The sequence below is a fragment of the Marmota monax genome, unplaced genomic scaffold (assembly GCF_021218885.2).
Source record: "Marmota monax isolate L192 unplaced genomic scaffold, Marmota_monax_Labrador192_F-V1.1 WCK01_AAM20220418_F8-fsc00375, whole genome shotgun sequence".
NCBI lineage: Eukaryota > Metazoa > Chordata > Mammalia > Rodentia > Sciuridae > Marmota > Marmota monax.
This window is the reverse complement of record NW_026694675.1, coordinates 592,233-664,321: the sequence shown is the minus strand read 5'-3', so window position 1 is coordinate 664,321 and position 72,089 is coordinate 592,233. Positions and strand designations below refer to the sequence as shown.

Below are 72,089 nucleotides of genomic sequence, written 5' to 3'. Positions count from 1 at the left end.
GTCCAGATCTTAGAAGAAACTTGAGAGTCCATCTTTTCTCTCTAATTCCTTATTTTGACTCCACACCAAATAAAATGATCAACTCTGTAAGGAATAAAACCTTCCATTTGTTAATGGAAGGTACTGTGAAAATAGAACTCTCTAAATAGATTTGCACCTTAGTCATTTCTTAAATATATCCTTCTTTACATTGCTGTATACCTATGGACTACTTGGAAGTACATAATTTTTTTCTATTTTTATATTTTCATATGGTTTTATTGTTATAGAGACATAATATTTGTACATATTTATGAGGTACATATGTTTTAATTTATGTATATATTGGGTTATGATCAACTCAGGGCAATTAGTATATTCTTCACCTTAAACTTTTATCATTTCTTCACTCTTTTTCTTTCCATTCACATTGGTTATTCATCTCAATAAGATTATTAGGAGCTCCTGAGCGACCATTTGTCATGAATGCTTTAGAATTCATCTGCTTGAAGGCAGAAGGCTGGACAAGAAATTCTTTTTAGCTTAACTACTGTATAATTTTTTAGGGCAATGGTAAAAAAAAAAATTGATGGTTTAAACAGTCTGACCTTCCAATCCTTGTCCCACCTGCAACAATGGAACACCCCACTGGAGCATGAGGGAGAAAGTGAGATGGCATGTCTGACAGAGCATAATTAATCTTCTTTTGTTCACCTTATATAAATCCAGGTCCCACCAATAACATAATTCTCTCAATAAATGGATAGATGCAATAACAAAAAGCTCTACTAACAGGAAATATCACTTTCCTTGAATATTATCTTGTCTAGGAATTAATAATAAAGTATCACACTCTTATTCTTTCCTTCAAAAAGTTTTGAGAACCGGGGCTGGGGTTGTGGCTCAGTGGTAGAGCATTTGCCTAACATGTGTGAAGCACAGGGTTAGATCCTCAGCACCACATACATAAATAAAATAAAGTATTGTGTCCATCTACAACTAAAACAATATATATTAAAAAAGGTTTGAGAACCATAAAACAAACAAGCCACATACAATTTTGAGCACCTACTGTATGCACAACATTGTTTTAGACATTGAAAATGAAAATTTATATAAGTCAAGGTTCAAGCTGGGCATGGTGGTGCACAGCTGTAATCCCAGCAACTTGGGAGGCTGAGGCAGGAAGATCACAAGTTTGAGGCTGGCCTCAAAAACTCAGCAAGACCATATCTCAGAAGAAAAAATAAAAAGGGCCAGGGATCTAGCTCAGTGGTAAAGTACCTCTGGTTTTAATCCTCAATACCAAGAAAAAAAAAGATAAGAGTTAAATAAGTTTATAGAGTGTGGTGTATTTTATTAGTATGGTGTATTATAGTTTAGTGCCACAAGTAAGCACAGGATTCTGTTGGAACATGGAAGAGCAACTATTTCTGATTTAGCTGAGAGTAGTCAAAGAAGTTTTTTTAATGTGACACTTAAAATGAACTTTGGGGAAAAAAGTAAAAGTTAAACTAAACTGATGTGGTGATGACATTTGCTGGCAGCTGGTTGGCTCACAGAGGCCCCAGCAACATCTAGCTGATTGGCTCCTCGGCCCCAGCAACATCTAGCTGATTGGCTCCTCTGCGGTGATGCTCATTGGGCTGTTTCCCTGCCCTTTCAGACCACGGAGCTGCTCATTGGGGGACTTTTTTGGCTCCGCCCACGTGACCCAGCCAATCGGCCTCAAGAGCAGGAGGATTGGGGGAGGTGGGGAGAAGCTTGTGTGGGAGAGAGAGGCTTGGGGAAAGCCGGTGGTGGCAGTTGAGGCTCTGAGGGTTTTTCCTGAGAGACTATTTTGTTTGTCGTGTGTGGTTCTAAAAATAAAGTTAGTTTCTTTTGACAAGTGGCTCCTGATTGTGCCCAGCCAGACTGCGGCATTTGGTGGCTCGCACGGGGAGCGACTGAGGGTAAGTGAAACTGCTCGCCCCTGAGGGCAGGGCGAGAGGATGGGTAGCCATTTTAAGATTCCTCTTTTATTTTGCTTCACTTTTGTTTTAAGTTGCCTGTCCCTGGAGATGAGTGAGAAGGAAGAAAAACCGCTCACATCTGAGGAAAAACTATTTACATCTGAGGAACAGATAGGGAGAAAGGACGGATGCCCATGTCAGGAGGATAGAAAGGCTATAATGACTTTTTGTTGTTCCCTTTTTATTTCATTCTGTCTCGGTTTTGTTTGGCGTCATCTTGTTGGGTTGTATTATAGTAGAAATATGGGATCAGAAATTAGTAAAAAACAAACTGAAAGAGTGTTAAGTAAATTGTTAGAGGAAGGAGGCATCCCAGTAAAATCAAGAGCAGTCAGGGCATACGTTGATACAATACAAAAATGTAGCCCATGGCTTTTTAAGGAGGAGTTGTTAAATATATCACAATGGAACCATCATGGTGAAGATTTAAAAAGAGTAGAAAAGAAAAGCCCAGGGACTCTGCCAGTTGGCACATTGCCATTGTGGACATTCGTATCTTGTTTGCTTAGTCCAAAGCCTTCAGTTCAGACAATGGTAGAGGAAGGAGAAGACATAATGATTCAAGTAAAAGAGAAGGTCTCTCAAGTTAGTCAGACAGAGGAAAAGATTCAAGTAAAAGAGAAGGCCTCTCAAGCTAGTCAGACAGAGAAAGAAAGTGTAAAACAGAAAAAGCCATCAGGGGGAAAGTTACAACAGGAGACTGCTACTAACACCTTTCTATCACCAGAGGGTGTAAGTGTCCAACCAACAGCACCACCTCTACAGGAGACTGCTACTAACACCTTTCTATCACCAGAGGGCGTAAGTGTCCAACCAACAGCGCCACCTCCATATGCTGGGAGGCCCCCAACCCCCGCAGTTGATAGTTGGGATCCTGAGACAAGGTCTCAAATATTAACATGCCCTGTATTTGAGGCAGGAGGGCAGCGATTTTACCAAGTTTTAAATTTCAAAACAGTGAAGCAGCTAAAAGAGGCTGTAACAACCTATGGTCCTCAAGCACCCTTCACTGTAAGCTTGGTCGAATCCATTAACAACTTGAACATGACGCCAGCAGATTGGGCTAATATGTGTAAAGCTGTGCTAAATGGAGGACAATACCTGTTATGGAAGGTTGCCAATGAGGAATTTTGCAAGGAGACGGCTAGGCGAAATGCAGCAGCTGGTTATCCTCAGAGAAATCTAGATATGTTGTTAGGAAAGGGACCTTATGAGGATCAGCAGCAACAAATTGCATATGATCCTGGCGTATACGCACAAATTGCTGCAGATGCAATTAAGGCATGGAAGACTTTACAAGGACATGGAGGTTTACAAGGTCAATTATCTAAGGTAATACAAGGAGCTAATGAACCTTATGCTGAATTTGTAGATAGGCTTATTCAAACAGCTACCAGAGTTTTTGGGAATACAGAACAAGCAATGCCATTACTAAAACACCTGGCTTATGAGCAAGCGAATCGTTGGTGCAGAGATATCATTAGACCATGGAAACATGAAGATTTAAACACATATATTAAATTATGTAGAGACATTAATGAACAAGAGCAAGTCGTGGCAGCTGCAGTAAAACAGGCTTTAGATGCCAGAGACATTAATGAACAAGGGCAAATTGTGGCAGCTGCAGTAAAACAGGCTTTAGATGCCAGGCCAAGAACATGCTACAATTGTGAACAAACAGGACATTTTAAAAGGAATTGCCCCATTGGAGGAGGGTTTAACAAAACTAGGTATCAAAGGAGTAGAATACCAGGTATTTGCCCACGATGCCGTAGAGGGAGACATTGGGCTAATGAATGCCGTTCTCAAACCACCATAGAGGGTACTCCATTATCAAAAAACGAACAAGGACCAGGTGTTTATCCACGATATCGTGGAGAAAGGCATCGGGCTCCATTGCCAAAAAATGGACAGGGGGGCCCAATGCTCCGGGGCCCAAAACCACAAATATACGGAGCACTGGAGGAACCCAGCAACCCCATCAGGGTAGTGCCCAGGACACATTGTCCATCAGATCCCTCATCAGACAAACCAGAGGGAGCGCAGGGTTGGACATCTGTGCCTCCGCCAGAGCAGTACTAACTCCAGAGATGGGAGTTCAAATCATTCCCACAGGGGTGAAAGGACCTCTTCCCAAAGGAACAGTAGGCTTATTATTGGGACGCAGCTCTTCTACTCTAAAAGGACTTATGATAAGTCCTGGGGTAATTGATCCCGATTATGAAGGTGAAATAAAAATTATAGCCAGTTCTCCAAAGGGTATATCAGTAATTTCACCAGGAGATAGAATAGCACAGTTACTATTAATACCCAGCCTACATGATAAATTTTCCAGTCGTACTGTAGAAAGAGGTTCCAAGGGATTAGGCTCCACAGGTGTAGATTGGGCTATGCTTTCTTTAAATTTAGATTCTCGCCCCATGCTAAAACTAAATATTCAAGGACATGAATTTAATGGGCTACTGGATACAGGTGCAGACCTTAGCATCATCTCTCGTCAAGAATGGCCAAAACATTGGCCATTACAACAAGCCACTCAAACGCTTCGAGGCCTAGGAGTGGCAACTAATCCCCATAGAAGTGCAATGGTATTAGATTGGAAGGATCCTGAAGGATGTGAAGGAACTATACAGCCATACGTATTGGATCATCTTCCTATAAATTTATGGGGACGAGATGTCCTAGATCAATTAGGTTTGACATTAACAAATAACATCAACCAAAATGCACCCACTATTATGACTAGACAAGGTTTTAGGAAAGGAAAAAGATTAGAAAAACAAGAACAAGGTATAGCAGCACCAATACAAATAGATCAAGGAACAGACAGACATGGGTTGGATTTTCAGAAAGGGCCACTGAGACAATAAAAATTACTTGGAAATCAGAAAGACCAGTATGGGTTCCTCAGTGGCCCCTGACTAAAGAAAAGATACAAGCAGCCCATGACCTGGTCAAACAACAATTAGCAGAAGGACATATACAACCTTCTGTATCTCCCCATAATACTCCCATTTTTGTCATCAAAAAGAAATCTGGTAAATGGAGATTATTGCAAGATTTAAGAGCCATTAATAATGAGATGGTTATTATGGGACCTGCTCAATCAGGGATTCCTCAGTTGTCTGCTTTGCCAAAAACCTGGTATGTTTTAGTTATAGATATTAAAGATTGTTTTTTTTCAATTCCAATTCATCCTGAGGATAGTCCACGTTTTGCATTTACTATCCCTGCACTGAATCATGAAGGTCCTGATCAGAGATATGAATGGAAAGTACTCCCTCAAGGGATGGCTAACAGCCCAACTATGTGTCAAATTTATGTTAACAAAGTAATCCAGCCACTTAGAAATCAAAATCCTGAACTACAAATATTTCACTATATGGATGATGTATTATTAGCACACAAAGATAAAAACACATTGCTAGAATGTTATGCCACACTTACAAACTTATTAAAAAATTATAATCTAGAGATAGCAATAGATAAAGTACAATTAAATTTTCCAATTAATTATTTAGGAGTTCTATTATCCTCAACCATGGTCCGTCCACCAAAAATTCAAATACGAGTAGATCAACTCAAATCACTTAATGACTTTCAAAAGTTATTAGGAGACATAAATTGGATAAGGCCTTATTTAGGTATACCAACAGGAGAGTTGGGACCTTTATTTGATATCCTAAAAGGTCCATCAGATCCAAATTCACCCCGAATGTTAACGCCTGAAGCAAGAAAGGCATTAAAAATCATTGAAACATATATGGAAAATATGCATTTGGATAGAATTGATATAAGTTTGCCTTTATTATTTATTGTACTACCAACAAAAAATATTCCTACAGGAGTATTTTGGCAAGAAGGTCCATTATTATGGATACATTTATCTTATTCTCCTAACACTATTCTTACTAGGTATCCTGAGGCTGTAGGACAATTAATACTCAAAGGAATAAAAGCAGCAAAGGGAGTGTTTGGAATTTCTCCCAATAAAATTATTACTCCATATACTATGAATCAAATTGATGAGTTAGCTAATGAGTTAAATACTTGGGCAATAATCATGTGCAAATCTAATGTTTCATTTGATAACCACTTACCATCTAATCCTTTATTGTCTTTTTGGTCATTGCATCCTGTAATTTTTCCAAAAATGACAAGAAAAACACCTATCATGAATGCTCCAAATATATTCACTGATGGGTCAAATAATGGTACAGCAGCAGTAGTTACCCCTGATCAAACTTTTACATTTTTAGTACCCAAACAATCAGCTCAAAAGGTAGAGCTTAATGCAGTTTTACAAGCTTTTGTGATGTTTAAAGATTCTGTATTTAATTTATTTTCTGATAGTCAGTATGTAGTTAATGCTATAGTATCTCTTGAAGATGCTGGTAGGATTTCCCCTTCTTCTACTGTTTTCTCTTTGCTTTCCACTATACAAAGTCTAATCTGGGACAGAAAAGATCCATTCTTTATAGGACATATCAGGGCACATACAGGATTGCCTGGAGCCCTTAGTTTGGGCAATGATTTAGCAGATAAAACTACACATGACATACATATTTTCTCTACACTAGAAGAAGCTATAAATTTTCATAAAAAGTTCCATGTCAATGCTAATACTTTACAAAAGCGTTTTAAAATAACTAAGGAACAATCTAGACAAATAATAAAACAATGTCAAAATTGTGTGACCTTTTTACCACAAGTTAATCGTGGAGTCAATCCTAGAGGATTGATACCTAACCATATTTGGCAGATGGATGTCACACACTTGCCAGAATTTGGAAAATTAAAATATTTGCATGTTACAGTTGATACTTCTTCTGGATTTTTGATGGGCTCCCTTCATGCCGGAGAAAAAACTAAAGATGTTATAGCTCATTGCTTACAAAATTTTGCCACTGTGGGTGTTCCAAAACAGTTAAAAACAGATAATGCCCCTGGTTATACTTCTACCTCTTTTAAACAATTTTGCTCAACATTTGGCATTACTCATATAACAGGAATCCCATACAATCCACAGGGACAAGGCATAGTTGAAAGAGCTCATCAAACTATTAAAATGTACTTATTAAAGCAAAAAGAAGGAATTGGGAAGGGGTATATATTCCCCAAAGATAAACTTAAAATAACCCTTTTTACTCTAAACTTTTTAAATTTGGATTCATCAGGACTTAGTGCTGCAGAAAGGCATATGTGTCCAAAAAATGTACATAAGCCCAAGGTACTTTGGAAGGATATTCTAACAGGACAATGGAAAGGTCCTGACCCAGTAATTGTCTGGAGTCGGGGGTCTGTTTGTGTGTTTCCACAGGGAGAACAGCAGCCGATTTGGATTCCAGAGAGATTAACCAAGGTCCTGACCCAGTGATTGTCTGGAGTCGGGGGTCTGTTTATGTGTTTCCACAGGGAGAACAGCAGCCGATTTGGATTCCAGAAAGATTAACTAAAGCGATTTCTACAGACCAAAAAGAAGATGATTTGGCTCAAATCCATAACAACTGATATCCAAAACTCCAGTTTGGCTATTCTTACATCTGCAACAGAACCAGGATGCTTTTTTCAATATCTATTTTATTATTTCCCTTTGCCATATCATGAAGTTCTATTTTGTTTTTTGAGCTCATACAGACCTAGGTTAATGTTTTGCTGATCAGTTCTATTTTTTGACTATAGAGTTTTTAAGCATTGCAATGGAGATTTCACCTGTAAAAAGTTATAAGGCCTTTACTATAATGTTATGTGTTGTATGTATTATATTATGTGTGCACACTTGTGTTTTGTGTTATATGTTTGAATGTACGTATGTCCATATATCATATATGATGAGCGCTCATGATAAAATGGATCCAAATATTTTTTTTTCACGTGATTTATATGGTTTAATTTAAATTGGGTAAACAACTGTTGAGGATTGTTTTAATATGTAAACAAAAAAGAAGGTTAACAGATCTGTTTGTTTACTTTTACCTTTCCTTTTCATTATATTTAATAATTCTCTTAAAGATAATGTAAATTGTTAAGAAAATTGTTTTCTTTTAGTGCCTTCTGTAGTGTTACATAATTTTTTCTTTAGCCATTATTGCCAGAATTCCTATCTTCATCCCAGTGCCGGTGAAGACAATGTAAATTGTTAAGAAAATTGTTTTCTTTTAGTGCCTTCTGGAATGTTACATAATTTTTTCTTTAGCCATTATTGCCAGAATTCCTATCTTCATCCCAGTGCTGGTGAAGTCAAAGATAAAACCAATCTACAGCTTCTACAATAGCCATCACTGAACTGCTTGCAGAACTTGCCTGGACACATTGTGAGCTCACCTGTATGCATTGTGAACTATCTGTTGGTGCAGCGACTTGTGGTAGTGTTGGGGTATTTTTGCTGATGATGTCACCGGTGGTACAGTTTTTCAAAGTAGCCCTCAATTGGCTTAATGTCATGGCATTTTGCATCCTCCTCTACTAGTGATGGTCTAAAATTTGGGGGCCAACAGAGGTGAGGCAAAGAACCTCACCCCCCCACAGGTGCAAAGGCCTATCCACAAGTATGGCTGTATGCTGGACCGGTAGTCAGTGACGGGTATGATCCAATTGCAGTGGTACCAACCTAAGACAGGAGGCTGACGCCTAGAGGTCAGTTCATCCGATGACGGGTAAGGACCATATGTTGAATTGGACTGCCTAACAGGCACGGTCCCTAAGCCACATGCTTGTTGTTTAAACAGAGAGGGGGAGATGTTGAGAGCCACAGCCAAAGGGGCCCCAGCAAACTTCCAGCTGCCAGCAAACTTCCAGCTGCTGGCTGATGATTGGCTCACAGCGGCCCCAGCAACATCTAGCTGATTGGCTCCTCGGCCCCAGCAACATCTAGCTGATTGGCTCCTCTGCGGTGATGCTCATTGGGCTGTTTCCCTGCCCTTTCAGACCACGGAGCTGCTCATTGGGGGACTTTTTTGGCTCCGCCCACGTGACCCAGCCAATCGGCCTCAAGAGCAGGAGGATTGGGGGAGGTGGGGAGAAGCTTGTGTGGGAGAGAGAGGCTTGGGGAAAGCCGGTGGTGGCAGTTGAGGCTCTGAGGGTTTTTCCTGAGAGACTATTTTGTTTGTCGTGTGTGGTTCTAAAAATAAAGTTAGTTTCTTTTGACAAGTGGCTCCTGATTGTGCCCAGCCAGACTGCGGCAGACATTTGAAGTAGTGGATGTTGAAATGAGAGGAGAGACTGAAGAAACAATAAAAAGGTAAAATCTATAGGACTTGATGTTAGAATGTAGGTGGGGAAGGAGTCACAAGTAGCAATCTAGAACGACTCCCACATTTCTGGCTTGAGTAAGTGAACTGACAATAGTGCTACTCAAATGAACATGGGAAGAGAAGCAAGTTTGGGGTGGGGAGGAGATTAATGCAGTTCATGATAAACTGATTTCCAAGAGTTTTACAATAGAAATTGTTCTGAAGCTCAGTGAGTATGAAGCACAGGAAAAATGTATAAAGTTCAAAATCATTCTCATACAGATGACAGCTAAAGTCATGAGTATTTTTTAATGTTCACATTTTATTTGTAAAGCTTGTCTTTTATATAGAAAGTGCCATGAGTTTTTAAGAGGTCAAACTGAGGAATGTATCAAATAACAAGAGAAAAGAGCTAATCGTGTAGACCTAGGAAACATTTAGAAGATGAGCAGAAAAGATCTTCTGAAAGAACCTTGGAAGAAACAACCAGAAAAGTAGAGGGAAATATGCCCATTGGCATAGAAACTGAAAGAACAGAGAGATTAAAGAATAAAGAACTGCAACACAGAAAATGAGAGGAAATATTGGCAAATAGTCTCTTTAATATGCAGAATATATTAAGAACACTTACAATTCAATAATAAAAATACACATAATGTGATTTAGAAATGGGAAAAGATTTTAATGGACCTTTCTCCCATACAAGTAGTCAATAAGCACAAGAAAATATGCAAAATATCGTTATCATTAGGGAAATGCAAATCAATTAGATATCACTTTGGTTATAATCCAAAAGATATATAATAACGAGTGTTGATAAGGATGTGGAAAATTGGAACCAGTGATGGAAATGAAAAAATAGTTTGGTTTAGCCACTATGGAAAATAGTTTAGTGGTTCTGTAATAAATTAAACATATAACATGACCCAGAATTCTATTCCTAGTTATACATCACAAAGAACTGAAAATAGGTATTTAGGACTTGGAGTATGGCTCAGTAGTAGAGCACTTGGTAAGCATGTGTGAAGCCCTGGGATCCCTAGCACTGCAAAAAAGGGGGGGGGGGCAGGGGAGAAAAGAAAGAAAGAACACAAACAGATATTTTTTAAAAAAATACATCCCCATGATTATAGCAGCATTATTCTCAATAGCCCAAAGAAAGAAATAATCCAAATTTCCATCATTAGATAAATGAATATACAAAATGAGGCACATACAATTGAATATTATTCAGTCATAAAAAAGGAATAAAATTGAAATGTGATGCATGCTACAACATGGATGAACTTTGAAAATATAACGCTAAGTAAAAGAAGACACACACAAAAGGCCAGATATTATGTAATCCCATTTATATGAAGTATATATAATAGGTAAATCCATATAGGTAGTAGATTAATAGTTAAAAGTAGATTGGTGGAGAAAAGGCCCAGCGGCCCTTGGCGGGACAGAGCTTCCAATCACTCCTGCAAGGTAGGCGGACCTGCGACCCACCAGCAGAGGAGGAGCAGCGACCTGCTGAGAGGCAGAGCCGCCCCCTCCCCCTGCACCGGCAAGGTAGAGGGAACTGTGACCACGAACAGAGCAGGCCCAGCGGCCTGCTGAGGGGCAGAGCCGCCCCCCACCCCCCGCGCCTGCCAGGTAGGGGAACTGTGACCACGGACAGAAAAGGCCCAGTGGCCCGCGGCGGGACAGAGCTTCCAATCACTCCTGCAAGGTAGGCGGGCCTGCGACCCACCGGCAGAGGAGGAGCAGCGACCTGCTGAGAGGCAGAGCCGCCCCCTCCCCCTGCGCCGGCAAAGTAGAGGGAACTGTGACCACGCACAGAGCAGGCCCAGCGGCCTGCTGAGGGGCAGAGCCACCCCCCATCCCCCGCCCCTGCCAGGTGACCACCGACAGAAAAGGCCGAGTGTCCCGCGGCAGGACAGAGCTTCCAATCACTCCTGCAAGGTAGGCGGGCCTGCGACCCACTGGCAGAGGAGGAGCAGCGACCTGCTGAGAGGCAGAGCCGCCCCCTCCCCCTGCACCGCCAAGGTAGAGGGAACTGTGACCACGCACAGAGCAGGCCCAGCGGCCTGCTGAGGGGCAGAGCCGCCCCCCACCCCTCGCGCCTGCCAGGTAGGGGAACTGTGATCATGGACAGAGCAGGCCCAGCGGCCTGCTGAGGGGCAGAGCCACCCCCCACCCCACGCCCCTGCCAGGTGACCACCGACAGAAAAGGCCCAGTGGCCCGCGGTGGGACAGAGCTTCCAATCACTCCTGCAAGGTAGGCAGGCCTGCGACCCACCTGCAGAAGAGGAGCAGCGGCCTGCTGAGAGGCAGATCCGCCCCCTCCCCCTGCACCGGCAAGGTAGAGGGAACTGTGACCACGCACAGAGCAGGCCCAGCGGCCTGCTGAGGGGCAGAGCCGCCCCCCACCCCTCGCGCCTGCCAGGTAGGGGAACTGTGACCACGGACAGAAAAGGCCCAGTGGCCCGCGGCGGGACAGAGCTTCCAATCACTCCTGCAAGGTAGGCGGGCCTGCGACCCACCTGCAGAAGAGGAGCAGCGACCTGCTGAGAGGCAGAGCCGCCCCCTCCCCCTGCACCTGCAAGGTAGAAGGAACTGTGACCACGCACAGAGCAGGCCCAGCGGCCTGCTGAGGGGCAGAGCCACCCACCACCCCCCGCCCCTGCCAGGTGACCACCGACAGAAAAGGCCCAGTGGCCCGCGGCGGGACAGAGCTTCCAATCACTCCTGCAAGGTAGGCGGGCCTGCGACCCACCGGCAGAGGAGGAGCAGCGACCTGCTGAGAGGCAGAGCCGCCCCCTCCCCCTGCACCGGCAAGGTAGAGGGAACTGTGACCACGAACAGAGCAGGCCCAGCGGCCTGCTGAGGGGCAGAGCCGCCCCCCACCCCCCGCGCCTGCCAGGTAGGGGAACTGTGACCACGGACAGAAAAGGCCCAGTGGCCCGCGGCGGGACAGAGCTTCCAATCACTCCTGCAAGGTAGGCGGGCCTGCGACCCACCGGCAGAGGAGGAGCAGCGACCTGCTGAGAGGCAGAGCCGCCCCCTCCCCCTGCGCCGGCAAAGTAGAGGGAACTGTGACCACGCACAGAGCAGGCCCAGCGGCCTGCTGAGGGGCAGAGCCACCCCCCATCCCCCGCCCCTGCCAGGTGACCACCGACAGAAAAGGCCGAGTGTCCCGCGGCAGGACAGAGCTTCCAATCACTCCTGCAAGGTAGGCGGGCCTGCGACCCACTGGCAGAGGAGGAGCAGCGACCTGCTGAGAGGCAGAGCCGCCCCCTCCCCCTGCACCGGCAAGGTAGAGGGAACTGTGACCACGCACAGAGCAGGCCCAGCGGCCTGCTGAGGGGCAGAGCCGCCCCCCACCCCTCGCGCCTGCCAGGTAGGGGAACTGTGATCATGGACAGAGCAGGCCCAGCGGCCTGCTGAGGGGCAGAGCCACCCCCCACCCCACGCCCCTGCCAGGTGACCACCGACAGAAAAGGCCCAGTGGCCCGCGGTGGGACAGAGCTTCCAATCACTCCTGCAAGGTAGGCAGGCCTGCGACCCACCTGCAGAAGAGGAGCAGCGGCCTGCTGAGAGGCAGATCCGCCCCCTCCCCCTGCACCGGCAAGGTAGAGGGAACTGTGACCACGCACAGAGCAGGCCCAGCGGCCTGCTGAGGGGCAGAGCCGCCCCCCACCCCTCGCGCCTGCCAGGTAGGGGAACTGTGACCACGGACAGAAAAGGCCCAGTGGCCCGCGGCGGGACAGAGCTTCCAATCACTCCTGCAAGGTAGGCGGGCCTGCGACCCACCTGCAGAAGAGGAGCAGCGACCTGCTGAGAGGCAGAGCCGCCCCCTCCCCCTGCACCTGCAAGGTAGAAGGAACTGTGACCACGCACAGAGCAGGCCCAGCGGCCTGCTGAGGGGCAGAGCCACCCACCACCCCCCGCCCCTGCCAGGTGACCACCGACAGAAAAGGCCCAGTGGCCCGCGGCGGGACAGAGCTTCCAATCACTCCTGCAAGGTAGGCGGGCCTGCGACCCACCGGCAGAGGAGGAGCAGCGACCTGCTGAGAGGCAGAGTCGCCCCCTCCCCCTGCGCCGGCAAAGTAGAGGGAACTGTGACCACGCACAGAGCAGGCCCAGCGGCCTGCTGAGGGGCAGAGCCACCCCCCATCCCCCGCCCCTGCCAGGTGACCACCGACAGAAAAGGCCGAGTGTCCCGCGGCAGGACAGAGCTTCCAATCACTCCTGCAAGGTAGGCGGGCCTGCGACCCACTGGCAGAAGAGGAGCAGCGACCTGCTGAGAGGCAGAGCCGCCCCCTCCCCCTGCACCGGCAAGGTAGAGGGAACTGTGACCACGCACAGAGCAGGCCCAGCGGCCTGCTGAGGGGCAGAGCCGCCCCCCACCCCTCGCGCCTGCCAGGTAGGGGAACTGTGATCATGGACAGAGCAGGCCCAGCGGCCTGCTGAGGGGCAGAGCCACCCCCCACCCCACGCCCCTGCCAGGTGACCACCGACAGAAAAGGCCCAGTGGCCCGCGGTGGGACAGAGCTTCCAATCACTCCTGCAAGGTAGGCAGGCCTGCGACCCACCTGCAGAAGAGGAGCAGCGGCCTGCTGAGAGGCAGATCCGCCCCCTCCCCCTGCACCGGCAAGGTAGAGGGAACTGTGACCACGCACAGAGCAGGCCCAGCGGCCTGCTGAGGGGCAGAGCCGCCCCCCACCCCTCGCGCCTGCCAGGTAGGGGAACTGTGACCACGGACAGAAAAGGCCCAGTGGCCCGCGGCGGGACAGAGCTTCCAATCACTCCTGCAAGGTAGGCGGGCCTGCGACCCACCTGCAGAAGAGGAGCAGCGACCTGCTGAGAGGCAGAGCCGCCCCCTCCCCCTGCACCTGCAAGGTAGAAGGAACTGTGACCACGCACAGAGCAGGCCCAGCGGCCTGCTGAGGGGCAGAGCCACCCACCACCCCCCGCCCCTGCCAGGTGACCACCGACAGAAAAGGCCCAGTGGCCCGCGGCGGGACAGAGCTTCCAATCACTCCTGCAAGGTAGGCGGGCCTGCGACCCACTGGCAGAAGAGGAGCAGCGGCCTGCTGAGAGGCAGAGCCGCCCCCTCCCCCTGCACCGGCAAGGTAGAGGGAACTGTGACCACGCACAGAGCAGGCCCAGCGGCCTGCTGAGGGGCAGAGCCACCCCCCACCCCCCGCGCCTGCCAGGTAGGTGGAACTGTGACCACCGACAGAAAAAGGCCGAGTGGCCCGCGGCAGGACAGAGCTTCCAATCACTCCTGCAAGGTAGGCGGGCCTGCGACCCACTGGCAGAAGAGGAGCAGCGGCCTGCTGGGAGGCAGAGCCGCCCCCTCCCCCTGCACCGGCAAGGTAGAGGGAACTGTGACCACGCACAGAGCAGGCCCAGGGGCCTGCTGGGGGGCAGAGCCGCCCCCCACCCCCCGCGCCTGCCAGGTAGGTGGAACTGTGACCACCATCAGAACAGGCCAGACCTGCAACCGAGAGACAGAACAGGCCCAGTGGCCTGAGGAAGGGTAGAGCCGCCCCCCCTCCCCCCCGCACCTGCAAGGTAGGCGGACCTGCGACCCACTGGCAGTACAGCCCCAGAGGCCTGCAGAGGGGCAGTGCCGCTGCCTGCACCTGCAAAGTAGACAGAACTGTGACCACCCACAGAAGAAGCCTAGCGGCCCGCAGTGGGACAGAGCCGCCGCCCGCGCCTGCGAGGGAGACTTTGCAACTATACAAGACCAATATAAATATATAGGGGGAAAATTCAATAACACAACAGTTTCACTAAGTAGAAAGGAACGCAAACAGTATGAAGAGACAAGGAAAGAAAGGACCACAAGCAATGCAGGTCAACTCAACATTAGAAGAGGTAATAGCTGCAGCAGATGGAATGTCAGATAAAGAATTCAGGATATACATGCTTCAGATGATCTGGAGTCTCAAGGAAGACATCAGACAGCAAAATCAGACAATGAAAGATCACTTCAACAATGAATTACATAAACAAATCCAAGAAGCAAAAGATCAACTACACAGGGAAATAGAGGTTATAAAAAACAAACAAACAGAAATCCTAGAAATGCAGGAAGCAATAAGCCAGCTTAAAAACTCAATTGAGAATACTACCAGCAGAGTAGAACACTTAGAAGACAGAACATCAGACAATGAAGATAAAGTATTTCAACTTGAAAAGAACATAGACAGCTCAGCAAGACTGTTAAGAAACCATGAGCAGAACATCCAAGAAATATGGGATAACATCAAGAGACCAAATTTAAGAGTCATTGGGATACAGGAAGGGACAGAGTTTCAAACCAAAGGATTGAGCAATCTATTCAATGAAATAATACGAGAAAACTTCCCAGACTTAAAGAATGAGACAGAACCCCAAATCCTAGAAGCCTACAGGACGCCGAATGTGCAAAATCATAAGAGACCCACACCTAGACACATTATAATGAAGATGCCCAACATACAGAATAAGGAGAGAATTTTAAAAGCTACAAGAGAAAGGAAGCAGATCACATTTAGGGGTAAGCCAATCAGGATAACAGCTGATCTTTCAACACAGACTCTGAAAGCTAGAAGATCCTGGAATAACATATTTCAAACACTGAAAGAAAATGGGTTCCAACCAAGAATTGTGTTTCCAGCGAAATTAAGCTTCAGGATGGAAGATGAAATTAAAACCTTCCACGATAAACAAAAGTTAAAAGAATTTGCAGCTAGAAAACCATCTCTTCAAAACATCCTTGGCAAAACATTACAGGAAGAGGAAATGGAAAATAACAATGAAAACCAACAGTGGGAGGTAGGACACTAAAGGGGGGAAAATAATCAAAGAGGAAAACAAACCATGTTTAGTAACATAAATAAACAAATATGGCTGGAAGAACAACCCATATCTCAATAATAACCCTAAATGTTAATGGCTTAAACTCACCAATCAAGAGACACAGGCTAGTAGAATGGGTCACAAAACAAGACCCAACAATATGCTGCCTACAGGAGACGCATTTGATAGGAAAAGACATACATAGGCTGAAGGTGAAAGGTTGGGAAAAATCATATCACTCATATGGACTTCGGAAACAAGCAGGAGTATCCATACTCATATCAAATAAAATAGATTTCAAGCCAAAGTTAATCAAAAGGGATAAAGAGGGATACTACATACTGCTCAAGGGAACCATACACCAACAAGACATAACAATCATAAATATATATGCCCCAAACAATGGTGCAGCTATGTTCATCAAACAAACTCTTCTCAAGTTCAAGAGTCTAATAGACCACCATACAATAATCATGGGAGACTTCAACACACCTCTATCACCACTGGACAGATCTTCCAAACAAAAGTTGAATAAGGAAACTATAGATCTCAATAACACAATTAATAACCTAGACTTAATTGACATATATAGAGTATACCACCCAACATCAAGCAGTTACACTTTTTTCTCAGCAGCACATGGATCCTTCTCAAAAATAGATCATATATTATGTCACAGGGAAACTCTTAGACAATATAAAGGAGTAGAGATAATACCATGCATCCTATCTGATCATAATGGAATGGAACTGAAAATCAACGATAAAAGAAGGAAGGGAAAAGAATACATCACTTGGAGAATGAACAATAGGTTACTGAATGATCAATGGGTTATAGAAGACATCAAGGAAGAAATTAAAAAATTCTTAGAGATTAATGAAAACACAGACACAACATATCGGAATCTATGGGACACATTGAAAGCAGTTCTAAGAGGAAAATTCATTGCTTGGAGTTCATTCCTTAAAAAAAGAAAAAACCAACAAATAAATGATCTCATACTTCATCTCAAAATCCTAGAAAAAGAAGAGCAAAACAACAGCAAAAGAAGTAGAAGGCAAGAAATAATTAAAATCAGAGCTGAAATTAATGAAATCGAAACAAAAGAAACAATTGAAAAAATTGACAAAACTAAAAGTTGGTTCTTTGAAAAAATAAACAAAATCGACAGACCCTTAGCCATGCTAGCGAAGAGAAGAAGAGAGAGAACTCAAATTACTAACATACGGGATGAAAGAGGCAATATCACAACAGACACTTCAGAAATACAGAAGATAATCAAAAATTATTTTGAATCCTTATACTCCAATAAATTAGAAGATAGTGAAGGCATAGATAAATTTCTTAAGTCATATGATCTGCCCAGATTGAGTCAGGAGGATATAGACAACCTAAACAGACCAATATCAATTGAGGAAATAGAAGAAACCATCAAAAGACTACCAACTAAGAAAAGCCCAGGACCAGATGGGTATACAGCAGAGTTTTACAAAACCTTTAAAGAGGAACTAATACCAATACTTTTCAAGCTACTTCGGGAAATAGAAAAAGAGGGAGAACTTCCAAATTCATTCTACGAGGCCAACATCACCCTGATACCTAAACCAGACAAAGACACTTCAAAGAAAGAAAACTACAGACCAATATCTCTAATGAACCTAGATGCAAAAATCCTCAATAAAATTCTGGCCACTCGGATACAAAAACTTATCAAAAAATTGTGCACCATGATCAAGTAGGATTCATCCCTGGGATGCAAGGCTGGTTCAATATACGGAAATCAATAAATGTTATTCACCACATCAATAGACTTAAAAATAAGAATCATATGATCATCTCGATAGATGCGGAAAAAGCATTTGACAAAGTACAGCATCCCTTTATGTTCAAAACTCTAGAAAAACTAGGGATAACAGGAACATACCTCAATATTGTAAAAGCAATCTATGCTAAGCCTCAGGCTAGCATCATTCTGAATGGAGAAAAATTGAAAGCATTCCCTCTAAAATCTGGAACAAGACAGGGATGCCCTCTCTCTCCACTTCTGTTCAACATAGTTCTCGAAACACTGGCCAGAGCAATTAGACAGACGAAAGAAATTAAAGGCATCAAAATAGGAAAAGAAGAACTTAAATTATCACTATTTGCAGATGACATGATTCTATACCTAGCAGACCCAAAAGGGTCTACAAAGAAACTATTAGAGCTAATAAATGAATTCAGCAAAGTGGCAGGATATAAAATCAACACGCATAAATCAAAGGCATTCCTGTATATCAGCGACAAATCCTCTGAAATGGAAATGAGGACAACCACTCCATTCACAATATCTTCAAAAAAAATAAAATACTTGGGAATCAACCTAACAAAAGAGGTGAAAGACTTATACAATGAAAACTACAGAACCCTAAAGAGAGAAATAGAAGAAGATCTTAGAAGATGGAAAAATATACCCTGTTCATGGATAGGCAGAACTAACATCATCAAAATGGCGATATTACCAAAAGTTCTCTACAGGTTTAATGCAATGCCAATCAAAATCCCAGCGGCATTTCTTGTAGAAATAGAGAAAGCAATCATGAAATTCATATGGAAAAACAAAAGGCCCAGAATAGCAAAAACAATGCTAAGCAGGAAGGGTGAATCAGGCGGTATAGCGATACCAGACTTCAAACTATACTACAGAGCAATAGTAACAAAAACAGCATGGTACTGGTACCAAAACAGGCGGGTGGACCAATGGTACAGAATAGAGGACACAGAAACCAATCCACAAAACTACAACTACCTTATATTTGATAAAGGGGCTAAAAGCATGCAATGGAGGAAGGATAGCATCTTCAACAAATGGTGCTGGGAAAACTGGAAATCCATATGCAACAAAATGAAACTGAATCCCTTTCTCTCGCCATGCACAAAAGTGAATTCAAAATGGATCAAGGAGCTTGATATCAAATCAGAGACACGCCGTCTGATAGAAGAAAAAGTTGGCTACGATCTACAGTCGGTGGGGTCGGGCTCCAAATTCCTCAATAGGACACCCATAGCACAAAAGTTAATAACTAGAATCAACAAATGGGACTTACTCAAACTAAAAAGTTTTTTCTCAGCAAAAGAAACAATAAGAGAGGTAAATAGAGAGCCTACATCCTGGGAACAAATCTTTACTCCTCACACTTCAGATAGAGCCCTAATATCCAGAGTATACAAAGAACTCAAAAAATTAGACAATAAGAGAACAAACAACCCAATCAACAAATGGGCCAAGGACCTGAACAGACACTTCTCAGAGGAGGACATACAATCAATCAACAAGTACATGAAAAAATGCTCACCATCTCTAGCAGTCAGAGAAATGCAAATCAAAACCACCCTAAGATACCATCTCACTCCAGTTAGATTGGCAGCCATTATGAAGTCAAACAACAACAAGTGCTGGCGAGGATGTGGGGAAAAGGGTACACTTGTACATTGCTGGTGGGACTGCAAATTGGTGCAGCCAATTTGGAAAGCAGTATGGAGATTTCTTGGAAAGCTGGGAATGGAGCCACCATTTGACCCAGCTATTCCCCTTCTTGGTCTATTCCCTAAAGACCTAAAAAGAGCATGCTACAGGGACACTGCTACATCGATGTTCATAGCAGCACAGTTCACAATAGCAAGACTGTGGAACCAACCTAGATGCCCTTCAATAGACGAATGGATAAAAAAAATGTGGCATTTATACACAATGGAGTATTACTCTGCATTAAAAAATGACAAAATCATAGAATTTACAGGGAAATGGATGGCATTAGAGCAGATTATGCTAAGTGAAGCTAGCCAATCCCTAAAAAACAAATGCCAAATGTCTTCTTTGATATAAGGAAAGTAACTAAGAACAGAGTAGGGACGAAGAACAGGAGAAGAAGATTAACATTTAACAGGGATGAGAGGTGGGAGGGAAAGGGAGAGAGAAGGTAAATTGCACGGTAATGGAAGGAGACCCTCAGGGTTATACAGTGGAGGGGGTAGAGAGAGAGGAGGGGAGGGGAGGGGAGAGGTGGGGAGGGGGGAGGGTGGATGATGGGAAAGGCAGCGGAGCACAACAGACACTAGTATGGCAATTTGTAAATCAATGGATGTGTAACTGATGTGAATCTGCAATCTGTGTATGGGGTGAAGGTGGGAGTTCATAACCCACTAGAATCAAAGTGTGGAATATGATATGTCAAGAAATTTGTAATGTTTTGAACAACCCACAATAAAAAATTAAAAAAAAAAAAAAAAAAAAAAAAAAGTAGATTGGTGGGGCTGGGGTTGTGGCTCAGTGGTAGAGTACTCGCTTAGCGCAGGTTGAGGCACTGGGTTCAATCCTCAGCACCACATAAAAATAAATGAATAAAAATAAAGGCATTGTGTACACCTACATCTAAAAATATTTTTAAAAAGTAGACTGGTGTTTGAGAGTGCTGGGGGAAGGGATAATTAGGGTTTAACTGCTTATGGGTGCAGGGTTTCTTTTTGGGGCAATGAAAATGTTCCTAAATTAGGTAGTGGTAATAGTTGCACAACTCTGTAAATACATAAGAATCAATTAATCATACACTTTCAAAGGATGGACTTTATATGTGAATTGTATCTCAATTATGAAATTTTAATCATTAAAGTCAATAAATATTCACTGAGGAACATTAATAAATGAAAAAAGTTATTACCACTAAATTCATCAAATGTTTTTCTCTGCTTATTATCAATTTTTTTTATCTGTCATAATTTACTTCGATTTTATTTGGTTTGTTTGGCCACATTTCTTTTTCATTTGCATGCACACCCAGTTATTTGAAAAGCACACATACCCCAAGAAAAGAATCATACAAAGACACACAGTCACACCAAGATAATGAAAGAATGCTCCCTCCCACTCATAAACATAATTTTTATTTTCACAAAACACTCAATAAAGTTGAGAGAGAATACATCAAAAATTGGGAAAGAGTGGATAAAATACAAATTATTTGATTAGGTTTTAAGGACAGTAGAAAGTAATATCCAAAATATTATTTTGAAATTATTATCAATTTTTCATAATAGAAAAAAAAGAATAAAGGAACAGACAGTATCAATCATAACAGAGAAGCAAAATATGATTAGAACAAAAAGTCCCACTAAATTTTGTAATGTGGAAGTCACTGGTGACCTTACAGAGTACAGATCCCAGTGAGGAAGATAAAGAAACCAATCTACTAGAAGACGAAGAAGAATCAATAAGTGGTTACTCAATTACTTTCAAAATGGGAAATAGCATAACATTAGAATCATGTTGGGTCAAAGAAAATCCCCCCCAACATATATATTTTGGTGTGCGCATGACTGTATGAATGAAAGATATTTGAGAGACACTAACAATAAAGGAGAAGAAGAAAATGACCAAGAGAAAGGACTATGAAAAACAGAGGGAAAAGGATCCAAAGTCCAAGTGAAAGTGCTGGTCTTGAAGCAAAGGAGTGCATTCTCTCTATGCAGATAATAGTAAAAACAAGAGTGGGTATAAGTGAAATTCAATCTGTAGGTGTCAGTATGAACTGATAGTCTTGATTTGTTCAATGAAGTAGGAACCAAATTTAACAGTTGAAAGTGTGAATATGTATTAGAGCAGGAGCCTTGAGGACCAAAGTGAAAATATGGAATTGTTACTGAGATCAGAAGATTGAGTTAATCAGGTTCAAAGAGAGAAAGATGGCTAAGTAGTAACAAAACACCCAACAGAAGCTGGAACCTGAATTGGTAGTGGCTCTAATCTATTATTCTCTTCAATCCTACTCAATAGTCTTTCATGTTAGAATTCATAAAGTCAAATGGGAGGGCTGATCCTGGTCTGGGTTTTTATTGAGGCAGGGAGGCAAGGAGACAGGGAGACATGGAGACAAGGAGTCAAGGGACTTAAGGGTAAGCAAAAGTGTGATTGGAGCCATGGGTTACAGGATATAGACCAGTAAAATAAGATGTCAGGCTAGTCCCAAAAAAGAACAGAAGCTGGTTGACCTTATTTCACATGACACTGCTCTTTAGTTTCATGGTGGTTATAAGACAAGGTTCTCATCATTTTGGCTTTTATTGTGGGATATAAGAACCCACATTTCCCATGTCACCAAGATGTCATCTAATAATGAAAAGGGACTCCTCCAAAAGGAAACTCCATTGCTATTAGGGAATGGAATGGCAAATGAATAATAATTTCATATGATGTGGTGGCATACTATTCCAAGAAGTATCATAAAATTATAAACTGTTAAAGATCAAATAGGGTCAGTCCATGGGCTCTAAGCCTTTACCCACATCCACCCTCCATTCTAATGTCTCCAAGTCTTTGTTTATGCTTCTCACTCTGCCCAGAATATTCATTCCCAATTTCAACCTTTCTTTCCAGCTTTTTAACTGCTGTGACTAAAAGATCTGACCAGAACAACTTTAAAGGAGGAAGAGTTTATTTGAGGGCTCACTGTTTCCAGAGGTCTTAGTCCATAGAAAGCTGGCTCCCTTCCTCGGGGCACAAGGTGAAGCAGATCATCATGGTGGGGAGGGTGGCAGAGGGAAGCAGCTCATGTGGTGATCAGGAAGCAGAGAGAGAGAGAGGTCTCCACTGGTCAAATACAAATATATACCCCCAAGCCATGCTCCAATTCCTACTCCCTACCACTTCAGTTACCACTCATTAATCTCTATTAGTGGATTAATTCACTGATTGGGTTAAGGCTTTCATGACCCAATCATTTCTCCTCTGAACCTTCTTGCATTGTCTCACATGTGAGCTTTTGGAGGAAACCTCACATCCAAACCATAACACAGCCTGTCTCTAATATCAGGAGCTCATTTTTATCTTGCTATCTCCTATAATGCCAGGTACAGTGTCTGGCAATGTCACAAATGCAGATTTAGTTCAGAGGAAATAGAAAAAAATCACTAAGGGCAAAATGATCAGGGAAGGCTTCACAGGGAAAGTGTGACATTTAAGCTGTCCTTAAAAATAAGGAATATGCTATCATCAAAAAGATAATTTTAACAGGGGAAATGACATGTGACAATGAATGGAGGAATAGGCAGTAACCCAATATATATAAAACTAAGGGTTCCTATTACAACAGTACATAATCCTGGCAAACCAACAATGATCTGTGTCTTTTTAAATATATTTTTATTGGTGCATTATAATTACATATAATAGTGAGATTTGTTGTTGCATTCTCAAACATGCACACAATATAACAATATAATTATTGATGTGGGTCTTGAATTTAGCATTTGGACCAAATGTATTAAGCCGCTGATTCTCAGAGGTTTGAGGAGAGACAGGGAAAATATGGGGAAAAAGCAATGGAGCTTTATTCAGTTGTAATGATAAAACTGCTAATGTTAAAAAGTACCAACTTTAGGGCTGGGGTTATGGCTCAGTGGTAGTGCACTCGTCTGGCATGTGTGAGGCATTGGGTTTGATCCTCAGCATCATATAAAAAATAAATAAACAAAATAAAGATATTGTGTCCATGTAAAACTAAAAAAATATGTTTTAAAAAGTACCAACTTTAATCTCCAACATTTTGCAATGAAGCAACTGAGAGCCAAAAAGATGAAATTACCTACCTAAGGAGACACAACTAGGGAGAATAAGTTCAAAACTACAATTAGAACCACTGTCTCTCAATTTCCACTCTAGTTCTCCTTCTACCACACACAGAAAGAAACTGTCAGATGGCCAGACTGAGAGAGAGCATTCATAAATACAAAAAGGAAATACAACATAAAGGCATGTGGCTTGAAGAAATATAGTACCATTATCAATCCCTGTGAATTTATCCCAACAGACAGAGCAAGTATATGGAAAATATAAAGTAACAATGAGAATAAGTTTTACACAACTGAGACAGGCAGATTTATTGATAAATCCTCTAAGAAATAACTGTATAGATTTATACTTTTCACATATATTTGTATTTGATCTTCAGAGAAACACTGAAGGAGACAGGAAAGGTATTATCTTTCCCTTTTTTACAAATAAGGACATTGAAATATGCTAATTGGTTAAGAGCCAGAATTCATCCCATTACTCTTTCCACAACCTTCAAGACACAGAAAATCTCCAAAATAGACCAAAACAAGCATGAAACACTCTAGTTTACAGGTAAAAGCTAGATTTATTCAAGTGAATAAGTAAGTAAAGTCAAGGACTGAGTGGAAAATGGGTTAACTGGGAATATGAACAGGTATGTTATGAAATAATAGTACTATATGCTCCCACATTTTTAATTGTGAATATTATTTCTTCAGAGTAATTATTTGTTGAACTCAATAATTTAGTGGCAGGAATTTTAATCTACACATGCATTGTCTGTGATTGGTAAATATATCTTTATTAGGTCAACATCCTCAGGTTACAAACCATATTTCACAAGCCCTGCTAGAAATAGGAAAAACACTGAAATTGCTCTTCCTGGGATGATGTCAAACAGCAAACTTATATTACCTACATGGCTGTGACATATACAGTGCATCTTTTAGTGGAAACATTCCTAGTGTTTAACACTTAATTGCAAACACAGACAAACACAAATCATTCTCTCCATCCCCTCCCCACCACCCTCTCTCTCTCACACACACACACACATAACCACAAACCTGGCTTTTGCCTAGGCCTTTGTTATTTGAAACACTGACCCATTTTTTGTGATATAAGATGTAGAAGACCTTAAGGTCTTACTCATATTGACACACACATATATATATATACATATATATATATATATGTGTGTATATATATAATATTTTAATTTAAATTGAAAAATATTTAATATTTAAAAATATTTAGAAATATTTTATTTTAAAAAATATTTTTAAATTGTAGATCGCCCCAATACATATTTATCTTTATTGTGGTGCTGAGGATCGAACCCTGTGCCTCACACCTGCCAGACGAGTGCACTACCACTGAGCCATAATCTCAGTCCCTCATATTGACTCATTTCTAATGAGATATTGTTAAGAATGCAAAGAAGGTTAGAGATCTCTGATATCTAATAGGAGTTAGTGAGAAACCTGTAACCTAAAATGAAACTTAAGTATGGAGCCTCTTAAAACCTGGCAAATCAATTGGAATTTGAAGGCCAAAAAATTGAGGTACCTTCAGACAGCAGGGAGAAATGAATACCAATGACATTGTAAAGGCAAGGACTTGATACACTGAGGAAATCAATAAGTATAATAGTATGTCAAAGTGGAATATGAATATCTGCAACATGGAATGCTTTTAAAGATCTGAAGGAGAACAATGTAGGGGAGGAGGCTCCAGAGTCCAATATACTTCCTGTAAGAATACCTGGCTTTAAGCAGGTCTCTAAATAAAGAAGCCATAAGAAAGAATCTTATTAATAATTACTTTAAAGTAGCATGATGTCTTCCCCCACATTCAATGTGTACAACAGTGTCTTAGAGTCCAATATGGGGGGAAATATCAGATTCAATTAGGTATTTAACAAAAGGACAGATTACTGTTACAGGTATAGGAGATACAAAGAAGTATAAAGTCTTGGTCTCTGCCTTCAAAAATATTACCATCTTAGTTAAGGTAACAAGATAATCTACAGCAAAGTGGTGCCAAATGAGGGGTTTAGAAAAGTGATGAGACAGATTAATGGGTCAGGAAGAATTTACTAAGTGGTTAAGGTTTAAGTTGAGTTTTGAAGGTCTTGGAGAGCTCCAAGAGACAGGTTGCAAGGGAGGATATTCAACTTTGGGAAATAGGTCTGTCAGTGTACCAATCTGGATGAAACAGGACTAAACAGAGAGAAACTAAAAGAATGGCAGAACAGTGCAAATATGAATTCACAGATAATCAGAAGGCCAGTTTAAGAAGTTTGAGTTGGTTGCAGTGGCACACACTTATAATCCTAACTTTTTGGGAACAAGGAAGGAGGACTGCAACTTTGTGAAGAGCCTGGGCAAAAGACTGGAGATGCAGCTCAGTGGTAGAATACTTGCCTAGCATGTGTGAGGTCTGGAGTTCAATCCCCAGTACTGGGGTGGGGGAGGGAAAGCAAAAAGAGAAAAAGAAAAAATGAATTTTGAACTTAAGTGGGGTGGTAGCACAGACCTGTAGTCCTAATTACTTGAGATGCTGAGGCAGAAGGACTGCTTGAGCCTAGGAGTTTCAGGCCTGTCTAAGCAACATAGCAAGAGCCTATCTCCACAAACAAAGAATATTGAATTTCATTCTATAAGCAATTGGGGACATAGCAAAGATTTCTGAGGAGGGGAATGACATGACTCCGTGGCACTTAAAAACAACAGTCTAGCTGAGGTGTGTTTATGAAGTAAAGAACAAAGCAATTCTCAGCTATATAGCCACTGCAGGTCAGAGATAATAAGGAGCTGTGAAAGAATCAGATTTCCTTGGTTGAGAGAGAACTTAAAGATTATCTAAGCTAAACAATGAGAGTGGTATCAGTAGGAACAGAAAGAAAGGGAGTGGTGTAAGAGAACATTAAAAATCAACATCACAAACCAGGCATGGCAGCACCACCTGTAATCCTGGTGACTTGAGGGGCTGAGGCAGGAGGATCATGAGTTCAAGGCCAGCCTTGGCAATTTAGCAATCTGCTTGAATCAAATGTATGAAATATGATATGTCAAGAGCTTTGTAATGTTTTGAACAACTAATAATAAAAAAAGAAAAAAAAAACATATAAGAGCTTAGGAAAAAAAAAAGACTTTGTCTTGAAATAAAAAATAAAAGGGCTGGCAGTGTAGTTCAGTAGTAGAGTGTCCCTGGGTTCAATTCCCAGTACAGTGGAGAAAAAAATAGACCAACTTCCTTATGTAAGAAACTCTTCCCCATCTTAAGCATCTAGACAATATAGCAAAAGTGTTCTAGAATCATTCACTGCTTCTAGGCACACAGCCTTTTGGACTGATCTAAAACTCTTAGCAATGTTCAAGCTTTTACTGCCCTTGTAGGCCATTGGTGTGGCAGAATTAAATAAGAATAACGATCCACAAACCACAAAATAAAATTCAAAAGTAATCTCCTTTTAAAAATCAATTTCATTGTGGCTGTCTGGTTTCAACCCCTGCTATCTGCCATCACTCCAATAAAAATTACTCTTCAAGTCTGAAGTGCAGGCCCATTGACAGGTGGATGTACATGGAGAAAATTACTCAGCAACCTATTATTTTAAAGTGGTTTCGGCAGCTAGCAGCAGGGAAGTCCCTAGGATGCTATAAAAGACAGGGAACCACCCTCTCTCTTGGCTACTCCAAGCATACAGCACTATCATCTGGCTGAAGAACTGACAACAGAAATCTATTTCCTCTCTCCCCAAAAGACACAGAGTTTATGAATTGATTTTCCAAGTAGTATTCCACAGAAATGTTTATTAAGCATAAACTACCACTCAAGTTCATGGGTCAATGGTTTTCAAAGGTAGGTTCGGTAATTACAGATAATAAAGACTTAATAATCTGTAAAAGGGAAACTGAAATTAGGTGCAAGGAAAGAATCTTATCTTGTTTATACTCTTCTTTTATTTCTTCCTTTAGAGTAGTTCTCAAATGAAGTTGAGAAATAGCATCATCTGAGAAGACTTTATTCCAAACTATATATGCCCATGATCCCATTGTAAATACTCTGATGATGTATGTCTGGGTATAACCAGAGACGTGTGTTTTTGAAAAAGTTCTCCAGCCAAGACTAATATGCACCCCTAGTAAAGAACTACTCTCAGCCAGGTGCAGTGGCACATGCCTATAATCCCAGCAGTTTAGGAGCTATGCCAGGAGGATAAAATGTTTAAGGTTAGCCTCAGCAACTTAGTGAGACTCTGTCTCAAAATAAAAAACAAAATGGCTGGAGCTGTAGTTCAATGATAAAGCACCCTGGGTTCAATCCTCAGTACCAAAAGAAAAAAAACCTCTTTCACAGATGATCTGTATGATATGATATATATTTTAACCCTACAACTCTGAAAATAATTCTTAGTAGTATATGAGAATTGGGTATTTCTATCAGAAAGAGAGGAAGAGGGGAAGAAAGAGAAAAGAAAGGAGAGAGGGAAAGAAAGAGGAAAAGGAAAAGAGAAAGGGAAACAATTTTGAGCTAAGATTCTCAATTCCTGCTCACTCTAGTTCAAGTAGCCACCAGACACTTTATTATTCCATTTTGTGTTGTTATAGTAGAATACCACAGACTGTGTAATTTATAAAGAAATTAAATTTATGTATCATAGCTCTGATGGCTGGAAAGTACAAAAGCATGGTTCCTGCATCTGAGAAGAACCTTTATGCTGCATCATCCCATTATGCAAGGTGGAAGGTCAAGAGCACGTAAGACAAAAAGACAATGGGAGCCCATCTTATCCCTTAATTAGGAGCCCACTCTCAATATACCTAACCCACTCCTATGATAATTATGTTAATTCATTCAAGAGAGCAGAGCCCTCATTTCCTAATCACCTCATAAAGGTCCCACTTTGAAATACTGTCAGAATGGCAATTAAATTTCAACATGAGTTTTAGAGGGGACATTCAAACTATAGTAGACCACATAGATACTCTAGGCTCTAATGACTCTAGGCTATTCATAATTCCATAAATCACAGATCTGTAATCTGGAGTACACACCAGAAAAACTGGTAGGGCTTTTTCAAATTATACACTAATAGACTACCATCCCTGAAGCATCTGATCGAGTTGATTGTGGTTTGGGACTCTAGATACATCTATTAGAGGGAGAAAGTTCTGGAGTAATTGGAATAAACGGTCTTAAAGATTCTCTTCTATATCTCTCCTGTAAGGGTAGGTACCAGTCATAAACAACCAACACATTTTACACATTTATTCATAATTTTCTATGTGCCAGACACTTTTTTAAAACAATAGCTTTATTTATGTATAATTCATATACCAACAAATTTTTTTAGGTACACAAATCAGTGGTCTTTTAGTAAATTTACTGAATTGTGTAACTTCATGATAACTCTTACATTATTTTCTTTCCTTCAGGGTCCAATGATAACCACCCTGACTGTGGTAAATCAGTTTTAGAATATTTTCATTCTCCCCATTAAGTGCCCTCATTCCCAACACTCACCACAGACATCCACTTACCTAATTTTGTATCTATATATTTGCCTATTCTGGACATTTCAAACAAATGGAATCATACAATTTGTTTTTTTATTACTGGCTTCTTTCACTTAACATAATATTTTTTAGGTTTAGCCATGTTGTAACAGGTATCTATACTTCATTTCTTTTCATGGTTGAAAAATATTCCATTGTATAGAATAATATACACACTTTGTTTATATATTCATCAGACATTTCAGTTGTTTCCACTTTGGGGCTATTATGAATAATACTGCTATGAACATTCATATAGAGGTTCTTGTGTGAAAATGTGTTTTCAATTCCTTTGGGTATATGCCTAGGAATGGAATTGCTGGGTCATAGTAATTCGATGTTAACTTATTAAGGAACAAACTATTTTCCAAAATAGCTACATCATTTTACATTCCCACCAGCAATGTAAGAGGGTTCTCATTTCTCCACATCTCCACTTCTTATTGTCTTTTTCCTTATGGTAATTCTAGCAGATGTGAAATGGTATTTCATTCTATTTTCAATTTTTTGAGGAAATTATATAATGTTTTCCATAATGGCTGACTAATGTTCATTGCCGCCAACAGTGTGCAATGATTCCTTTTTCATACATTCTCACCAGTACTTACTATATTTACTCTTCTTGAGATTAGGCATTCGTACCAGAGTGAGGTGATACCTCCTTGTAGTTTGACTTCCATAACCCTGATGATTACTGATACTAAACACTCACTTACCACTTATATGTCTTTTGAGCAAAATCTATTTCGTCTACTACCATTTTATTTTTTGCAGTGCTAAGGATTGAACCCAGAACGTGCACATATTAGACAAGTACTTTACCACTGAGCTACATCACCAACCCTTTTTTAAGTTTTATTTTGAGACAGGGTCACACTAAGATGCCCAGGCTGGCCTTGAATTTGTGATCCTACTACCTTAGCCTCCCAAGTAGCTGGGATTAGAGATATGCACCACTATGCCCAATTACTGCACATTTCTTAAGTTTATCTATTTGAATGTAGATATCCACTTTTCTTAGCACCATTTGTTGAATAGGATATTTCCTCTCAATAAACTGTCTTGGTACTTTTTTTCAAAATTCAATTGAGTGCTGGGATTGTAGCTCAATCATAGAGCACTTGCCTAGCACATGTGAGGCAATGGGTTCAATCCTCAGAATCATATAAATAAATAAAATAAAGGTATTATGTCCATCTACAACAAAAAATATTTTTTTAAAAAATTTAATTAATTGCCATGTGTGGTGGCTCACACCTCTAATCCCAACTACATGGGAAGCTGAAGCAGGAGGATCACAAGTTTGCAGCCAACCTAGGCAAAATAAAATTTTAAAAGGCCATGGGAATAGCCCAGTGGCAAAGCACTTGCCTAGCATACACGAGGCCCAGTGGGTTCAATCCCCACTACTGAGAATCATAATAACAATAAATCAATTGATTATAATGTAAGATTTATTTCTTTCTGGATTCTCAATTCTGTTCCATTGATCTATATGCCTATTCTTATGCTGGTACCATACTATCTTTTTTTTAAGAGAGAGAGAGAGAGAGAGAGAGAGAGAGAGAGAGAGAGAGAGAAATTTTTAATATTTATTTTTTAGTTTTCGGTGGATACAACATCTTTATTTTATTTTTATGTGGTGCTGAGGATCCAGGAGAGCACGTTACAGCTTGAGCCACCTCCCCAGCCCCATACTATCTTAATAACTGTAGCTTTGTTAAAACTGAGTTGCTGTTTCCTGAAAACATCATGTTCTATTTCACCTCCAGGTGATTACACATGATGTTCCTACTGCCTAAAACAGTCTTATCCTGCTTAATTCTTACTTATTTTCCAGGAGCAAGCTCAGAAATGGTTTGTCAAGAAAATCTTTCCTTGATTTCAAATGTTTGGGTTAGGTGCTCTAGATCATCCTATTATTAACCCTATCATTGCATCACCAATTTGTATTGTACTTGAAGGTTTACAATCCTCCATGATTGCAGGAGTCCCCTCTAACCCATTCAACAGTCACATCTCCACTGCTTTGTACAGTGCATGATACATAAAAATGATCATTATATATTTGTTGAAGAAATCAGCTGATTCTGTTTCTAATAACGAATGCATAAGTAATTTGAACTAAATTTCCTGCTGAAAACCACAAGAAAATGGGGCAAGACATAAATTACATGTCATATCATTATTAAAAGGCAATGCAGCCAAGAAGAGTGGCACATAATCTGTAATACCAGCTGCCAGGGAAGCTGAGGCAGGAGGACTACTTGAACCCAGTAGTTTGAGGCCTGCCTCAGCAACATAGTGAAACCCCATCTCAAAACAAGCAAACAGAAAGCAATGCAGTATTATGGAGCCAAGATGTTGAATAAAAAGAAAACACCGAGAAGTTGTTTTTCTGTTACAGTCTGTTACAGTCACTGGCTGATTATAGAAGAGCCAGCTGAGATAGCAAAGCTTTTGACAGATTCATAAAGCTAAGAGTACAGAAATTGTAATTCAGGATACATTGAGGAAGGGGAATGCTAGAAAAACCCTTAAGCTTTGAGTTCTAATTTAGAAGGGACAGATGCTAAAAAGAAGGGTAAATCAACCTTCATTTGGCCTGAAGCCCACTTCATAGTATCTCAATCTCAAGCATGAACCCTTTCTGGATAAAAATAAGTGAGGCCTCAAATAATCTCTACTATAATTTTTCATATACAATATTTGTTATTCTATCAAAACTAATAAGACATTAAGAAACAGCCAAAGTAATAGAAGATCAAGATATGCAATATATAATAGAAACACACTCTCAAGGATTGGGATAATTGTTATCAAATGGAGATTATTACATAATTATGATTAATACTTTCAAAAAAGAAAAGATTTGGGGGCTTGGGTTTTGGCTCAGAGGTAGAGCACTCGCCTGGCACATGCAAGGCGCTGGGTTTGATCCTCAGCACCACATAAAAATAAATAAATAAAATAAAGGTAATGTGTCCAACTACAACTATAAAAAATATTTTAAAAAAAGATGGTGGAATGAGATGGATATTATTACCCTAAGTACATGTATGAAGACACCAATGGTGTAGATATGCTTTGTATACAACCAGATATACGAAAACTTGTGCTCTATATATGTAATAAGAATTATAATGCATTCTGCTGTCATATATAACAAAGTAGAATAAAAAATAAATTAAAAAATATTTGATTCTGAGTTTTGACAAAGAACTGAGCACTATTCTAAAAAAATAACCAGGGGCTAGGATGTAGCTCTGTGGTAAAGTCTTGCCTAGATTCAATCCCCAGCACCACAAATAAAGGAACCAAAGGAAATAAAAATATATGTGATAAACATGGTGGCACATGCCTATAATCTCAGCTTCTTGGGAAGCTAAGGTAGAAGAATCACAAGTTTAAGACCAGCCTTGGCAACATTACGAGATCCTGTTATCCCCTCTCAAAAAATATATATGCGCATATATATACACATATAGATACACACATATATGTACGTGTATACATATATATGTATGTGTGTGTGTGTGTGTGTGTATGGCAGATGATACTCAGAACTCAATGGGTGAGTTTAATAGATTATACAAAGGTGAAAAAAGAATTAATGAATTATAAGGTAGATCAGAAAAATATCTAGAATAAGTACAGAGAGGAAAAGAAAATCAAAATATAGAAAAAAGTATGAAAGAGATATAACAGATGCTGAGAAAATACCTACAAGTTTGCTATGGGCTAAATGTGTCTCCCCAAAATGCATATGTTGAAATCAAATTATCAGTATGGTGATATTAGGAAGTGAGGCCTTTGGGAGGTGATTAAATTATGAATACATTCCCTTCATGAATGAGATTAGCTTCCTTACAAAATAGTCCCAAGGGAACACTTTTATCCCTTACATCCTGTGAGGATACAGCAAAAACGTACTATTCTATAAACTAGGAAGTAGACCCTCACAAAACACCAAATCTGTCAGTGCCTTGATCTTGAAATTCCCAACCTCTGAAACTGTCAGCAATAAATACCTATTGTTTATAAGTCACTGAGTTTATAATATTTTGTTAGAGCAGTCCAAATAGACCAAACTAACACAAAATAGTAACTGAATTTTTTAAAAGAAAGAGAATAAGGTACAGTGGTGCACATCTATAATTCTAGCTACTAAGGGGGGCTGAGGTAGGAGAATCTCAAGTTCAAGGTGAGTCTCAACAACTTAGTGAGACCCTATCTCAAAATAAAAAATAAAAAGGTTAAGTACAAAGGGCTGGGAACATGGCTTGTGGTAGAGCAACCCTGGTTTAATCCTCAGTACTTATAAAAAGGCAATTTTCTTCAAAGAAGCAAATATAAAATTTTCAGCTATTTCCCGGCAGGAATAATGGAAGCCAGTAGGCAATAACATGGTATCTTCAAACTACTGAAAGAAAAAAAAAAAAAAAAAACTACTAACCTAGAAAAATCATCAATAGTAGACACATACTAAAGGACATGTTAAAGGGTGTTATCAGAGCAGAAGGACATTATCCCAAATGGAAACTTGGGAAGGAATTAAGGAATGAAAAGTAATTTAAAAAGTAAACATAGGAGAAATCTAAATGAATTTGGTTATAAAACAACAATAATGTCTTTTGTGGACTAAATGGCTGTTTGATTTAATGGTTTATTTCACTTAGCATAATGTCTTCTAGATTCATCCATATTGTCACAAAAGGCAGGGTTTCCTTTTTTTTTAAAGGTTTAATATTATTGTATCATGTGTATATACCACATTTGTTATCCATTCATCCATTGGTGGACATATATCTTGCCTATTGTAAATAGCGCTGCAATGAACATGGGAGTGCAGATGTCTCTTCCATACATTTCATTTCTTTTGGATATATACCCAGTAGTAGAATTGTTGGATCATATGATGAATGTACTAATTTATATTACCACCATGAGTGTGTGAGGGCTCCCCTTATTTTTATCTCTTCACCAACACTGTTGATCTTCCTTTTTTTTTTTTGTTTTTTGTTTTGTTTTGTTTTTGGTGGAGGGCAGGTACTAGGATATGGAAACCAGAGCCTTGCACATGCTAGGCAAGTGCTCTAACTACTAAGCTACATCACCAGCCTTTTGTTTTGTTTTGTTTTGTTTTGAGACAGGGTCTCTCTAAGGTGCTCAGGGTGGCCTTGAATTTGTGAACCTCCTACCACAGCCTCCCGAGTCACTGGGGTTGTAAGTGTCTACCACTGCACCTGGCTCTTCCATATTTTTTTTTAATGGTCATTATAACAACTATTAGGTGATACCTCATTGTGGTTTTGATTTACATTTCCCTGATAATTAGTGACACTGAGCATTATTTTCATATACTTATTGTATGTCTTCTTTTAAGAAATGTTTATTCAGGCCCTTTGCACACATTCTAATTGGGTTATTTGTTTTCTTGGTATTGAGTTGTTTGAACTTCTATATTTTGGATATTAATCCCTTATGTTTATGCAAATATATTCTATTCTATAAGTTGTCTCTTCACTTTGTTGATTGTTTTCTTTGATGTGCAGAAGCTTTCAGTTTGATGTAATCTCATTTTTCTATTTTTGCTCTTGTTGCCTGTGCTTTTGGGGTCATATCCAAAAAAATCACTGCCCAGACTGATGTCACGGAGCTTTACCCCTATGCTTTCTTCTAGTAGTTTTATGGTTTCAGGTCATACTTTAATCTATTTTGAGTTGATTTTTATATTGTGTAAGATAAGGATCTAACTTCATGATTTTCAATGTGGATAGCCAGTTTTCCCTGTAGCATTTATTGAAGAAATTGTCCTTTCCCCATTTTGTGTTCTTGGCACCTTTGTAAAAAAAAAAAAATCAATTGACCATAAATGCATGGATTTATTTCCAGGCTCTCTATTGTGTTCCATCCATCTATGTGTCTGTTTTTATGCCAGTACCACGCTGTTTGATGACTGTAGCTTTGTAGTACATTCTGAAGTCAGGTAGTGTGGTGTTTTCAGCTTTGCTTGTTGTTGTTGTTATTATTGCTGTTTTGTTTTGCTTAGGGTTTAGTTTTGGGGTTTTAGGTTTTTAGTTTTGTTTAGTTTGCTTAATATTACTTTGGTTATTTGAGATCTTTTGTGGTTACATACAAATTTTAGCACTGTTTTTTTTCAATTTCTATGACAAATATCATTTGATGGAAATTGCACTGAATTGGCAGATCTCTCTGGGTAATATAGACATTTTAACAATATTAATTCTTCCAATCTATGAACACAAACAATCTTTCCATTTGTTTGTGTCTTCTTCAATTTCTTTTATCAATGTTTTATGAGTTTCCAGTGTACAGGTCTATCATCCCCTTAGTTAAATTTAGTTCTAAGTATTCTTTGGCATATATGTCTTAAATTCCTGAATCTAGTGAGATATCAAATATAGTATTTAATCCCTCCCCAGGGCAAAATGACTTCACTACTTCTACCAAACATTTAAGGAAGAAACATTATCAAAATTACATAAGCTTTTATAGTCAAAACATTAAAAACAAACATTTTTAGCTACTGTAAGGACAGCATAACCTTGATATCCAAACCTGATAATAAAAGAAAATTGTATACTAAACTTACTCATAAATATAGATGCAAGGATCCTAAATTTCATTTCTTTTGGATATATACCCAGTAGTAGAATTGTTGGATCATATGATGACTGTACTAATTTATATTCCCACCAAGAGTGTGCAAAATGTTAGCAAAACAAATTCAGCCATATATAAACTGAATAAGACATTAGGAATAAATAGGGTTTTTCCTAGGGTGCAAGTTTAATACCACATTAATACATTAAAGGAGAAAAATCATATGGTTATCTCAATACATGCAAGAAAACCATGATTTTACAATGATACAGGAGATCATGAATAAAGCAAAACTCTTAGTAAGCTAGGGTCAGAAGAGAACTTTTTAAATTGATAAAGGTTACCTTAAAATAACTAATAAGAACAATAAAACTACAAGAATCATTAAGTAACAGTGAAATGTTAAAAGATTTCTCTCCAAAACTGAAAAGAGAAAAAGGAAGCCTTGATATCACTACTTTTTTAAAAATTTTTTATACCTTTATTTTATTTATTTATACGTGGTACTGAGGATCGAACCCAGGGCCTCACATGTACTAGGCGAGCACTCTACTGCTAAGCCACAACCCCAGCATCCCGATATCACTACTTTTTTAAAAGGGTACAGAGGATTGAACCCACGGGCCTGCTACCACTGTGCTACATCCACAGCCCTGATTTTTTTTTTTAATTTTGAGACAGTCTCACTAAGTTGCTGAAGCTATTCTTGAACTTGAGATCCTTTTGCCTCAGCCTCCCCATGCGCTGGGATTTCAGGTGTGTGCCACTGCACCCAGCTTTGCTATCCTACATCTATTTACCATTATTCCAATAGTTCAATAAGGTAAGAAAGCCACTAAAATAAGGTAAGAAATGAATTTCTTAAAATATATAATTTGGAAAGGAAAAAAATAATTTTTTTAATTATCATTTTTTCACAAGCCATTTGATAGTATTTTGGAAAATTCAAAAGAACATACAGATATAAGAGTAATAAAAGAATTCATCAAGTCTCTGTATACAAAGTCAATATATAAAAATAAATTTTATATAAATTTTTATATAAACTAGATTTCTAAACATCAGAAATAATCAATTAAAAATTAGATTAAAATTATATATCCCCCCCAGGTTGAGTTTTCTATGAAGCAGAATGAAAGACATAGAATACCACATAGGGCTTTTATTAGGAAGAGTTTATGGGATTAACACATTGCAATTAAAGGGAAAATATTAGTCCCCAAAAAGCCATAGCCAACTTCATAGTTCTTGACTAGATATGGCCCTCTGAAGATTTCCCAATTTGACAGAAAGGGAAAGGAATTTATATGAACATTACTTTGTCATTAAATGCAAATTGCCCTGGAAGAGGCTTCTCCTTGGGTGAAACAGTTTTCCTCAACCAAAGAATACTCAAAAGAGCACTCTTTACTGAGATTGGACTTCAACAATTGAGGGAATGAGTCCTTAATTCTTAAAATAGGATTTGAATTGTGGATCACAATATCCACCATAGATAACATCTATAATGGCATAAAAATAAACAAAAAACTTAGAATAAGTATATACAAACTTAGAATAAGTAGATATCTAACCTCTACAGAAATGTAAATTTAAAAAAGTATTATCAAGAAAAAATAAAGAAAAGCTACAAAAATCCCAACAGGTTTATTTTTTGTGTTTGTGTATGGGACATGCTGACAAGCTGATTCTACAATACCCATGGAAATGCAAAGGGCCAAGGGTCAAGAATATTCAATATATTTGGGGGGGGCGACCAGGAATTGTACTCAGGGGCACTTGGCCACTGAGCCACATCCCCAGCCCTATTTTATATTTTATTTAGACACAGGGTCTCACTGAGTTGCTTAATGCCTAGCTTTTACTGAGGCTGGTTTTGAACTTGCAAATCCTCCTGACTCAGCCTCTTGAGCTACTGGGATTATAGGCATGCACCACCATGCCCAGCTTTTCAATATATTTTTAAAGATTTTTTTAAAGATGAACACAATATCTTTATTTTGTTTGTTTATTTATTTTTATGTGGCGCTGAGGATCAAACCCAGTACCTCACATGTGTGAGGCAAGTGCTCTACTGCTGAGCTATAACCCCAACCCCTTCAAAATACTTTTAAAGAAAGGAAACAAGGTGAATGAACTTGCTTTTCCAAATATCAAGAGTTTATTATAGCATCCAGTGATAAAGACTGTGGTATTTGTGTGCTGCTGTTTGTCCCTTAAGGTTTTATATACTGGAGACTTTATATGCACTGTGGCAGTATTGAGATGGTGGAATCTTTAACAGTTGAGACCTAGTGTGAATTAGGTCATTGTTGGTGCTGCTTTCAGGAGGGATTATTGTTTTTCTTGAATACTGAGTTAGTTCTCACCAGAGTAGTTTATTATGCAGTGATGCAACCTCATGCAAATTTGCCCTCTTCTGCACATGATTATTTCCCTTTCCACTTCTCTGCCATGTTATGACTCGTCCAAGGGGCCTCCACCAGAGCCAAGCAGATGCTGGTACAATGCTCTTGAATTTACAAGACTGTGAGCTAAATAAACCTCTTTTCTTTATTTATTCAAAATTTATTTTTTCTTTTATTTATTCAAAAAAATCCAGCGTTGGGCTGGGGGTGTGGCTCAGTGGTAGAGTACTCGCCTAGCACATGCAAGGCCCTGGGTTTGATCCTCAGCACCACATAAAAATAAATAAATAAAATAAAGGTATGATGTCCAACTAAAACTAAAAAATAAATATTTAAAAAAATCCAACCTCAGTTATTTTATTATAGTGACATAAACTGGATTAATGACCAACAGAAGACAACAAATCTTTGTAAAACCACCTTGCATGTATGCAGACACTTTAATTATAACAAAGGTGAAAATGTAGAGAAGTAGAGAAAAATCCTTATTTATATGGAAAGAAGTGGAGCTTGATTTCTATGTCTCATCATACACAAATATTGGTCCTAGGTGGATTGTAGCTCTGAATTTGAGTGGCAAAAGGAGGATAAAGCTTCTAGAGGATAATACAGGAGACTGACTATGTATACATGATATCAAGTTAGAAATATATTTCTTAAATAAAACAACAACAACAAACCCTAACCACAAAAAAAATAATGAAAAACATTGACAATTAAAATTAAAGACTTTCGTTCATCAAAGTATACCACAAAGAAAGATAAGCCACAGATTTGGGAATGGTTTGGCAACATAAAAAATACAAAAATGGTTCATAGCCAGGCCATATAAAGAATTCCTACAAATCTATAAGAAACTATCTATAAGAAATGGGCAGACAACTTGACAGAAAAACAAGCAAAAAAATTATACACACACTTCATAGAACATATTCAAAGGAATAACAAAAATATGAAAAAGAGCACAACCTCAGTAGACTGCTGAGAAATGTCAATTAAAATCACGAGATATTACTACAAATCCACCTACCAGAATGGCTATGATTAAAAGGAACAATAATACCAAGTGTAAATAAAGATGTAGAACAATAGGAATTCTTATACATTGCTGAAGAAACTATACATTGTCAAGCCTTTAGAAAGATTCTAGTTATCAATAATGTCAAAAATATGCATTCCCTATGATCCCACAATCCTCATCCTAGGTATATACCCAACAAAAATTCAAATACATGTAACCAAAGAGCAAGTACAATAATATTCATGACAACATTATTTACAATTTCAAACTGGAATCAATCCATATACTCATTATTAAGGAATATATAAACTATGATAAATTCAAACAAGGGAAAATATAAATGTATAAAAATACAAATTAAAAACTACAGCTGTATGCTACATGAATGGATATCACAAATTTAGTGTTGATCAAAAAATGTTAGAGCCAGAAGAATACATAATGTTTGATTTCATTTATATAAAGTTCAAAATGGATAAGACTATGATGTTAGAAGTCAGAATAATCATTAACTTTGGAAAGTGAGGATAATACTGGGATAGGTATGGGAAAAATGAGAGATTATAGGATGCTACTAATATTCTATTTCTTGATCTGTATCAGTAACACCATGTTCACCGTGTAATAATTCATCAATCTCTACAATTATGATGTGTGCACTTTTCTGTATGTATGTTATACTTCAATACAAAAGTAAATAAAAGGAAAGGTTTTGAACTTGCAAAGGAAAATAAATGAAGAGCTAAGTGCTAGGAATTTATAGAGGAGTCAGATAAAGACAGTCCTCTAGGAGGGTTGCCCTGTAGGCAAAGCAATTGGTTTCTCTTGGTAATATTCTTGGGAATTAAGTGACTTCAGAAGTTCTGTAGTATAAAGAGATTTTCTCCATAGGTAGTTACAGATAAATTATAGATCATTTTTCACAAGATCTAAGAGAAAAAGAGAAAGAAATGAGACCTAAGAGCAAATAAAACATCAAACAATATATTACAGAAAGCTTTTTGCACCACCTTAGAGGAAGGTGTGAAAATGGGAAATGAACACATGGTTGGGGCTCTTCTCTATTTCACTTTCTAACTATTTTAGAAACCAGTGAAACATTACCATTGGAACTACTTACTCACCTAAGCATAGCTGACAGTTCATAGGCTTAGCAAGACCTGAGGAAAAGAGGCCTATTTTATAAAAAGAAAATGTCTTTGTTTTACATAAACATCCCCAAAGTTCCAAAATAATATTCAACTTAACAAGTATTTGAATGTCCAAACTGTAACTAGCACTGAAAAGGCATTGTGGAAAAAGACAAAAAAAGAAGATAGATTTCTGAGGAGTTCCAATGTAAAGACACATTTTTTATTAAAAACAATAGCAATAACAACAGAGAATGATCCCAAGATAGAATATAGCAAATGGCTTACAGGAGTAAATAAAGTTAGAGAATCAGAAAATAATATGGGTATAATGAAGCCAGCTGATCAAGAACCTTGAATGTCACACTGAAAACTCTGGAGTTAAACCCATAGAAAACCACTTCATGTGGATCACACATCTCTAAAATAATTTGTGGGCTCATTCATTATGTTCACCTTGAATCACCTACTTAATTTCTTTTTCTTTTGTTTGTTTTTATTTGTTTTGCTTTTTGTACTAGGGATTGAATGCAGGAGCACTTAAATACTGAGCTACATCCCCAGCCTTCTTTTTTTATTCTGGGATAAGGTCTAAGTTACTGAGGGTCTTACTAAATTGCTAAGTCTGGCTGAAAATTTGTGATCCTCCTGACTCAGCCTCCCGAGTTATTGGGATTATAGGAGCATGCCACCATGCCTGGCACACCTAGTTATTTTCGTGATCAATCAGCCTTAACATAGTATATCAAATCTGGATATACTAATGGTTTATCTAGTTATACCAACAAATGTTTTGTAGAAAGTTAAGGTTGACTTTTATGACATCACCTCAGGTAATTAGGAAACAAATCTCAAATACTGAATAAGTACTGAATAAAGTACTGAATAAGTTCTTATTGTTTTAACCATAGTTTAGACTATCACTTGGGGCAATGAGTTGAATGAGATACTACCTTTAATTATCTCTCTCCTAAAATCATTTCCTGGCATTAAAAGATATCTAATACTAATTTTGTATCTGGCATATCAGACTTTCTATTTACTGAATTGGATTATTAAATTACACCAACATGTTAACCATACTCATCTCTCACTTGATTTGGAAGACTTTGATCATTTCTCTCTCCAGACGAAAAACAACAACTAGGATACACCTCCATCTTTTTGATCAACTTAATTTGGTTTCTGGGGACTTTTATCAGCTGTTAGGTTTTTCTTGAGGAATAGCCACCAAACTTTTCTGTCTGGTTATAGGTGAAAATTCACTTTTGATCTTTTACATGGAAAAGATAAGGGTTGTGTTTTGTTGTTGTTGACTCACTTTCTGAGGCTGCCCACTACATTCTTGACCCCTGAGTAGCACAATCACAACTGGACCAACTACTCTGTAGAATGAGCCAGTGATTATTATTTTATTTTTATATTGTTTATTATCTGATTCAGATACTAATAAGATGTCTCTAGCCCTTAAGATTACCTCCACCAAGTATCCAAATAAATCTATAGCTACTCAGCTGCTCCAGCCACAGGAGACAATTATGATTCCAAAAAGTCTGAGGTGACTCTCTCACTTTTTATCATCAGTAACCATACCCTTACTTAGAAGACTTTCTTAATATTTTCCTTGGAGAAACTTTGTTGGTCTCGCTACTTTATATCCTCACTGCACTGACTTCCTTCTGTATCTAGTTTTAAAAGCTTTTAAATCAAGTTATGACATTTACAGTGGTTTCTATGATCCATTTTTTGAGTCATAACTGAGAGTCTAGAGCCCATCATCTCCTAAGCATGGATAGGTTTACTTTTGCCTAACTGCAATGACCTTATGCAGTGAAGTCCCTCAGACTGTTCTGCTCACTAGATCTTGTGAGATATTCCTGCCATTTATTCTTGTCAGCTTGCCTTCATTCCTTGCAGATAAACTGGTGAGAAACCTGAATACATTGCCCATTGGAGGGTGCATAGTTTTATCTTTCTTCCTCTCTATCCAAGAGTTGCTGTAATAGCAGCTGTTTGGGTTGAAAAACTAAAATATAAAAATATGACCTACGTGGCCAAATCCCACAAGGCTGTTTACTTCCTTATTTATGAATCAGAATCTGTCAGCACAACTTAGAATTTTGACTGTCAGCAGATACTGCAATTAAATGTCCCTGCAAAGCCAGCAGAGGGTGCACCAGGGCACTAGAACTTTTACCCAGGATGTAGTAGTACTAATTTAATACTCATCAACTTTTCCTTTATTTATTTATTCATGCATTTATTTATCATATACTAAAACCAATATCCTCTAAAGACACTGAAATTGGATCTGAGCTGGAATCCTTCCAGAGTATACTCTTAAGTCTCCTAAAAGTGAAGATTAGGATGAATAAGGACTACAGGGTTAAACTTAGTCTGGTCAAAATGTAGGTAGAGTAAAGCAAAATGACACAAATCTGTGCCCTCTGCTTTGTAAAAATTCTACTATGGAGCTCCACCCTATTCCCTCTCTTTGCCAAAAAAAATGGCTCAGTATGTAGAATGCTACATGGGAATGGGCACTAAACTGCAAATTAGGAGAGCGACTCCATCCTAGTTTTGACTCTATGTGATCTCACGCAAGTCACTTTCCTCTTAGAGCCTATGTTCTTCAAGGGAATCAAATAAAATAGACTTAGGTGGCCCCTTACAACTCTTAAGAACCTCCAATTCAAAATTGATGTCAACAAACCTAGAGAGCCAGTATCCTTGCTTCTACTGTTCAGAAAGATGAAAACAGTAAAGGACACAAGACAGAAAGTTTTGTTTTAAACCTAGACAAAATTATTTTAGTGCTACCCAAATGGCAGGCAACTAAAATATCATTGCAAACCTGTGAGAGTCTCATGCCATCACAGAAGCCCTAGAGTACAGCTGTCTACTAATCCTCAGTCTATAAACATGGCTCTATCCATCCTGAATGCCAAAAAGTCTTGGCCACCATTTGACTAAGAAAGATGAATTCCTTCATCTTTTCCCAGAATATCAATGTTCAGCTGCTAAGTATTTCTATTGGGCATGGAGAAAGGGGTAAATAAAGGAACCAGAATCCTGGCTAATTATCATTTACCTACAGTGTTTAAAGTTTCAAGTATGAGAAGCATGTCTGCTGATTCTTTTTTTGATAAGCTGTTATATAAGTTGGAGTGTGCTAGCAAGACATTTTAAGGCTCAGGGCAAGTTTACAAGGCACATTGTAAAAAAGAAAAATGACAGTCCCAACATCACAGTAAGTATCATGAATGTGATGCCACTATCAATCATACAACTTTGGATGGAAAGACAAAGTAGCACAAATAAGGTTTAAGAATTGTGACAATGATTCTGGATATAGTAGTAGGTATAGAAGGCTGAGGTCCCTCAACTTGAGGAACTTATTTGCACAACTTGCACTCTTCTCCAAGAAGTACAAATTCACTATTTTCCTTTAACCAGCTCCAAAGGATCACTGGATGCTTCTTCTAAGTTTCACATGTAAGACAAAATATGGCAATCAAGATAATACTTATATTAACTGCACTAAATTTACTTGAATAAAGAGCTAAGAGAAAGCAGAAACGAAACACCAAAGTTAATGGTATGCTAACAGAGGCACAAACACCATAAAAATTGAAAAAAAAAAAAAAAAAAAAAAACAACCTGCACTTGGGAGACTACTCCTGAGTTCCATTGGTAGATTCCTGTTTTTAAGCTAGCAGTAACGAAAGCGCTTCCCTCCCACCTTCCAAAACGCAACACCCCCATTCAAATAATAAAAAATAAGTCAGAACCGGCATGCAAAGGGTGAGTTTTATTTCCATAGATTTTTTAAACTGCTGTTCAGAAGTTGTCTAGCAAGACGGCATATTTCTACCAGAATTCCTCAGGGGCGCTGATCCTCACTAGAACGCCGAGGACAATCAGTCTCAAATTGCAGGTAAGTGTGAACAAGCCCACGTTCTGGTCAGCGCACAAGGACCCCGCGCTGAAAGTGTGGTTAAAAGTTGTTTCAACGGGCTTGGAGCAGTTATTTCAGCTGTTTACAACTCCAACTCCAAAGAAGAGTTTGCTAGTGCTGGCATCAACTCTGGACGCGAAAAAACAAGCACCGCGGGCAGAGAATCTCAGCAAGAGCAGAAGGGCCAAGCTGCTCGCCGTTAGTCGGCTAGGGGGGCAGCGCGGGCACCTCCTCGCCGAGCCCGGGCGGGAGCGTCGCCAACTTTGCCCAAGGCAGCACATAGCCCCGGGCGGCGGGCGCAGGCTAGAGTTTCCAAGTCAAGGGGACCTGAGAGAGTCTGAGCGAGCTGAGCCAGCGACCCAGGACAGACAACCTGCCCTGGACAACCTCTCTCCGGCTCGTCTGCCCCCTCCCTGGTCCTGCCCTCTAACTTGGTTCCAAGTGGCAGAGTACCCTCCGGGCCTTGTGGTGGAGGGCCCCCGCCCTACTCACCAGGGAAGGGGGCCTCCACCGTCACCGCCGCCCCTACTAGGTGACTCACCTGGTGCCGGTCCTGGGAGTCAGGGGCAAGTGTGGTTTCTCCCGGTTCCAACGGCTGCTGTTGAGGTGACGGGTGCCCAAAGTGGCGGGTGATGGGACCATCAGGATCCAGGCCACCGGGGCTGCTCAGGGTGCCAGAGGTGCCCGGGCCACCAAGGCGGGACTCAGCTCCCCGTTCCCGCCGCAACTCTGACCGCAACTCTAGGTAGCAGCACAACGTCAGCAGGTGGAGGGCCAGCGAGAGGCCAAAGAAACCCAGGAAGAGCCGGCAGCTGTTTCCTTCGCCCGCCCGGGCAGGGGCCCCGCGACAGCCGCAGCCTGGGTTCCCCCGCTCCCGTGGCGCTGCCGCAGGCAGGGGTTCCCTGCGCTCTACCTCAGGGTAGCCCATGGCCTCCGGAGACACCCACTCTCTGAGGCCCGGGAGCCGCTGCGTCTGCCTCTGCCGTTCACAACCCCTGACAGGCGACTACTGTCCTGCCATCGGCTGGGGGCTGCAGGGACCCGTGCCTGCGCGACGGTGGCTGGGCGGGACGGAACAGGGAGCAGCCGCATGTGCAGCTCCACTCCGAGGGGTGGGAAAGGGAGGAGGAGGGGCGGGAGAGAGGGGCGGCTCCGCCCGCCGAGGGAATGAGGGAGGAGGTCCCTGTCGACCCCGCCCCATCCCTCAAGGGGCTGCCAGGACGCCCAACCACTGAGCCCGCCAAGCCTCAGCGCCCCGCCCCTTGCTGTTCTACCCGGGCCTCTGGCCGCGGGGCGGGGCCTGGGGGCGTGAGAGTTCGCCTCTCCCTGAGGGCCCCACCCAGCTCTTCCCGCTTGCCCGGTACCAGTTGGTGACTCCTGCTGTCGTTCATCTCTGGACTCCGCCCCGGTTTAACCCTTTAGCGCCAGTACGGGGGAGGGAAGGGGGGCTGAGAAGAATTTGGGAACCTTGGAAAGAAGGTACAGCAAAGAAAAGGAGGCAGGAACTAGCATTAATAGAAATGTTTGCAATTAACTGCAGTTGTTAATAACATCATCCAGTACTTATCTGTTGCTTTCAATCTTCAAAGCGCTTAACAGACGTTAAACTAATTAAAACAGTTCTGGGTTTGGAATGAAACCATGCCTGCTGTGTTTGCAATCCAATGGCTCGCCAGAAGAAAAGGAAACCTAGGAGCCTGGGAGCCAAAGGGACTGGGAATCAAGCAGCCTCCCTCCTGGAGTGTGTCTGGGGGTTCCATCTAAGTCATGGAGAAGGCTACTTGTGCCAAGTGGAACTGAAGTGATATTGGCCTTTGAAAGGCAAAAACTGCCTCTGAGGATTTCTTGATACACCAATTAATTTAACAAATATATATGGATCCCTTTCACAAAGCAGAAGGTGCTGCATGAGAAAATCCACAGTCAGAATAGTTTCTCCTCTTCCACTACTGGGGAACTTTTAAGTGGAGAACATGTGTCTTCAAGGAGCAAATGGGGAAACTGAGGGGCACAGTAAGGTGGATTTTTACAAGGGTGGTCCACAGAATGGCCAGACACTATTGGCATCTCTATTTGCAGGCAACTGTTCTGGCCTCTCCACCCCTCCCATCCTTCCCCTGGAGTACTCCCTGGGGGAAGTTCAACAAGTCAGCCAAATGTTCCAGATGTACACTGCTGCAACTGCAGCATCTTCAACAGCTGCACCAATCAGAAACGGGTTCAGAGGGGAAAAAAAGTGGCAAATGTCAGAACAATAGACCCTGAAATGAAGGATGGAAAGGATTATTTAAGTCAAGAGTCACAATTGACAAGAGTTACTAGTCTCCGATTTTAGAGAGCTAAATGATTGTAGCAGAGGAATCATGCATGGTGTTTTAGCCGCTATGTGCTCTCATTCGTATTTTATTGAGGAATGAATAATTAGCAATTTTATTGACTTGAAGGAGACATCCTGAGTGCTATCAAGGAGGTTTAGTGATGCCCTGGAGCACTTATGGGTAGGCCTAAGATCTAGGCTGATGAGAGAGAAGAAAAATATAGAGGGTAATAGAAAAGAAGACAAAAGAAAAGAACCAAAACAAAACCAAAAGCATGCAGCGGGAAGGTCAGCACAGAGAGCACAGAGGTCATAAGCCTTAAACAGTTTAGCCACAGACAACTTTTCTTCCCTACCCTTTGTGAATTGTCTCAGTGCTTCAAAAACATCTTTTTGTCCTCTCTTTAACCTTAATCCATGAAATAGAAAGTTTACAAAGAATATCATCATCATAATACAGATAAGGGGAAAGGAAGACTTTTAACAGCTGCTCTCAAGTCCTGCTTGTCCAGACCAGGAATTCTAGATGCTAGGAAAACTGCCAGGCTGATTTACCTTAATTATCACAGTCTAGGATTATTGGAAAGGATGTTAGACCAGAGTCAGGAATCTTGACTCTGCCACTAGTTTGCTGGGTCTTTCTTAGCAAGTCACCATGCTTTTGGGAGGGCCTTAGTTTCTCCAAATGAAAAATGAAGAGTTTGAACAGCTATTAAATCGTATTTTATCTGTCTCATCACTGCCTATGACGACTTCGTTACATACTTGGTTTAAAGAGGCCACCCCTTCTTATTCCATAATGAAAGGGGAACAAATGATATCCATCTTCTGGTGGTAGTGGTGGTGGTAATGATGTTCAGGGGCCATACTGGTCTCAGCTTACCCGTGTTCTACCAGGCTTTTAACAGCTTGACTGAGACCCTTGTTTGCATTGTTGCCCTTAAAGACTTGGGAATTAATTGCATCTGACCTGAGACCTCACTTTGGTGCCCCACGGAAAGAACATTTGACTTGATCTGCAATAGAAATAGTTCAGTGGAGCAATCCAGTGAGGTTTTTATGTGGTTTTTCTTTTTTCCTCTGCCTTTTTTTTTTTTTTTTTGTGAGAGGGCGGACTGCCAGGGATCAAACTCAGGACCTTGTGCATGCTAGGCAAAGTAGTCTACTACTGAGATACATCCCCAGACAATGGTTATTCTTTTAAATGTTTGGGTGTCTTAAAGTGTTGCCTCAATTACCTTCTCTGTTTCCACAAGCCTTATCCCCTACAACACAGGTCTCATAATGACAGCCTACAGGCCACATGTAGCAAACAGACATGTTGTATTCGGTGCAATATTGGCTAAAGCTTTGAATTTAAAAAAAAACACCTGGATATGGTGGTGCACACCTGTAATCCCATGGACTCTGGAGGCTGAGGCAGAAGGATTGAAAATTCGAAGCCAGCCTCAAAAACTTAGTGAGGCCCTGTCTCAAAATAAAAACTAAAAATGCCAGGAGTGTATATCAGTGGTTAAGCACTCCTGGGTTCAATCCCCAGTACCAAAAAAAAAAAAAAAAAATTAGTTGTCAACATTTAAAAATCTGGAGATTTCACATTTTTAAAAATATAGATTCCTGCTTTTCTATTTAAAAACAAAACAAAAGACCTGGTAACACTGGATCCACATTAGCCATATGGCTACGTTTAGCTAGAACTGCCCCCTTAGACAAACATGAGCAATCAAGTTCCACACAGCCATTCCTATCTTTTATCTCTGGTCTCCAGTACTATCCTTATTACTCATTTACTTTACCTGTCTGACAAAATATCAGGTCCTAAACACACCTATAATCTGCCTCTCCAGCATTGTCTTCAACCATCCTACGAAGAAATCATGCTCCCATAAAACTAAATTTGTTGTTACTTCTTACATTTCAGCACATTTGCATAGCCAGTTCCTTTACCTAAATGCCCTCACCTTAGAAACCTGATAAATTATTCATGAATCAACTTACATGTTTTTAGTATGGCACTATAACTCAGTCCAAATAGATTTTTCCTTTATGCATTCATTGCACCCTAAATATGATTCAATGATACCAGTTACCACATCATATTTTGAATGTTTCACATGGTTTTCTTTCCACTAAACTGTGATCCCCCTACCCCCTTTTTTAAAGGCAATACTGGGGATTGAACCCAGGGACACTTTACCACTGAGCTACATCTCTAGCACTTTTTATTTTTTATTTTGAGACAGTACTTCACTAAGTTGATGAGGCTGGCCTTAAACATGTGATCCTCCTGCCTCAACCTCCTGAGCAGCTGAGATTATAGGTAAGCACCATCACAATCAGCAACTGAGAGTGTCTTGATGGTAAAAAAAAAAAAAAAAAAAGAAGAAAAAAGATCTTTCCATTATGGTATTCCCAGGGCCTAGCATAGCATCTGCCACACAGTAGGCGCCAGAATTGTTTTTCAGATGAATAGGGCATGAAGTTGGACACAGTGACTTAGACTACCTAGAATTCCAAAACAAGAATTGAATCAAAGGATGCCTGTCAGTACCACTTATGAAGCACCTCCTGGGTGCCCAGCTACATAACATATTATGGAAAGATAAAAAGGAAATAGAACTAAATTATAATTGTGCAATTACTCTTTTATTTGTGCTACTGTGGGAGTTGCAGATAATTCAGAAAAGTAAATAATCCAGAAATTCAAATATAATTGGTTTGCAGTACCTCATCTGGCTTTTCTTTCCTATCAAGTATTCTTTCCTACTCTTGTTTGTATGGGCCTAATATTAAAATAATATTAGTTGACACCCCTGAATAATAAATATTTAAAATAAATTCACAAGTGGGGTGAAGTGGCATAGGCTTGTAATTCCAGCTACTTGGGAGCCTGAGATGGGAGGAACATTGGAGTCCATGATTTGGTGATCAGCCTGGGCAACATTGTGAGACCCTGTCTTGAAAAAAATAAAAGAAGGGCACATGCCTATAATCCCAGCTACTCAGGAGGATGGAGTAGGAGAATTGGAAGTTAGAGGCCAGCCTGGGTAAATTAGTGAAACCCTATCTCAAAATAAATAAAAAGGCCCAGGGTGTAGTTCAGTGATAAAATACCTCTGGGTTCAATCCCTAGTACAAGAAAAAAAAAAAAAAAACAGGTAACAACCCCTTAATACCCACCAACTGAGTAGAAGATGCTACGGATTTGGCGGGGTGGGGGGGGGGCTGGTATTAAATACCTCTTAGTTATGGTTAATCTACAGAATAAATAGACTTAGAGGAGAGAGAGGCAACTCTCTGATCCACTTAGTGATAAGCAGATAGTGGGTGAAATGCAGACTTCTGGACTTAGATACTGGTTAGAATCTCAGCTTTTTCACTTACTTACCAGTTGTATGATTTAGGACAAGTGATTTTTGCTTGTCTTGCAGAGCCTCGGTTTTCTCATCTGTAAGGAGATTATATATATATATATATATATATATATATATATATATATATATATATATACCTTGTTAGATAGCCATGCTTAAATGAGATGTATAAGGGAGGAAAGACTTTCACTCTACCCTCTTAGGGCTCAAAATAATAGAATCTACAAAATAAACTGACAGAAGACAGGTTAATAGGAAAAAAATGTATGGAAAATTTATTATGTATACAAAGGCATCACATGAAAGAAAAGTGAGCTCCCCAAAACACAGTAAGATCCAGAAGCTAATCTACTCTCTTCATGGGGGACAGGGAAGAGAGATGCAGGCAATTAAGAGTAAATGATTTTAAGGAAAGATAAATTGACCCTCAGAATAGGTGACAGTCTTTTTGTCTAGGTATGGTGTTGAGCTCCAGCCTCTTCTCCTGTGATAGGAGTCTAATCTTCTCTGTTTGATGAGATTACCAGGGAAGGGATCCATAACAATTGAGTTCCTTTTGAAGGATCTGTCTTTTGGCAGTTAAGAGAAGTTCAGAGAAAGCCCCTGCCTATGCTGTTCTCCCTGTACCCTCACTTTGAAATCCAAAGTGACATATTTGGTGATGGTATTTCTTGACCTCCTTCAGATGCTAAATGTCAAAGTGTTTGGTATATAATAAATGCAAATAGATTACAGGTATGGTGGTACATGCCTGTAATCTCAGCTTTTGCAGAGGCTCGGGATATGATCACATATTCAAGGCAGCCTGAGTAACTTGGTGAGACCTTATCTCAAAACAAAAACAAATCAAAATAAAAAGAGCTGGGGATGTAGCTCAGTGATAAAGTGCTCCTGGGTCCAATTTAAATTTATAAAGTGGAGGGGGGGCTGGGATTGTGGCTCAGCAGTAGAGCGCTCACCTAGCATGAGTGAGACGCTGGGTTTGATCCTCAACACCACATAAAAATAAATAAATAAAATAAATATATTGTGTTCAACTACAACTATAAAAAGAATTTTAAAAATCTTCCTTTGACCAATTTCCCACTGCTCTGTTCCTTCACTTTGCTGTATTTTTCTTCTTAGGACCTATTGCCATAATGTATCACATATTTATTTGTTGATTAGGAGACTTCTCTGCAGCCATGATTAAAATATAAGTCCCATGTGGGCAGAGATTTTGGTCTGTTTTTGTTCAGTGCTTTATCTATAGGATCAAGAACAGTGCCTTACACATAATAGGATTTCACTAAATGCTTGTTGACAAAATGAATACATTATTGTCCTAGTAGAGTAAAGAGGAAGGAGGACTGGTCAGATGTTTTATTGGATAGGCAAGGACTTTTAGACCAGCATATCAAAGCAGAAAGGAACAGCCCTCTTGTTTTACATGGCAACTTCCCCAGAAAAAGAGATGCTCAGGGTGACACAGATAACTAGAAGATAAGGGAAGGAAGAAAAGGAATGTTGGTTGAATATTTATCCCCTAGTTGTCAGCTTTTCTCATCCTTTCTCATTAACTTTTATATGAGTTTAATATTATCTATGTTTCACCTATGAGGAAACAAAGACTCCAAGAGGCTAAATGACTGGTCCAAATTCACACAATTAAGTGGTAGATGTGATTTTGATCTAAGTTTATCTAGCTCAACAATTCCATGCTCTGTCCTCAAACTTACCAGCCAGCTATTAGCAGACAGATCTCAAATGCAGCTTCACAGAACTAGCAATAGAGAGAACATGAGTCATGGAGTGGCAGAGTGATAAAACAACTGAAAGTCAAGAGTTCTCTCTCCTGCCTGCCTGCTGCTGCCAACTGCCCTTTTACTCTGACTTCAAGGTCACTGTACATACTATGATTAGATGAATGCACTTAAATCTGGGTCCTATCAGGTCATTCTCTTCAACAGTACTCCTTAATAACTTCCCATTGACCACAGAACAGTCTTACGCCTTAGCCTAACATCCAAGGTCCTCCAATTTAACCCCAGACTGCTTTTCCATCTGTACTGCTGCTAGGTCTCTGCAAAGCACTGAAGCACTGCCTCTCAATAACTGGGGTTTTACTGTTCTTAAACAGATGTCTATATCCTTGCCTCTTTGCCCTTTGTTGACATTACTCCCCCACCCCTTTTCCAATTTCCTTTCCTCTTGGTCTCTTTCCTTTCTCCTCCTCTTTGCATAGTTGAAATCAGCAGTCTTCCTTTTTAAATTTATTTTTCTATTATTATTACTGTTGTTGTTACGTTGTGGTGCTGGGGATTGAATCCAAGGCCTCCAATATGATAGGCAAGCACTTTACCACTGAGCTTCATTCCCAGCCCATTTTTTAAAATTTTACTTTGAGACAGGGTCTCACTATGCTGCCCAGGATGTCTTTGAACTTGTGATCCTCTTGGATAGCCTCAGCTATCCGGTAGCTGGGATTATGGACATGCATCATCATGCCTGGCTTAATTATTATTATTTTAATTGTACATGTTTATGGGGAACAGTGTAATGATTTGATACATGTATACAATATGTAATGAACAAATCTGGATAGTTAGCATTTTCATTTCCTTAAACATTCTCCAAAGGCCTAGCTCAAGTTCCCCATCCTGGCACTGTCTGCCCACAACACTCTCCACCAGGACACTCTGCCTGTACAACTCATCTAGCCCTTAGAACATGCCACTAATGATTGCTAATTCTTCCCCCACTCTGTGTGAGGGTCTCATTTCCCCAGCTTATCACCAATTCTCCTTGAAGGACAGGACCCTGTCTTAACCCCTACAGGGCCTACCTCAAGCCAGGGCTTACCAAATCTTTGTTAATGGATTAAAGATTCTGCACAGATGAATTTTAAACAGGGTTTTGAAGGCAGAAGGGGTCTGAGTTTGACAGAGAGAAGACAGCTGCTCTAGGTGGAAAGCTAAGTAAAATAAAATGCTGAGCACATTTATATAAGCAAGGCTGCCAGGAGTATTTAGAATTTTTTTAAACACAAACACACAGACCTCTTGCTTGCTGTAGGAAACAACTACAGCCATGACTGGCATAGAAATGTTTGCAGAAATCCATAAAGCAATGATAAGGAAGATAGAAATTCTTCTTGCTATAAGGGAGCAAGATGGCACAACATGGAATATTCATTTTGCAATAAAGTCTTTGGCTACTCGCAGGTGGCTGAGCATATGGGGAGGCTCTCACTTTATGAGAGGAATTTTTCATTAAAAATAAAAAACCTTGTTGCTGGCAGAATGACATTTGCATTAGTGTCCCCTGCAATGTGTCTTGGCCCCACATTTGGACCAATGAGTAGCCTGGGAACATATACTACATATTACACAGAGCTAGGCTCCATATAACATCAGGATCACAGGTTCCATTCTGGTGGAGCAAGACTTTAAGAGAACCTTTGGCAGTGGTTTTACAGGTTCTGGCATCCTCCAGACAACTATGTGTGGTAGGTGGAGTGGCCATTTGATCTCCTTTAACAGAGGAAGAAAATGAAGCTCAGAGGAAGTAGAATGACTTACCCAAAGTCACACAGTTAGTGTACCACCTGACTCTTAGTACCACATTTATATTTGCCTAGTGGGTCTGGCTAAAGAACATATTAATTGTGCCCATAATCTGCATTTCCTGGTCATGAGAAATAAGGAACAAACAGTAAGGATCTGAGCCTCAGAGTCAGGTACTCTTTAGGGTCTGATTTGGGTTCTACAAGTGTTTGAAAGAATCTGGAGTAATAATAACTACCTCAAACTCACCAACTAGATTATATTGAGGGGATACTATTTACTTTGGGTATTTAAAGTATCAAATCCATCCAATAAGCATTCACAGAGTATAGGCTATATTCTAGGCACCTCTCTAGGTACTGGGGATATATACCATACAGGAGACAAAATAAGGAATATAATGTATAATTAAAATGCCTTTTTTGAAAAATAAGAACTCTTATTTTTCACAAACACAGTATCACAGAAAATGGCCTTTAAATGACCTTGTCCCTTTTCCTACTTCATCTCTGAGCTGGTCCAGAGTCACTGGCACACTCCTAGAGTCTCCAAACTTTGAACAAAAGATACAAATTGCCACAATTCAAAGACTTCCCTTAAAAGGACTAGCATCCACAAGCTAAGAAACGCTATGTAAATAGACTATTATTAGAATTTAAGCATTCTTCTTATCTTTTTTAGTATCTTTATTTTGTATTTATTTTCTATGTGGTGCTGAGGATGGAACCCAGTGCCTCACATATGCAAGGCAAGCACTCTGCCACTGAGCCACAACCCCAGCCCAGCATTCTTCTTACCTTATCAGCATTTGCAGAGTGAAAACACAGGAAAGAACTCTATAGGGTAACAGTTTGCTCCTGGGAAGATGGAATTTGTGGAAGCCTAGGCCCAAGGAGAAGAGTCCTGCCTGAAGATAAACTCCAAGCTCCAAGTTCGCCTCTCTCTCTCTCTCTCTCTCTCTCTCTCTATATATATATATATATATATATATATATATATATGTGTGTGTGTGTGTGTGTGTGTATATATATATATATATATATATATATATATATATATATATGCATACACATATAAGATTTTTGTGCTCATGATACTGGAGATTGAGCCCAGTGGTGCTCTACCACAAAGCTATATCCCAACATTTTTAATTTCTTAATTTGAGACAAGATCTCACTAACTTGCCCAGTCTTGCCTTAAACTTGTGATCCTCTTGCCTCAGCCTCCCAAGTAGGAAGTAGTTGAAATTATAATCCCAAACCCTATAGGCAAACACCACTGCATCTGGCTATATAAAGAGATTTTTAAATAAATCAAATTATAGAAGGAATAAGAGAAGGTGTGGGAAGATTTGTAAAATGTTGCCCAGATGTAAGATTTTAAGGCAATAGCTATGCTATATTAAGTACCTACTGTGTTAGGCACTGTGCTAGGTGAAGTTACATATTTATCTCCTCTGGTCTTCAGGAACAACCTTAAAGATAAATTGCTAGCCAGGAGCAGTGGCACATGCCTGTAATCCTAGCAACTCAGGAGGCTGAGTCAGGAGGATCACGAGTTCAAAGCCAGCCTCCGCAATTCGGTGAGGCTCTAAGCAACTTCGTGAGAACATTTTTCTAAATAAGATATTTTTTAAAAAGGGCTGGAGATGTGGCTCAGTGGTTAAGCACCCCTGGGTTCAAACCCCCCTACAAAAAGAAAAAAGAAAAAGGTAAATTGCTTATTTTTCTATTTGTTAAAAAAAGAGGAAAAAAGAAGTAATGCATCTGACATCCTTCAACTAGTAAATTGTAGTACTGTGATTCAAATCAAGATTTGTCCTGATTGAAAATTCCACGTTCTTTCCATTATGTTATTATGAACAGTTTATTTTGCACATTCAAAAATCCAAGAATAAGGTATTTTCTGTAATGGTTAACCTAGAATCTGTTAAATGGTAGTACTCTTTCCTCATCCCAATGTGATCTTTTTTGTTTTCTTTTGTTTTTATTGTTGCTTTGATTTTTGGAGACAGGGTCTCACTAAGTTATCCAGGCAGGTCTGAAACTCATGATCCTCTTGCCTCAGCCTCTCAAGTATCTGGGACTACAGGTGTGTGCTACTATGCTGAGGCCCAATATGATCTTACAGTCCAATGAGTAGGAATGAGACTGCAGTCAAGCCAAATTAGATCTTGAAAGTCACAAAAGTAAACACATTCTAGCAACAAAAAAATAGAGACCCAGGAGATTACATGAGATAGAGCCAGAAGAAATAGTGGTGTGCTTGGTGGTAGAGGGGGTCTACTAATTGCTCCTACAGAAAAGAGTTTTGGTAGCTACTGGTAATCTAGCTCAGTGGTAGAGTGCTTGCCCAGCATGTACACAAGGGCCTGGGTTTGATCCCCAGCTCAGAGAGGAAAAGAAACAGTCTTGGTTAAAATTTCCCAGATGGTGCTGTATTGATTCTTTCATTTGTCCATTCATTGATTCATCCATTCATCCATCCGCATTTCAAAGAGTTTTTGAGTACCAATTATAGGCATTCACAGCTCACAGAACTTCTGTGAACTTAGTGAGCTAATGAACAAATACCCAGGAGATGAAATCCAACATACCGCAGACCTACAGAGGTTCTGACCACCATCTTAACCCTTGTGTTCATGCAAGTTTAGCTCAATTTAAGGATTTTGTTTTTCCTATGGGGACCTATATCCAATTAATGCTGGGGATGTAGGCTTTCCTAAACTGAAATGTACTTTTCAGCAATAGCCACGGAAGAATACGCTTCCACTAATTCTGTTGCAAGGAGACTGGAAGTGAAGCTTTACCCAGCAACAGAAAACAGGTCCATAGAAGCAGGAGGTGAGACACTAAACCCACGCCTGAGGGAAAGTTGCCCTTAGAAAATTGCCAAATTACTCAGAAAAGCAGACTGGCTGCTAAGAGAAGAGCTGGCAGCCCTGAGACATTACATGCCCACACCAAAACAAGGGGCCTCAGGTCCAGAAGCCTTAGCCCTGCATCTCCAGGTGTAATGTCCCAAGTTTAGGAAAATTGTGCTTTGTTTAACTCCCAGAGTTCCAAAGTCCACTCCCATTTTCTTTTTCTCAGCTCCTATATTTGACTCAAGAGGTCAGAACTGGAAGGCTCTTTGGAGACCACCTAGTCAAACCCAAGTATTTTTTAAAAGAAATGGAAGCTACAAAAGGTCAAGAATCATGCCCTTAAATTAATTAATAATACAGACTAGAACCAACTGCTCCTCCTTCTATTATCTCTCCCTAGGCTCTGTCTTATATATCTGGACTGGGACTGAACCCAGTGATGCTTTACTACTGAGCTACATCTCAGGACCTTTTTAGTTTTTATTTTGAGATGGGGTCTCCCTAAGTTGCTGAAGGTCTTGCTAAGTTTACCAGGCTGGTTTCAAACTTGCAATTCTCCTGCCTCAGCCTCCTGAGTCTCTGGGATTATAGGTGTGTGCTACTGTGCCCAGCTCTACCCAAAAATCTTAAAGCATTTTCAAAATGCATGAGTTGCTTTTGTTTTACTTCTGCTGAGCCAAAAGTATGAAATAGGAAATTGACTAGGGATCACTGACCTAGCTTCTCACTCCTAGTCCCATTTCCTACCAACCTCTAATGATTTTCCTTGTTTGTACTTTGCCTTGAACTTTTCCTCCATTTTATCCAGTCTCATTCCTATACCCAACAAGCTGAACACAAATCTTATTCTTCTATTAAACAAAAATAAACCATGGTTTTATTTTTCTCCTCTTTTTATTGGTATATTATAGTTTTACATAGCAATGGAATAAATCTTCATTTTACTCAACTCTTTTCAGAATTCTATCACCAAAAGGCCTGTGCAATTGACCATGATTCTTTAACTAATAACACTTATTTTTTGAAGAAACGGCTGCCACGCTGCCCCCTAAACTTACTCTTAGATTTTTGAAATTGAAGGAAGAAATGAAAAATTTCTAGTGCAAATGGTTTCTACATAAAATTGCAGTTTGGTAAAGGTCAAAACTCACTGGCAAACTACCACTTGACTTATGAGAAGCCTCATCCTCCAAAAGTGGATGATCAGACATACTCTGGACAAATCAGGGAGCTTCTGTCTGCAGATTCTAATGGGGCCAAAAACTTGCTGTTGAAATAAATTGTTTCTTCCAAAAATGCCTTTTGGGGAAGGTGGAGAACAGAATTCTGAGAAGAGCTGGCTGGAGGAAGAATTAGTTGAAGTTATAGCTAATATAGTTATCATTTTGAATTCTTCTTAAAAAAACAGTTAAATTGAAAATATCATGGTGAACAGTTAAATGCTTCCAGTTGAGACAAAGGACCAAAGGAGAGGCCCTTTTGGGCCCTACAAGCCCTGATGGAAAGGCAAGCGAGTGTTAAAGGATAAGTTTTTCAAGGTAAAATCATGTCTCATGCAAATATAAAAGAAACACATATGGAAATTTTTATCTCATTAGTTAATCATGTAAAGAGTAAGATGTTACAACCAGTTCTGAGCAGAATTCAAAAAACATACTCACAGGTAATTAGGAAGTGCTGGCATGAATTTCCAAATTAACGCAAAGCTGGTCAATATTTATGAGAAAATAATCCACTACATGACACCAGACAAATTCCCTTTGCATTTCTATGGACAAGGTCATGTTACATTATTGTCAGTTTTCCACAACTTATAAATTGTTAAATGGTTCAAAGCCAATGAAAGTACAGATAACCCCAAACAGTGCACAAGTCGGAACATCCAGAAATCTTTTTTGCCCAGTCTTACCCAATTTTCCCTGACACCAGAAAGAATTGTTGCAATCAGAATGCTTTTAGGTCAGCAGTCCCCATAACCCTTGGGGCCCAGGTTAGGGAGCTAGCCTAGGAGTTGGCTTGAGAAAACTGCTGGAAGTGTAATTTGATACTTAAAAGAGAATTAGCAATGCCCAACATGGATTAAAGAAACTAAGGGTGGCTTTTCCAAAGCCTCAGGAGCTAGGAAATCTGACAAGTGGAGAGATCCACCCATGAGACTGAAAACAGCTGGTGATGGCCTGAGAAGTTTTTGTAAAGGAAAACACATGTCTCCCTTTGCTACTCTATCTTACAGAGCCCAGCTCAGGACATCTGGTTGAAATACAACACCTTGATTCATGCCTGGCAACAAAGTACAAGTAAATACAATCCCCAGGAACAGGCTCACTAGGAAACTTCAGGAACACATTAGGGAAGATTGTGAAGAATTCTGCCAATTTTTCAAGCACTTCACATATTATATAGCTGATTTTCTATCAAGTACATGTTCACCTTTGGGTTTTATGTGTGTCTGAAAGCCAGTAGAGGTCCAAAAACCAAAAGCAAGCCAGAGAGTTTTCAGTGATAGTTTTCTTCGGCACTACTTTGTATTGACTAGCTAGGCCATACCTGGCATCTTGGCATTTTTTTTTTTTTTGGTGGAGGTGTGTGTGCTAGGAATGGAACACAGGAGCACTGTACCATTGAGTCCTACTCCCAGTCTTTTGATTTTTTTTTTTTTTGAGGCAGGGTCTACCTAAATTGTCATCCTCTTGCCTCAGCCTGATAAGTAGTTGAGATTAAGGTCGTGCACCACTTTGACTGGCCTGGCATGTCTTATGTAGTGTGGAACAGAAGCATATGTCAAGGGGTAACTTGAAGCCTTTTGTAGCTGACCCCTTTCCCCCCCTCTTTTCCAGCAACAACCCACCCCATTAGGCAGACAGAAAAGACATGAAATGGACAGTTCACACACACACACACACACACACTCACACAAGTATGTTTATTTTTTGTTTGTTTTTTTTTTTTTTGGTTAACCCCTGCCCAGTAATGGAGATTGAACCCACGGACACTCTGCCACTGAGTTTCATCTCCATCCTTTTTTATGTAATTTTTAAAAATCTTTTTATCTTGGGGCAGTGTCTCACTAAGTTGCCCAGACTGACCTCGAAGTTGCAATCCTCCTGCCTCAATTTCCCAAGTAGCTGGGATTATAGGTATGTGCCACCATGCTAGCTACAGTTTTTTAAAAACACTGGACTAGTCATTGGGAAACATCAGTTGTGATCCCAGATCTGAGATTTCTTCAGCTTCTTTGATGTGATTTACACATTTAACCATACTGAAACTAAAGAACAATAATGAGATACCATTTTATTTATACTTGTTAAAGTAGCAAAAATATCAAGCACTTATTGGGTTGGCTTGGAGGGAGAGAATGAAAAGATATCCCCATACTGTTCCAGTAGCAGGATAAATTAGGACAATTCTTTTGAAAGATGATTTGGCAATGTGTATCAGAAATTATAAACTATATTCATGTCCTTTTCCATAGCAATTTTACTCCTGGAAATTTATCATTAAGGTCATCATTCAAAAAAGGAAAAAAAAAATATATATATATATATTTCCTTTCCAGAGGACATAATATTACTTCTTTTTTATTTAAATCCTTATTTGAATAGATGACACAGCAATAATAAAGAATACTTTAAAATCATAAAATCTATAATCCCATCACATGAAGTTTTCCCTTTCTGAATGTTAACTGTATATATATCATATTTATGTATAGCATATAAATATATATATATATTGCATATATATGCAAACATAGTTTATGACATCATTAAGCATAATCTCAAAAACCCCAGTATTAATCAAATGTCCAACAAAATCAAAATTGTTTAGTGAATTAATACACATAGATTGAATGGAATATTATTTAGGAAATGAAAACCATAATTCTGAGGATTGCAATAAACATAGAAAAGTCTAAACACAACAATGTTGAGACAAAAATAGAACACACAATTTTATAGACATTGTCATTGCAACTCTATAAAAACAGTATATCCAGGTATAAATTATAAAACAGATACACGAAAACAATTTGATTCAGTGGTGGGATTATAGATTTAAAATAGTGCTCCTTTTTTTTTTACTCTAATGGAGTGTAATTGCTAAAATAAGTTAAAATTTTTTAAATATATTAAATAAGGGCTGGCTTGACATCTTAGGCGTTTAGGAGATCAGACTCTTTTCTCCCTCTGCTGCCCTTCCAGGTCTACTAACACCTTCTGTCTGCTTCTAATCCTGGAGGAGAGAAAGGGAGAAAAAGGGGGGCATTGCTAAAGGAGAAGTACTCAAGAAAATGTGCTGGTGATAGCCAGGAGACTTACTGCTGGTGACTGCTTCTGCTTATTATGCTGAGGAAGTTGAGCATTTCAAAGGACTAGGATACCCTCTGCACCTTCATTTAGGTTTATTTAGCAATAGAAAATATTTGCTTCCAGTAACTGTGAAAATAAGTATTTCCTTTCCAGAGGACATAATATTACTTCTTTTTTATTTAAATGCTTATTTGAATAGATGACATAGCAATAATAAAGAACATTTTAAAATCATAAAATCTATAATCCCATCGCATGAAAAGTTTTCCCTTTTTGAATGTTAACTTCAATGGGCATAAATTATTTTCACATATTTTCAATTGCAGTATACATATTTTAGATTCTATATTTCCTCTTACCATTTTATCATGAGCACTTCATTTCTACAGTTTTCATAGTTAATTTAATGGCTGCATATTCCATGTTGCTGATGGATTCTCAATTACTAAACTGTGTCCCTAATATTGGTCATCCTAGGTTGTTTCCAATCTTTTGCTAAGCCTTCATTTCATTCTGATGGAAAGGAGCATTGCCTGACTGATTAAGGTGAAAATCTTCCAACCATTTTGTGAAAGCCTATACTTGCCTTTCCAATAGTTTAGACAGGAGTTGTACATTAAGATGGAGCGGGGCGGGGGGACTGAGATTGTTGCTCAGTGGTAGAGTGCTCGCCTAGCACTTGTGAGGCTCTGGGCTCGATCCTCAGCACTACATAAAAGACATAAATGTATTTAAAACAAAAAAAGATGGAGGGCCCTCATGGCAGGGGCAGGAGGTGGAGCTAACACACAGGTTTGAGAGAGAGTTTGTACCAGATGATCTCAGAAATGACCATCTTCCCAATTAACAAGTGAATTAAAACTCCCAACAGAGAACACGTGTGTAGACTTTGAATCACCTCTTTAAAAGTCCCCTTTGCAATGCCAAGACACTAAGCAACTCAGTGAGACCCTGTCTCTAAATAAAATACAAAATAAGGCTGGGGATGTGACTCAGCGGCCAAGTGCCCTTGAATTCAATACCCAGTGCCCCCCTCCTCCCCAAAAAAGCCCCCTGTTACTGCTGATATGCAGAACCACAGCCTCTGGGACAGGAGTCCCTGTGTTTCTCCTTTGCTTGAAAAGCAATAAAACTTATTTTCCCTTTTTCTCAAAACCATGTCTTCATTCTTGGATTGACATCAAGGACAAGAATTGAGCTTTCAGTAACATTCCTGGGCTAGAGATAGGTTTAGGAAGACCTAAGTTCACACCTAGCTATAGCTCTGTACTAGCGCATGATTGGTGCACCCTCTCTTAACTGCAACTCCTCATGTATAAGTGAAAAATTGGACTAGATGATGTTGGAGGTCCTTTCTAATTCTAATTCAGACTTTATTTATCCACTGGTATGCTCTGCAATCTTTTTTAAAATACTTATTTTTTAGTAGTAGGTGGACACAATGTCTTTATTTTATATTTATGTGGTACTGAGGATCAAACCCAGTGCCTCATGCATGCTAGGTGAGTGCTCTACCTCTGAGCCACAATCCCAGCCCCATGCTCTGCAATCTTGTTGGCTTAATCAGTCCAAATGTTATTCACTTCCCAAAGCCCCTGATCCACTTTTGTCTCCCTCAGTTTCAGGAAATGAAACTACTTGACTTCACCTACTTGACCTAGACTCTCAAATCATCGCCATAGAACAGGAGCTACCTCAACTTGCTTCTGTGCTCAGATCTCCTATGTCAGAGAAAGCAATTTTTCTCACTCTCAGATTTTAATCGCAGATTCTTTTACTTCTGTAGAAACTGTGCTCCATTAATTACACCCTGTCAACAATATTTTCTATTTCTCTTTCTCTTCTGCTTTCTTCCTTTGTCTAGACACACACTCAAATATATCTCATGTTAAAAACCCTCCCCAGATCCAACCACACTTCAAGATTTTATCCTTCCCTTTCCTTTTGTCACCAAACTAAAATCGAATCATCTTCACCCAGGTATCTATTTTCTTTCCAAGTCACCAATAACTATCTAATGCTACTTATTCCTTTAAATTAGTCTTCTCTGGATTTTCTGGGGCCTCTTTTCCCATTCCTAAAGTATAGGCTATTCTAATACATCTAGAAAGTAGAATATAAGAGTATACACATGCTAGTTGAAAGGTATATATGAAAAAACTGGAAGGAAGAAATGCTTGGTTGATTTGGATGACTGAATTTTTTTTTTTTTTTTGGCACTGGGGATGGAACCCAGGGACACTCTACTACTGAGCTGCATCCCCAGTATTTTTACTTTTTACTTTGAGACAGGGTCTCTCTAAGTTGCTGAGGCTGGCCTCAAACTTGTAATCCTCCTGTTTCAGCCTCCCGTCTCTGAGACTATAGGTATGTGCCACGGTTTGACTAGGTGATTAGATTTTTGTAGATTGTTTTCTTTTTCTATACTTTCTGAATTTTTTGTGATAATGTTATATTACTTTCATAATGACAAGTCGTTTTTATTAGAGGAAAACATAGGGGAAACACTTCAAGGCAACATTTTTCTGAACAAGACTCCAATATGTCATGAAATAAAAACAAGAATTGAAAAATGGGATTACATCAAATTAAATAGCTTTTGCACAGCAAAGGAAGTAACCAACAGAGAGAAGAGACAACCTACAGAATGGGAGCAAATCTTAACCAGCTATTCATATGACAAAGGATTTATGCCGAGAATATATAAAGAACTCAGAAAAGTTAACCAAAGATCAAGTAATCTATCAACAAATGAAAAAATCATCTGGACACTTTTCAAAAGAAGAACAAATGGCCAATAAGTACATGAAAAAATGCTCACTATTTTAGCCATCAGAAAAATGCAAATTGAAACTTCACTGAGATTCCATCTCACCCAGGTCAGAATAGTTATCATAAAAACATGCTGGTAAGGATATAGTGAAAAGGACTCCTTATACACTGATGGTGGGAATGCAAATTAGTACAACCACTATGGAAAACAGTATGGAGGGCCCTCAAACTAGAAGTAGTCTACCATATAATCCAGCTATATCACTCCTGGGTATACACCCAAAGGAAAGTGTTGGGGTTTAGATGTGGTGTCCCTTAAAAGCTCACATGTGAGACAATGCAAGAAGGTTTGGAGGAGACATGATTGGGTCATAGCCTTTTATCTAATCAGCAAATTAATCCCTGATGAGATTAACTGAGTGGCAACTGGAGGCAGGCGGGGTGTGGCTAGAGGAAGTGGTTCATTGGGGGCTGGCTATGGGGTATATATTTTGTATCTGGAGTGTGGAGTCTCTTTCTGCCTTCTGATCATTATGTGAGCTGTTTCCCTCTGCCACACTCTTCCACCATGACGTTCTGCCTCACGTTGAGCCCCAAGGAATGGAACCTGCTGTCTGTGGATTGAGACCTCTGAAACCATGAGCCCCCAAATAAATTTTTCATCCTTTACAATTGTTCTGGTCAAATCCTTCAGTGATAGAAGCAAAAAAGCTGACTAAAACAGAAAGGAAGTCAACATATAAAAGAGATACCTGCATAGCCATGTTTGTGACAGCATTATTCCCAATCAGCCTAGGTGCCTGCCAACAGATTAATGGAGTTAAAAAATTATACACACACACACATACACACACACACACACAATGCTGTTTCAGCTACAAAGAATGAAATCAGTCCACTTGCAGGAAAATGGATAGTTATCATATTAAGCAAAATTAGCCAAAGAAAAATAAGTATCATATGTTTTCTCTTATCTGTGGAAACTAAAATAAATGTGAAATAAAATAAATAAGATGAACTGAAAATAGAATACAGACTATTAGGTTAGGGAAGGGGAAGAGGGGAGTAAGAAGAGAAGGAAGGGAAAAAGTGGGTAATAGGGAGGGTGAATATGATCCAAGTACTATACATGCAGTATGGAAATGTCAGTGAAACTATTAATTTGTTGAATAAATATGATTAAATAATTATAATTTAAAAAGAAAAAGTACTATAATTCACCAATAAAAATATGGGGAAAATAGAAAAAGTAGTTTTAAGAAGAAATAAAATATATATGGATGCTATCCCCAATTTTACCCTTAGTCCCTGTGTTCTCTCTTGCCTTTCTTACTTTGATGATTTCATTGATTCCCATGCACTCAATTATAACTTCAATATGAATTACTTCCATATCTATCTCTTTAGTTTATGTTGCTCTCCTGAAATTGCAGCCACCTGCTGGGAAGTACCATCTGGATGTACTTGTTACTACCTCACGTTTAACACCATCTCTTCATTCTGAGACATTAGCATGAAGCCTTGATATATCCATAACATTGGCCATTTTTTTCACCACTCTAAAGTTAAGTCCTTTGTACCTGGGGACAAATTATCATCCCTTAACTGGGTAACTGCCACAACCTTCTGATTGGCATGCTCACTTTCTTTCTTGTTGTGCCCATACGTCAATGTGTGTGATTTGCTTGAAATTTAAGTATATAATGGTGCTACCCTGCTTAAATCACAGGATGATACTAAATCTTGACCTGAGCTCCATCTCTGAGCTCATCTCCTTTCCCCAATAATATCCTTTATTTTGATTGTCTTCTTTCTCTTCTAATCCTCCAATCCTACCCAACTTCTCTCCTGCTTCAGGTCAGCTGCACCTTCTATTCCCTCTGCCTGGACTGCCATTCAATCTCCCCAATCCTTTCACCCTCTTTACATGACAGACGGTCTGTCCACAAGAGGGCCTGTCTTAGTCTATTCAGGCAACTACAAACATATTTTAGATGATAACATTTATAGAGGTTGATAAGGCCAAAGTGCCAGTAGTTATGGTGTCTGGTGAGGACCAGTTTCTCATAGATGGTGCCTTTTTGCTGCATTCAAAGGTAAGGGGAAGAGGTAAGGCAGCTACCTGGGGCGTCTTTTATAAGGGCACTAATCCCATTCCTGAGGGCTCCACCCTCATCCACCTAGTCACTTCCCCAAAGTCCTATTTCTCAATACCATTACATTAGCAATTGTGTTTAAACCTATGAATATTGGGGCAGGGGACACAAACAATCAGACCATGCCACAGAGTATACCTTCTTCCTTCTCATCTTTCAGCATCCAGCCTTAGTATCACCTCCTTAGAGAGGTCTCTCAAGATCATTCTATCAAAAGGAGGTCAACCATGTTATTATCTGTTACAGTGCACTGTCCATTTCCTTCAGAACACTTATCAACATTTGTAATTTAAATTATTTGTTTGCTTTCTGGCTTACTGCCAGTCTCCACTGAACTGAAAGTCCCATGAGAGTGGAGAGCATTTTTATGTTGTCCATTGTTATGTAACCTAGAGCTTGAAACAGTGTTTGACATGTAATAGGCCCTCAATAAATATATGTCAAATTATTTCTTCCTGGATTTTACTAAGTACATAAAATGCCCCAGATACTTTTATATTAAACTATTTAATTGCTTTGGAAACATTTTTTAGTGATACTGAATCAGCCTCCTGAATAGCTGGTATTTCAAGTATTTGCCACCATGCCTAGCTATAGATGTTTTAAGTGGAAATATTAAAAATTAAACTTTGAATTTTGAACTAATTGTAGAGTCACTGGCATTTGTAAAAGTAATACAGAGGTCTCATTTACCTTTCACCCAGTTTTCCTCATTGGTAACATCTTGCAGTATTATAGTTCACTATCACAACCAATATATTGACATTGATATAATCCACAAATTTATTCAGATTTCTGTTTTAATCAGACTGAATTGTGTCTTTTGTGTGTGTGTGTGTGCATGTATAATTACTTTTACGTAAGTTTATCACATGTATACATTCTTATATTCATCATAGTAGTAAAAATACAGAACAGTTTTAGGATCTCTTATGTTGTCCCTTTAAAAGCATATCCAGCTTCTTCCCACACACCTCTTCCCCCACCCCATCTTTAACCTTTCTTTTAAAAAATATTTTTCTTAGTTGTAGATAGACACAATACCTTTATTTTGTTTATTTATGTTTATGTGGTGCTAAGACTCAAACCCAGTATCTCACACATGCAAAGCAAGTGTTCTACCTCAGAGCTACAACCTCAGCCCCCAACTTTAACATTTGATGACAACCAATCTGTCCAATCTGTTCCCCATTTCTATAATTTTGTTATTTCAAGAATGTTATACATTGGGCTGGGGTTGTGGCTCCGTGGTAGAGCGCTTACCTAGCACATGTGAGGCACTGAGCTTGATCCTGAGCACCACATAAAATAAATAAATAAAATAAAGGAATTATGTGCATCTATAACTAAAAAATTTAAAAAAATTCCCTGCCAAAAGAATGTTTTATAAATGAAATCAGACAGCAGATAACCTTATGGAGTTAGCTTTGCTTTCTTTCCTTCCTTCCTTCCTTCCTTCCTTCCTTCCTTCCTTCCTTTCTTTCTTTCTTTTTGGTAGGGGATACTGGAGATTGAATCCAGGAGTGCTTTTACCACTTAGCTATATCCTCAGCCCTTTTAGTTTTTAATTTGAGACAGAATCTTGCCAAATTGCTGAGTTTGGCCTGTGATCCTCCATCCACACAACCTACCATGTTACTGATTACAGGTGTATGCCACTGCACTTGGCTTTTTTTGTTCCTTTTTATTGCTAAGTGGTACTCTGAGTTATGGGTGTACCATGATTTGTTTAACCACAACCTGTTTTAGGCTATCTGGATTGTTTCCAGTTTTTGACTCTAACAAATAAAGCTGCTATGAATATTCATACACAAATTTTTGTGTGAATATCAATTTTCATTTCTCTGTGATAAATGAACAGGAGTGTGATTGCTGAGTCATATCATAGTTGCATGTTTAGTTTTGTAAGAAACTGTTTTCCAGAGTGGTTTTCACATTTCATATACCCTCCAGCTCTTCATATTGTCACTTTTGTTTTAGTCATTCTGACAGGTATGTAATGATATTTCACTGTGCCCACAAAACAACTAATAATGTTGACATAGTTTCATTAATTTATTTGCTATCTATATATCTTCTTGGTCATCTTACATCTTTTGCCCATTTTCTAATCACCTTGCCTATAACTGTTGAGTTTTGAAAGCTCTTTGTAAAATACTAGATTTAAGTCCCTTTTCAAATATGTGGTTTTAAAATATTTTCTCAAGGTATATAACTTTTCTTTTCATTTTCTTAACATAGTCTTTCACAGAGAAAAAGTTTTTAATTTTGATAAAGTTCAGTTTATCTTTTTTTCCTTTTATGCAATACATTTTTGGTGCAAAGTTCAAGAATTCTGTCTAGTCCTATATTCCACAGATTTTCTCTTATTTTTTTCCTAAAATTTTATAGTTTTATGTTACATTTAAGTCTGTAATCCATCTTGAGTAAATTTTATATACAGTATGAGGATTAGGTAGAGGTTCATTTTTCTGCCTATGGATGTTCAATTGCTCCAACTCCATTTATTGAAGTTTATGCTTTTTCAGGTGAGTTGGTCTTGCACCTTTGTCAAAAATCAGGTGAGCATATTTATGTGGGTCTATTTCTAGGTTTTCTGTTCTACTGATCCATGCATGTCTATCCCTGTTCCAATGACATTGTTTTGGTTACTGTGACTAAATATATGATATATATATGTATATACATATATATACACACATATATGTATATGACCAATATACAAGACTACTGTCATAATATGCATTATATGTACAATGTCATAATATGCATTATATGTACATATAAAACCAGTATACAAGGCTACTATATATATACATAAATATATATGTGTACATATATTCAAATATTATATATTATGTATATATACAATCAATACAGTATTTGTGTATTGGGTAGAGTGATTCATCCAACAGTATCCTTCTTTTAAGAATAAAAATATTTGTTATACTGATTTCTTCTATTGTATTATTTTTTAATTTGTTCTAATTAGTTATACATGGTCATAGAATGCACTTTGACACATAATACATAAATGGAGTATAACTCCAAAGTATAGACTTAAAGATTTCATTCTTTCTTTTTTTTGCATATAGGTACTTATCTAATTTTTTCTAGAATCATTTATTGAATAGAATATTATGCCGGGCCTGGTGGTCTATGCCTGTAATCCCAGTGACTCGGAAGGCTGAGACAGGAGGATTGCAAGTTTGAGGATATCCTCAGCAACTTGGTGAGGCTCTAAGAAACTTAGTGAGACCATTTCTCAAAGTAAAAAAAATAAAAATAAAAATAAAAAGGGCTGTGGATGTAGCTCAGTGGTAAAGCACCCCTGGGTTCAATCCCTGGTACCAAAGGTAAACCAAAACCAAAACCAAAACAAAACAAAACAAAAAGAAAAGAAAAGGAAAGACTATCCTTTCTCTAACAAATTGCTTTTTCACACCTCCATCAGAAATCAGTTGTTGTGCTGAGGATGTGGCTAAGTGGTAGAGCTCTTGCCTGGCATGTGTGAGGTCCTGGGTTCTATTCCCAGCACTGCCAAAAACAAATCAGGTGTCCATATATGTGAAAGTCTATTTTAGGAACTTTCTATTCTGTTCCAATGAGCTACTTATCTATATTTGCACCAATATCAGGCTGTATATGTTACTGCAGCTTTAAAGGAAGTCTTGATCAGGTAGTATTAGCTCTCTAACTTTGCTCTTCTTTAAGTTATTTCAGCTATTCTATGTTATTTGCATTTCTATATGAAGTTTCAGCTTGTCAATTTCTACAGAAGCTTGCAGGGATTTTTTTTTCCCATACACATTTAATGTATGTATTAATATGGTTGGATTTACATATATTTTTGCTGTTTTTTCCATTTTTCAATGTTCACATTAGGTATTAAAGTTATGCATAATAGTGTAGTTCATTTTGACATAATCATACATGCATGGAATAATTTTTTTTTCCATTTTAGTCCCCCGTGCTTCCTCTTTTTCTTCCCTCCTTCCTCCCCCCTTGCCCTCTGTTGGTCTTCCTGCTATAAATTTATTGTTTTAAATTGGTGCTTTATAAACATACATAAGGGTGAAGTTCACTGTAGTATATTCATACATGTGCATAGGATAATTTAGTCAGTTTCGTTCCACAGATTTTCCCTTTTCCCATCCTTCCTCCCTCCTTTATCCCCTTCCTCTGCTCCATTGATCTCCCTTCTATTTTCCTGGGATTTTCCCCCGCACTTTCCCCCCTTAATCTGGTTTAGCTTCTGCATATGAGAGAAAACATTTGGCTCTTGACTTTCTGAGTCAGACTTATTTCACTTAGCATGATCATCTCCATTTCCATCCATTTACCAGGAAATGCCATAAATTATTATTCTTCGTGCCTGAATAAAACTTCTGTGTATGTGTGTGTGTGTATGTGTGTGTGTGTGTATATATATATATATATATATATATATATATATATATATATATATATATATATATATAATATATTACATTTTCTTTATCCACATCTGTTGAGAGGCACCTTCACTAGTTCTACAATTTGGCTATTGTCAGTTGTGTTGCTATAAACATTGATGTGGCTGTATTCCTGCAGTATGCTGATTTTTTTTTTCTATGACTCAACTTTTCTTTTTTTTTTTAATTTTTTATTGTTGGCTGTTCAAAACATTACATAGTTCTTGATATATCATATTTCACAATTTTATTCAAGTGGGTTATGAGCTCCCATTTTTACCCCATATACAGTATGCTGATTTTAATTCTTTTGGGTAAATAATAAGGAACGTGACAGCTGGGTCATATTGTGATTCCATTCCTAGTTTTTTGAGGAATCTTCATATTACTTTCCTGAGTGTTTGTTACTAATTTGCAATCTTACCAACAATGTATGAGTCTGCCTTCCCCCATCATTTTTTGGCCATCGTTTATTTTTATTTGTATTCATGATGATTGCCATCCTCACTGGGATGAAATGAAATCTTAAGGTGATTTTTATTTGCATTTTTCTGATAACTAGGGATTTTGAACTTTTTCATGTATTTTTTGTTCATTTGTATTTTCTCTTTTGAGATAAGTCTATTTAGTTCTTTTTCCCATTTATTGTTTGGGTTATTTGGAGGTTTTTGTGTTAACATTTTTTAATTCTTCATGTATTCTGGACAATAATCCCTAGTCAGAGGAGCAGATTTTCTCCCATTCTGTAGGCTCTCTCTTCATGATCTTAATTATTTCCTTTGCTGTGCTGAAGCTTTTTAATTTGAAGCTATCCTAGTTATTGATTTTTGATTTCTTGAACTTCAGGGGAATCTGGTGCCTGTGCCAATACGTTGGAGTCTTGAGCCTATATTTTCTACTAGCAGTTGCAGAGTTTCTGAACTAATACCTAGATCTTTTATCCATTTTGAGTTGACTTTTGTGCAGGATGAGTAATAAGGGTTATTTCATTCTCTACATATAGATATCCAGTTTCCCAGCACTACTTTAAAAATGTCTATCTTTTCTCCCACATAGGTTTTTAGCACCTTTGTTGAATATCAGATGACTATATCTATGTGGGTTTGTCTCTCTATCTTCTATTCTCTTCTATTAGTCTTCCTGTCTGCTTTGATACCAATACCATGCATTTTTTGTTATTAAAGCTCTGTCATATAATTTGAGATCAGATATTGTGATGCCTCCAGCATCACATGTTGTTCAGATTTCTCTGGCTATTCTGAGTTTTTTATTCTTCAATACAAATTTTAGGACAGTTTTTCTAGTTCTGTGAAGAATTCCATTGATATTTTATGGGTATTGCATTGAATTTGTATAAGGCTTTTTTGTTGTTGTTAGTATAGCCACTTGGCAATACTACCTATTAATTCTGCCTGTCCAAGAACATGAGAGGTCTTTCCATCTTCAAAGGTCTTCTTAATTTTTTAGTGTTCTCTAATTTTCATCATAGAGGTCTTTTATCTCCTTGATTAGATTTGTTCCCAAGTATTTTATTTTTGAGGTTTTTTCCAAATGAGATAGTTTCCCTGATTTCTTTCTCAACAGATTCATTATTAGAGTGTAGGAAAGCTATCAATTTTGCATATTGATCTTGTATTCTGCTACCTTGCTAAATTTGCTTATCAGCTCTAGAATTTTTGCGATTGGGCCATCATCAAAAAAGATAATTTAACTTCTTTTTTTTCTATCTGTATCCTTTAATTTCCTTCTCTTACCTGATTGCTCTGGCTATAATTTCAAGAACTATATTACATAGGAGTGATGAGAGTAGACATCTTTGTCTTGGTCTTGATTTTAAAAGAAATGCTTTTAGTTTTTCTCCATTCAGAATGATGTTGTTTGGGGGTTTGTCATATACTGCTTTTATAATTTTGAAGCAAGTTCCTTCTATACA

The 72,089-nt window shown here is 39.3% G+C and overlaps 1 protein-coding gene across 1 annotated transcript; it reads right to left on the bottom strand.

The window, feature by feature from the left end:
• Window positions 1–24,856: 24,856 nt before the first annotated feature.
• On the bottom strand, window positions 24,857–45,466 carry LOC124078518 (ectodysplasin-A-like). Its single transcript, XM_058572342.1, has one exon. It carries the CDS (start codon window positions 45,285–45,287, stop codon window positions 44,844–44,846), a length of 444 nt encoding a protein of 147 aa, XP_058428325.1. The 5' UTR covers window positions 45,288–45,466; the 3' UTR covers window positions 24,857–44,843.
• Window positions 45,467–72,089: the final 26,623 nt, after the last annotated feature.

Excerpts from the sequence above, each read along its gene's own strand:
- LOC124078518 (XM_058572342.1), bottom strand. The coding sequence starts at position 45,287 with ATGGGCTACCCTGAGGTAGAGCGCAGGGAACCCCTGCCTGCGGCAGCG.